General features: G+C 38.6%; 1 protein-coding gene across 2 annotated transcripts; it reads left to right on the top strand.

The window, feature by feature from the left end:
• Positions 1-35,504: 35,504 nt before the first annotated feature.
• Positions 35,505-44,762, top strand: LOC103717470 (serine/threonine-protein kinase PBS1-like). 2 transcript variants are annotated; one of them, XM_008805877.6, is made up of 5 exons: positions 35,505-36,133; positions 36,733-36,938; positions 37,226-37,415; positions 42,676-43,067; positions 43,825-44,762. In XM_008805877.6, exons 1-5 carry the CDS (start codon positions 36,013-36,015, stop codon positions 44,299-44,301), a joined length of 1,386 nt encoding a protein of 461 aa, XP_008804099.4. In that variant the 5' UTR covers positions 35,505-36,012; the 3' UTR covers positions 44,302-44,762. The 2 variants fall into 2 exon arrangements, with proteins under 2 accessions (XP_008804099.4, XP_088564669.2); XM_088708543.2 differs by having other exon boundaries at positions 43,150-44,762.
• Positions 44,763-72,089: the final 27,327 nt, after the last annotated feature.

Raw genomic sequence — 72,089 nt, 5'->3', positions numbered from 1 at the left:
GACCCCCTTTCTTTAATGGATCCGACTACTCAAACTGGAAGGCTAGGATGAGAATATTCATCCAAGCCCAAGACTATGAGATGTGGACCATTGTAGTAAATGGCCCATACATCCCATCCATATATGTAGAGGGTGTCAAGGTACCCAAACTAGAAAAGGATTGGGATGAACATGACATGAGGAAGGCACAACTAAACTCTAAAGCTATGAATGTGTTTTATTGTGCCTTGGATAGAAATGAATTCAATAGGGTCTCTACTTGCAACTCTGCAAAAGAGATTTGGGATAGACTTGAAGTGACCCATGAGGGCACGAATCAAGTTAAAGAATCCAAAATTAATATATTGGTTCATAAGTATGAACTATTTAAAATGGATTCTAATGAGACAATCACTAGCATGTTCACTAGGTTTACTGACATTGTCAATGGCCTAAAAAGCCTTGGCAAGAGCTATACTAACAGTGATCTTGTCAGGAAAATACTTCGCTGCCTACCAAGGTCATGGGAAGCCAAGGTGACGGCAATCCAAGAAGCTAAAGACTTGAACAAGTGATGCAGGACAACTGCAGGAAGAAGAGGGAAGGGGGAAGAAGAGGAGGGGAAGAAGAAGAGGGGAAAAAGAGAAGGGGAAGAAGAAGACAAGGAGGCTAATTTTCATTCATCATCATTCATTAAACCCTAAACATCAGGATGGACCCATATATATAGGGTCACAAAATAACAAATAACCCCTACAAATAAAATAATTCCAAAAAGCTCCTAAAATGACAATATGCAAATAAACCCAAATGACAATATGCAAATAAACCCAATCAACATAAAATAAATCAATCTAAAATAAAATCAGGCTGGCTGAATCGGCTGGAACCCGCTGAGCTGGCTGGATCCTGTGGCGACCGGCTGACCTGGCACTGGTGTCCGCACCAACTCTCCTCGGGTGGAAAGAAGTCGACCTCGACGAAAGCGGCTCGGTAAAGCCCCGGTAGTACTCCAACAAGTCCGGGTCAATCGGCGGTATCTCCTCGCGCTGGATCCAAGTGTAGCCGGACCTTGGTCGTCCTCGCCAACGAACCAGGAAATGTTGGATGCCTCCATCACTGGTAAAAACTATTTGCTCGGCTAAAATAGAATCAATATACTCTTTTTGTGCTCGATGGAGGGTAAAAGGAAACGAAGATGGCATGAAATCAATAATGGGATGAACAACGGGCGCAGGAAAGTGTGCAGCAAAAGAGTCATCAGGGATTGCAACCAAATCTTTAACAGTAATAGTAAGGCTATGACCAAAATCAAATGGAAAGTCAATGGCATAGGCGTCAGTGCCATCCTTGTGCAACACCCTAAATGGTCCAATACTAAGAGACTGCAATTCCTTAAGATGGATCATTATGTAACCCCAAGTTTGAAATTCTTTAGCATGGAAATCAGCTTGCATCTTATACTGAGCAGTACATGCATGAATGCCCTTATGGATTTCCTGATACGACTTATGAATGTGTTGTGTAAATGCATATGCAGGCTCAGAAATTCTAACATCAATTTCGATGGGTTGTGCGAGGGCATATCCAACTACACTCATGGTAGACTGGTCAGACTCGTTATCTGACTGTGCAAGCAAGCTAGGTGGAGTGTGGGTGCATCCTAGGGTTTCAGGTTTGTCATCACACTCTTCCTCAATGTCCTGAATGTCATCGAGGTTTGGTTCATAGATTTGCTCCTCTAAGTCATCTATGTCACCTCCCTGCTCTTGCTGAGCAATAACGAAAAATTTGTTCGCACATTGGGAGGTAACGTGACCAAAACCTTGGCATTTGTAACACCGAATTTTGGAATGTGGTTTGGGAGGCTCACCAAGCATTCCCTTGCCATTAGTGTCTCGGCCTGTGACATGGGCAGTAGGAGGGGGCCTATGAGTAGTGGACCCTACAGAAGGTTTGGACCCTAAGGAATTAAGGCCGGTGGGAGTGCTCCGTGTGTCAGGGCGCCTTACAAATGTGGACTTAGTGTTCCATCGATATAGGAGATCGTCTTGGTAGTTAAGGGGCAGGTATTTTTCTTTAAGTCTCTCTTTCATCTCTACCCAATCAGTTACTTCATGTTGATGTCTCCTAGCTAACAGATGTTCGGTACTTTGCCAGAAAAGTTTAGCTCGACCAATGAGCTTCATTCTGGCGAACCGAACCTTCTTCTTTTCAGACAAATTATACCACTCAAAGAAGTGGTCCATCTCGCGTAACCAATCGGAAAAAACCTTCGGATCAAGACGACCATCAAAAGTGGGGGCTTCAACCCTAATGCCTCGCATTACATTTTCATCAGGATCACGAGGTTCTCTGGGTTCTACGGTATGTCGGTGACCTCTATCAACATGAGGAATGGGACCAGGTCCTCTAGGGCGAGGGAAGGCATAATGGTGACCTGGAACAAACCTATTATCAAAGTTGTCCTGCCGAACCGAGGCTTGTTGTTCTAGGATGTCGTCCTCATCAACACCCGGTAAATGGGGAGTACTAGCTCTTTGGGATCCAATAACCCTTTGAAGTGAAACCTCAATTGAATCGAGTCGGGCATTAACCTGGGTGGACATTGTGGTTAGGTCATGAATTTGGGCGTTGTTTGCTTGGACTTGGGCATTGGTATTTTGGACTTGAATATTAGTGTCGTGGATAGCTTTTAATAGAGCTTCGATTTTGGAATCCATGCCTAATTGGGACTTAGGATGAGATGCGACACAACCACTACGTAGATGCATAAAATGAATAACAAAATGTATGATCCTACCAACTATAGAGGTTCCTAAGTAGACCTAATGCATGAAAGTAATTTAATATAGCAAGGTATATGCTCAATATAATCGGAAGCTAACTCAAGCAATTGAAATTGGCTTTGAATTACGTAATAAATTCAGATAAGTAGTTGCAGTCAAATAGTACTAGTTTTCAGTGCGTTGCAGGGCTGTACAGAGCCTAAAAGAACTCCCAAAGATTAGATAGCCCTAAAATTAATAACAAAGATAGGCCACTACTAGGGTTTTGGTGTTGTTTGGAGTGGATGTGTTGAATTTTCAGGAAGCAATATCAATAGAGCACTTAAGAGTTAATTAATTCTAAATTTAGACAAACAAATAGAATTTGTAGTAAGGGAAGAAACCTGATCTGGGTTGGGGTGACGACCAGAAGCGCTGCACAGCAAGTAGGCTTGTCAAACGACTCCAATTGGGGTTGATCTCAGCAACTCGGCGGGCCTGTGCAAAGCAATTTGGTAGGTCCGGCGACGGCGGCCTGTTTGAATAGAGGGTGGGGTTGTGATGCACAGAGGCGGGCCTGAAAGTAGGGCCCGCGAAAGAGGGGCCGGGCGGCTGGGGTGTAGCTGGGCCCGAAAGGCCCACAGGCTAGAAAGAGAGGGTGGTGCAGAAGTGGGCTAGATGATGGCCGTGTTGTGAAGAGGGGAAAATGTCGGGAGGGAGGTTGACGGCGGTGAAGAAGGGATTTTGGGGAAGACAAGAGGGTGGCGAGCGAGGACGGGAAGGCGGAGGCGTTGGTTCCGGTGTCGTTCACGGGAGACGTCGACGGGTCGCAGTGAAGGCGGAGGCGGTCGGGGCGAGCGGCGGTAGTGGAGGATGGCGCGCGGGCGTTCCGCTCGAGCGGCGACGGCTCGGTGGGGCGCTCGGCGGCTGACAATCACCGTGGCGGAAGCGGCGGAGACCTCGGGATGCTTGGAAGAGAGAGCGGCGCTGCGGAAGAGGGCGGAGGATGGACTGCGCTCGGAGGAGGAATGCTCGGCGGAGGCGGCGACGGCTGCTGGTGACGATTCAGGCGCCGACGGCTCGGGCGTCGGTGTTCGGCGGCGGCGGTACTGCTGCGGCGTCGGCTCGGTGCAGGCGATGCGGACCGGTGGAGACTCGGCGAGGGGCGGCCGATCGAGGAAGATGACAGGTAGTTTTTTTTTTTTCTCTTTTCTTTTCTTTTTTTTTTCTTTTTTTTTTGGTCACGTGCAAGTCACGTGCGAGGATTTTTTTTTTTTTTTTTTTTTTATAGGACCCGGGTTACCGGGTTGTGGGTTAACTGATTGGGAACCCACCCGTTAACCTGCTCCCAACCTCCCGACGGTTTCGGGAGGGTTTGCCGACCCTCGTGGCAGCGCTGCGGAAGGGAGGGGAGGTCGCGGCGGCGGCTTCAGGTTTGCGGCGACAGTCGGCGGCCGGTCACGGGCTCCAGCCGGCGGCGGCGTCCAACTGGAGGCGACAAGCGACGGCGAGCGGGAGGGAGCCGGTTGAAGATGGTGGGCCCGTGGCGGAGGAAGTCGGGCGGAGCGCGGCTGAAGGAAAAGCGGCGGGCGGTGGTGCTTCAAGGGTGGCAGCGCAACGTTGCAGACGGCCGCAGAGAAGATGGCCATGGGTTTGACAGCGGCCGGAGGTACTGCCGAAAGGGGCTTTCCCCTTTCTCTGGTGAAACCGGGAGGGAGAGAGATGGCCCCTTTGATGATCAGAACTGACGGAGAGAAGGTGGAGCCTGTTCTAGTTGTTGGTGGGAACCGAGGGAGAGAATAGGCTGGATCGTGGCTTTGGCAATAGGGGCAAAACCGGGCTGCTCTGATACCAAAGCTGATGCAGGACAACTGCAGGAAGAAGAGGGAAGGGGGAAGAAGAGGAGGGGAAGAAGAAGAGGGGAAAAAGAGAAGGGGAAGAAGAAGACAAGGAGGCTAATTTTCATTCATCATCATTCATTAAACCCTAAACATCAGGATGGACCCATATATATAGGGTCACAAAATAACAAATAACCCCTACAAATAAAATAATTCCAAAAAGCTCCTAAAATGACAATATGCAAATAAACCCAAATGACAATATGCAAATAAACCCAATCAACATAAAATAAATCAATCTAAAATAAAATCAGGCTGGCTGAATCGGCTGGAACCCGCTGAGCTGGCTGGATCCTGTGGCGACTGGCTGACCTGGCACTGGTGTCCGCACCAACAAGCTTCCACTTGAAGAGCTCCTTGGATCCCTAATGACTCACGAGCTAACCATGAAGCAACACAGCGAAGAGGAGTCCTCCCACAAGAAAAAGGTAATAGCTCTTAAGTCTACTTCATCTAACAAGGACTTGTCTTGCAGTAGCAGCAGTGACGAAGAAGAGAATGAGGAAGATGATGGTGAGGCACTTCTTGTGCGCAAGTTCAAGAAATTTATCAACCACAAGAAGGCGTATCATCAAAGGAGAGGCCCCTCAAATTTCTACCGCAAGGACAAAGGTAAGGAAAGGGAAAATGAGGGGATTGGGTGTTACGAGTGCAAGAAGCCGGGTCACATAAGAGCAGAGTGCCCCCTACTGAAGAAGGGGAGTAAGTACAAGAAGAAGAAGGCTCTTGTCACTACACTATCCGACTCCGACTCATCATCCTCCTCATCAGATGATGAACAAGAAGAGAAGGCCAATTTCTGCTTCATGGCCAACGAAAACGAGGTAACTTCCGATACGCATTTTGATTTTTCTTTTGATGAACTTTATGATGCATTTAATGAATTAATGGTAGAGTATAAGGCCATAAATCTTAAGAATAAAGAACTAAAAATAGCTAATCAATCATACCTACATAAATACGATAAATTAGTTAAGGATAAGGATTTAATCATCAAAGAAAATATAGAACTTAAGACAAGCAACCAACTTTTAACTCAAAAGAATAGTACCTTAACTAAAGATAATGAAAAACTAACTAAGGAACTTTCAGAACTTAAAAATCATAAACAAATCTTAAATAAGAATCTCACAAAAGAACTTAATGACCTAAAAGCAGAAAATCAAACTCTAACTAAAGAACTTAACAAATACAAACCCTTAGTTGAAAAATTTACATATAGTTCTGAAAAATTAAACATAATACTTAATAGTCAACGAGCCGTATTTAATAAAGCGGGTTTAGGGTATAAACCAAGAAATAAACAAAAACTTCTTAGTAACTTCTTTGTTAAAGCTGGGGAAACTAAAACTAAGAAAATAACTTGCTTTTGCTGTGGTACTATAGGTCATAAAGCAAATGTGTGTAATTTTAGGAAAAATAAAACAAAAAGGAAAATTAAAAGGGTATGGGTTCCAAAAGGAACCAACTTGACTAACCATGAAGGACCCAAGAAAACTTGGGTACCTAAGATGACATGATTTGCTTGTGTAGGAGTGTCTTGCAGCCAAGGTCAACAAAAACTGCTGGTACTTGGATAGTGGCTGCTCAAGGCACATGACGGGTGACAAAGATCAATTTTTCACCCTTGAAGCTAAGAAGGGAGGTGCTGTGACTTTTGGAGACAACAACCAAGGTCACATCATTGGTATTGGTAAAGTTCAAATCACCCCTTCTACTTTTATTGATAATGTTAGATATGTTGATGGTCTTAAGCATAACTTATTAAGCATTAGTCAATTATGTGATAAAGGGTATGATGTTATGTTTAAGCCATCACTATGCATTATAACAAACCCTAATGATAATAGTTTAGTTTTTAAAGGGATTAGACGTGGAAATGTATATGTTGTAGACCTAGAAGATCTTGCAAAACATAACCAATGTTTAGTTGTAAATAAAACTAAAGATAATGATGCTAGTTGGTTATGGCACCGTAAGTTAGGTCATGCAAGCATGGACACAATAACTAAACTAGTTAAAAGAGACTCCGTGATAGGTTTGCCAAAATTAAAATTTGAAAAGAACAAAATATGTGAAGCATGTCAATTTGGCAAACAATCTAGGAACTCTTTTAAATCCATAAAATGTGTCTCTACCTCTAGGCCTCTAGAATTATTACACATGGACCTATTTGGTCCAACTAGAACAACAAGCCTAGGTGGAAATAAATATGGTCTAGTTATAGTAGATGATTACTCTAGGTACACATGGGTCATGTTCCTAGTGCATAAGGATCAAGCATTTTCTATTTTTAAGAAGTTCCATAAGGAAGTAACAAATGCTAGAGAGTTTTCAGTCATAGCCATTAGAAGTGACCATGGTACCGAATTCGAAAATCAATCATTTAATGAATTTTGTAGTAAGAAAATGATAACCCATAATTTCTCAGCACCTAGGACACCACAACAAAATGGAGTGGTGGAAAGGAAGAATAGAACACTAGAGGAAATGGCTAGAACTATGTTATGTGAAAGTAACCTCCCTAAGTACTTTTGGGGAGAAGCCATTAATACCTCTTGTCACATACTAAATAGAGTTCTATTGAGATCCATTATAAAGAAAACACCTTATGAACTGTGGAAAAACAGAAAACCAAAGGTTAATTATTTTAATGTTTTTGGATGTAGGTGTTTTGTGCATAATAATGGGAAAGATAATCTAGAAAAATTTGACCCTAAATCTGATGAAGGAATATTCTTAGGTTATTCTACAACTAGTAAAGCCTATAGAGTCTTTAATAAAAGAACCTTAGTTATAGAAGAATCTATACATGTTGTTTTTGATAACTCTAGTGACATCTCGTCTAGTAAGAAGGTTAATTTTGATGATGATGTTGAAATACTTGAAGAAAAGATAGATAAGATGGGATTACAAGATGATAATCAAAAGTTGATTGAAGGAGAATCATCAAGCCAAGAGGCTATTATGGATCATGGGCTAACTAAAGCTTGGAGGTATGCTCATGGGCATCCTAAGAAACTAATTCTAGATGATCCATCTCAACCCGTTAGGACTAGAGCATCCCTTAGGAATTTGAATAACCATGTAGCTTTTGTTTCACACTTTGAGCCCAAACATATAGAAGAAGCCGAAAATGATGTAAATTGGATAAATGCAATGCAAGAAGAACTAAACCAATTTACTAGAAACAAAGTGTGGAATCTAGTAGAGAGACCTTCTGAATATCCAATTATTGGTACTAAATGGATTTATAAAAATAAACTTGATGAAAATGGAATTGTTATAAGGAATAAGGCTAGACTAGTAGCAAAGGGGTATAATCAAGAAGTAGGTATAGATTTTGATGAAACCTTTGCTCCCGTAGCTAGACTTGAGGCGATTAGACTACTATTAGCATATGCATGCTCTAAGGACTTCAAACTATTTCAAATGGATGTAAAAAGTGCATTTTTAAATGGGTATATTAATGAGGAGGTATATGTAGAACAACCTCCTGGTTTTGAAAATCATCAATACCCTAATCATGTATATAAACTGAACAAAGTACTTTATGGCTTAAAACAAGCACCTAGAGCATGGTATGAGAGGCTTAGCAAATTTCTATTAGAACATGAATTCTCTAGGAAAAATGTAGACACAACATTATTTCTGAAAAAGCAAAATAAAGATATGTTATTAGTACAGATTTATGTTGATGATATCATTTTCGGTGCTACTAACAATCGCCTCTGCGAAGAGTTTGCTGATTTGATGCAGAGTGAGTTTGAGATGAGCATGATGGGAGAGCTGAACTACTTCCTCGGGCTACAAATCAAACAGTCAGAAGGAGGCATCTTCATCAATCAAGCCAAATATATCAAGGAGATGCTCAAGAAGTTTGATATGGAGGGAAACAAATCAATCAGCACCCCCATGAGCTCATCATGCAAGTTAGACCAAGATGAATCAGGTAAATCTATAGATCAAAAACTTTATAGAGGTATGATAGGATCTTTACTGTATCTTACTGCAAGTAGACCTGATATTATGTTTAGTGTGTGCATGTGTGCTAGATATCAGGCTAATCCTAAAGAATCACACCTAGCTGCAGTTAAGAGAATTTTTAAATACTTAATAGGAACTAAGAACATAGGGCTATGGTACTCTAAAGAATCTAGCCTAAACTTAATAGGGTACACAGATTCAGACTTCGCTGGATGTAAGCTTGATAGAAAAAGTACCAGCGGGTCGTGTCAATTTCTAGGAGAAAACCTTATCTCATGGTTTAGCAAGAAACAAAACTCGGTTGCATTATCCACTGCAGAAGCTGAATATGTTGCAGCTGGGAGTTGCTGTGCTCAAATCTTATGGATTAAACAACAATTAGAAGATTATGGCATTAAACAAGATAAAATTCCCATTAATTGTGATAATACAAGTGCCATAAATCTAACTAAAAATCCAATTCAACATTCAAGAACTAAACACATTGAGATAAGACATCACTTCATAAGAGATCATGTATTGAATGGTGATGTGACACTCCAATTTGTTTGTACTGATAATCAATTAGCAGATATTTTTACAAAACCCCTAAGTGAAGAGAGGTTTAGTGTGCTTAGGAGGGGATTAGGAGTGATTGATCTATCCTAGTGGTTCCACTAGATACATTGATTTTGATGATTACAATGTGGTTAAAAATAGGTTTTCTTTCCAATGATCATCAAATCAGATCTTAATTAAGTGATTTTCGGTCATTCGGCACGATTATAGCATGAGTTTTAGGTACGTGCCAAAGTTAGAGACGACTCGAGTAAGTTTCAGAGCCGGCTCCTAAGGGGGAGTCGACTCGCGCATTGGCGGGAGTCGACTCGCAAAGATGGCAGCAGAGGGGGAGTCGACTCGCATATTGTCGGGAGTCGACTCGAGGTCCACAGGCGCATAAGGAGAGTCGACTCGCGCATATTCTGGAGTCGACTCGAGGTCGAGTCGACTCGCGACTCAGTGGAGTCGACTCGCAGTCGGGATCCGACTTTTTAACCCTAGATTTGTCGTTTCGAAAACACTTTTCTTTCAAGCCGCCACTGTTCAAAAAGCCCTAGAGCCGACTCCTAGGTCGTCCCCGATCGTCTCCAAGCCATTTTCCCGTCGATTCTTCGCCGGACATTGAGTTCTCCTCCCTTCCTAGGTCATTCCCGGTCGGTTCCGAGTCTTTTCCATCGGTCCTTCACCGTCCTCTAGGTTTTTCCTCTCAGTTTAGGTCAAAATGCCGCGTAAGACCGTAGTTAGGAAGAGATCCCGACCCGAGGCCGGTCCCGAGCGGCGCTCCAAGGCGCGGCACGATCCCGCGAGGCAACCACCTCCGGCTCGTTCCCCGCCTAGGGCGGTTCCCGCGAGGCCATTGGCCGGGAAGGTCGTCTCCACCGGGAGGTATGTCGATTTCGACTTCCTCTCCCGGGAAGGGTTCACCATAGGTGATAGACTTAGGGCCCAGGGCCTAGAGTACTTCCTTACACTGGACCTCCCCACATACCCGGGCCTTATTAGAGAGTTCTATGGTACCGTCCATCGGGGAGATGGAGGTATCGAGGGCACAGTAGCCGGTGTCCCTTTGCGTGTCACGGAGGATCTTATTGCCCACATCCTCCACCTTCCATTAGCAGGGGTGGCTCCCGCACACCCTGAGGATAGGGTTGAGGCCCTTACGGCCGTTCTAGGACATCCACCCTAGTCACCTCTAGACGAGGTATCCGCGAGCTCACTACCGATTGAGGTGCGGATCCTCTTGAGTATTTTGTCTAGGTCTATCTTCCCTAAGACAGGAAGATTTGATTTTGTAAATGAGAGAGACCTAGCTCTTATGTTCTATATCCTTCAAGACACCCCAATCAACTTCCCTAAGCTCATCTATAGGTATATGTGTGAGCCCCTAGATAGACCTAGGCTCATCCTCCCATACGGCATGATTTTCACCCTTCTTTTTAGGGAGTACGAGGTTCCCATTCCTAAGGGGGAGCCCTTTCACGCTTTGCGATGGACTGATCGCACGCGTGCGGGGACCCTACACAGGATGGGGTTTTGGAAGAGAGAGGGGGTATGGGTTAGGAAGTCTACCCTCACCGCTCAGACCACCAGACCTTCACCCAGTCCTGAGCCCGATTCAGACTACCCAGACCTTTCAGACCATCCAGACCTTCCATCCACTCCTCCTGCTCCTACCACCTCTGCCGGACCTTCCTCCTCGGCTCCACCATCCATGGAGGTCCGGATTGATCCTGAGCAGCTCCGGGAGCTGCGACAGGAGATAGTCAGAGATGTGAGGGATGAGCTGCTTCGGGAGCTCCGAGGTGCGGTGCCTGCTCCCACTCCTGCACCCGTATCTTCTCAGTTGGTCCCTTCCTTGACAGCCGTGACTGACATGACGGCTCATGTACGGGAAGAGATCTACAATGTCCGGAGTTTGGTCCAGGCCCAGTTCCACAGCATGAGTGAGGTCACGAGCACCACTCGACAGATGCGAGAGGACATAGGTCGTGACATGCACACCACCACCGAGGGGGCCGAGCGCTTGTCGAATGTACTCATCGACAAGCTGGACGCACTTCAGACGTCGGTGACTGGGCTTCAGACGTCGGTGACTGAGCTCTCCACTACACATAGCAAGCCACTACGTCTATTATCACGCAGCTTGGCCATGTTACAGATGCAGTCACCCTCCTCATGGAGCAGAGCCGATTGAGAGGAGGAGCCACATCCACGAGAGGAGGACCCACATCCTCGAGAGGAGGTGCCTCATCCTCGAGGAGGCCATAGATGCTTTTGTGTTTTGTCTTGTTTTACTTTACTTATTGTATTCTCACATGTATTTACATTCATATCAATACAATGAGTAGATATTTTATCTTCAATTATGTGCCATTTGATGATTGGTTGTGCCATTGATTGTGTGTGATTACCTCCTTTTTGATATGATGACAAAAAGGGGGAGAAATAAAATATGTAAAAAAAAAGGGAGAAATATGTATAAATTATGTAAAAGGGGCGAAATATGTAAAAGAAATCAATGGAAATCAATAAAAACATAAAACTCTTAAAAACACACAAATTAGTTCTAAGTGGATTCAGTACCTCGAGGCTCATTATCTCTCTTTTGGGGCTCCTAATGGAGTAATCTCCAGAATCTATTCAAGGGATATTCGGAGATTAGCTGAATCCTACACAAGAACAAATTGACAGATTTTCCCTCTAAATACAAAAAATTCAATTCAAAAACTTCAAAGCATTAAAAGGAAATTCAGAGAATCAAAACATAGTTGAATGCATATGTTGAGGGGGAGAATCTGAATTTTAATCAAACTAAATCATTAATGACATATAAGCCAAACAATTGATTGCATAATATGAAGGCTTATATAATTCCAAATGAAAGGGGGAGCTTTAACTCCGAAATTTATTGTTTCACTCCTTTCAAGCTTGGATAAATTGAATTACCAGACATTTGAATTCATTTATGGATTTTATTTTATTATTTATTGAGCAATTCATTTTACATATACTCAAAGTTTTGTCATCATCAAAAAGGGGGAGATTGTGGAGTGATTGATTAAAACCCCATTTGATTTTGATGAGCTCAAAGCATTTGAGTATATCTTTTGATTACTAATGAATTCAATTGAGTGTTTCAGTGAAAATCCTGTCTAAGTGTCCCAAGACTTGGTTCATAATTTTTGGATAAGTTAAGGAGTCTGTTTGAACCAATGTCTGAGACTCGAGTCGACTCCCGAGTATCACGAGTCGACTCCAAGCGTATCAAGTTCACTGGCACGAGCTCGAGTCGACTCCAGATAAGTACGAGTCGACTCCGACTGAGAACAGACAGAAGGACAGAAAGCTTCAACTTAGAACCTATCAGCGAGTCGACTCCCGAAGTGCGCGAGTCGACTCCGATGTTCACCGAGTCGACTCCAAGGAAGTAAGAGTCGACTCCAAGCAGTCACAGGCAGAAAAGTCAGAGAACAGTTTTCGGGTCTGAGATTCGAGTCGACTCCAGTGGAACGCGAGTCGACTCCGATAGGTGGCAAGTCGACTCCAGAGAAAGCAAGAGTCGACTCTCAGCGGTACACAAAGAAAAAGTCAGAGAGCATTTTATGGACTCTGAGATTCGAGTCGACTCCCGCAATACGCGAGTCGACTCCAAGACACCGCGACCCCAAGACAGACAGAAAACCAAGTTACTGCCTCTGAGATTCGAGTCGACTCCCAGACAGCTCGAGTCGACTCCAAGACAGCTTCACGTCAAAAGGCAGAAGACCATCTTTCGGAAACTGAGAGCCGAGTCGACTCCAAGGAAGTTCGAGTCGACTCCAAGACTGGACGAGCCAAAAGACAGAGGATCGGGAGTTCGGGCTCTGAGATTCGAGTCGACTCCCAGGACAGTCGAGTCGACTCGAGTGGACAAAATTCAAAATTGGATCCACGGACTTCAGTGGATGAGCCGACTCCAAAATTGCCAAGTCAGCTCCAGAAGTTGGCGAGTCGACTCCAGGTCAAGACGAGTCGACTCCCAGTCGTGAAGGCAACTTTAATTCAAATTTGGAACAGTTGCCGAGTCGACTCCGGAAAAGCTTGAGTCGACTCCCGCTACAGCCGAGTCGACTCCTGATCGCGCGAGTCGACTCCAACCCACCAACGGTCATATTGTCAGGCTGCGCAGAGTGTTCAGAACGGGCAGAAAAAGCACTCTAACGGCTAGTTTCCGTGGGGGTTGGCTTAAATAGCCACAGAGGACTGTAGCAAGGCAGAGAACAACCATTCCACTCCAACTAATCAAGCATTCAAGCTCTGCAACGTGCTCTTCAACGAAAAAGAGGAAGATCTGCATTTACTGCTTCCAACTACATCTTCCCAGCAATTAAAGCCTCCTTCTCCTGCATTCAAGTCGACTACTCTTTCTAGAGGAGACCAGAAGTTTAAGAAGCCATTCCTCATCTCCAATCTAAAAGCGTTTGAGGCTTCTTAACTTCATTTATTGTTCATATTGTTTTCATCTGCTTTTTGAGAAGCTCATTTTCTGTTTTCTTTCTACAACTTGTATTTACTTGGTTCAATCGGGGATTGAATCAAGGGGATTGTGGTTGGTTGGTGAGCCGAGTTAAAACCAACGTGTGTATGGGTTTGATTGTGATTCCGGGAAAACAATCGGGGCGGTTCTAGTCGGTGAGCCTGGGAAAACCGACCGAGTTCGTTGTGAGCTCGTAAAACAACAAGTTTGGTTGTGAGCTTGGAAAACAACCGGCTGTAATCCAAGGGGGTTATAGTGAATTCCCAATGAGACTTGGGGAGTGGACGTAGGAGCAAGGGTTAGCTCCGAACCACTATAAAACCTTGTGTTTGTGTTGGATTGTCTCTCTTCTTCTTCCCCTCACATCACTCACAGCACTTAGCATTAATTAAATAACTTGCAATAGTTTTTAATTAATCAACCACATCGTTTTAATTATTCAAATTATTTTAAAACCCAATTCACCCCCCCCCTCTTGGGTTGTCTATCTGGGCAACAACAACAAGTTGGGTTGTGAGCTTGTAAAACAACCGACTGTAATCTGTAGGATTATAGTGAAATTCCCAAGAGGTCTTGGGGAGTGGATGTAGGTGCTGGGGTGCACCGAACCACTATATGTTTGTTGTGTTTGTAAGGCCTCTTGTCATTGTCTAACTTACTCACTTACTTACTTAGATAAATTGCTTGCTTAACTCTTATCCGCGCATCCTTTAGTTGCAAGCATATTCAATCAAGTCACATTCTATACATCAAACTGTTGCTAAGTTTAAATTTTACTGTGCATCTATACAACTTAGCATAATTAATCAAAAAGTTTTAGAAGTAGTCTAAAAGTTTTAAAAGACCCAATTCACCCCCCCTCTTGGGTTGTATCTACTGGGCAACAGACTTCAACTAGACGAATTTTTTTGGATATTTGACATGTCCCGAACACTAATAGAATCCATATAGTTTAGCAAAACTCTATTCAGTTATATATACTATTATGGGACTTCAACCCCAATCAAGGATAACTAGTCTCAACCTTTACCATTAAGCTAAAAAAATTATTTGTATTTAAAATGTTTGTCAAATTATTTATATCCAATTTTACTTGTTATTATTCCCTCATTTCTTTCTTTTTTTTGGTAATTTTGGGTCAGATACTCGACCCGATTTAAGTGACCTGATTTGAACAAAGATTAATCGGGCAGGTTTAGATGCCCGATGAATTTACTATTTTGTGATAGGATAGGTTTGAAATTTTTTGACAAATTTTTAATCAAATGTGGGATGGGTTTGGGTGGCAAGATTTTAAATGGCCCGAATATGAGTAAGGTAAATATTGTGGGTACTTTATCTGTTGCCATTCCTATTTAAAGGTAGGTGATGATGAAAAATATCAAATTTGATGATGTCCAATTAAATTTAAATTTTAGTAGAGAGATGTTATTATTGCATCCAATGTCTAAATAGTATTGACATGTCTTAGTAAAAAACCATAAATGGTTTTATCTATTGGTATAACAACAATGATATTAATTATATCATTACTCAATTATTCTTTAATTATAATTATTTAACTTTTACGATCATATAATAAAGTGCAAATTTTTAAAATTCTCATTCTTTTTGGAAAGCAGCAAATTAAGATTTACTTAGCATTTTTATTATATTTGAAGCAGTTTTCTTTGAGTGCTTTCGTGAATCATCTTAGAGGATTTGCAATCACATGCCTTTTTGTAAGAGAGGATTAAAAGCCCATATTTATACTCCTAACCAAGAAAAAAAATTATATCAAGAAATACTATTTAAATAAATGATCATAACTTAATAATAATGAAAAAGACATGCAATATTTTTTAGTATATTTTTTATAATGAAATAATTGTTTTTGATTACAAGAAAATATTTATCATTAAAGCAAGACAATGGCTAAATAATCATCTTACCCGAATCCTTGTAATGTATATGTTAAATTGTTTATGCCGCATCTAATCATTATGATTCAAAAATCAATGAACTAGCCTCAGAAGGCTATTTAGTATAGACCGAGTAGTAGTAGGTCTTTAAAAGGGATATCTTGTGCAGGTCGAATAAGTTTTGGAAGAATATCAACCTTTGATTAAGTACTAAGGTGCAAACCGAGAATCTGTCAGTAGGCTAAAGTATTTAGCTAGTAGGCCGAAGTTGTACTTAGCTAGCAGGCCAAGTTTACTTGGTCAACAAGTCAAAGTTGTACTTAGTCAGCAGGCTAAATTATTTGGACAACAGGCCGAAATACATGGCTAGCTAATAAACTAAGTATTACTAAAAGGTCGCCACCTCTTACCAAGTATCAAAGAAGCAGAATGAAACACCAAGGATGCAGGCCAACCTTTGATATACCAAGGATGCATGTTAATACATCGAGGATGCAGACCGATATATCAAAAGTGTAAGCTGAAATACCAAAAAAGTTGCAAGTTAAGACACTAAGGGTATAGGCTGATACACCAAAGATGCAAGCCAAAACATTTCAAAGCAAAAAGAAAAAAAAAAAAAAAAAGATGCAAGCCAAAACATCAAAAGGGGAGCAGACTGATACACTAAATGTATAGACCGAAATACTAAGAGCATGCAGTCCAAAACACCAAGGGTGTAGGCTGATATACTAAAAGTATAGGTCAATATAATAAGAGTGCAAGCTGATACACCAAGGATATAAGCCGAGTAATTAGAATGTAGATTGAGGGAGCGAGAGCTATCGGCTGATAACGAGGTTTGTAATGGAGTGAAACCTAAGTGATATCTAGCCAGCAATTAGCCAGCAATTACTACTACCCAGTACTTGGAGGATGATGCAGACGGGGAGGTGGGTACGGCTGAATTTTTTGTGGATAATGGCTGAAATTGGTTGGACCCAAAGCTAATTTAGGTTAGGACGTGGGAGGAGGGGATTAGACCTGCGATTTAGATCTGAAACCTAAAGAACTTTGTGATGATTGGGCATTTAAAGAATTAAAGCTATGGTATGATGAAGGTTGGCGGGTGGAAGCAGGAACAATGGAAGGTGCTGCAGTTTTGATAGTCACAAGATAACTACGGGCTGAATAGAAGAATCTCGCCTCTATTCTAAACCCAAGAATTTTTTGGTGTCTCACCGAGGAAGAAAGGAACCTTTGGAGTCTCACTAAAGGAAGAAGAAGAAGCCTCTCACCTCTAGATTATAAGGGCAATTGAAAACCAAAATTAATTCTTCTTTATTCTTCAACATCTACCCTTTAAATAGATTGGGTGTTGGAACAAAATTGAAAACTCATTACAAGACTCAAACTCAGATTTAGGTTCATGACTAAATTCAAATACTAGGGACTCAATAGGACTCCTAACTAAAGTAGGATTTGACCAAGTCAAAAGACTCCATACGCGAAGAAAAATCTTTAAGGAGTTTCCACGTAGGAAACATGCCCTCTAAGACTCCCAACCGTTGGATAATCTTCATGTGTTGGATGATTCACGTAATGAGAGTCCTTCTTCAAGTAGAACTTCTCAAAGGGGTGCCAAATCATGGAGATGAGGATCCCTAAAAATCAGCAAGATGAGGATCCCTAAAAATCAGCAAGATGACGATCCCATCCTTAGTACAATCATATATCAAGCACTTAAGAAACAATACATAATCTTCTTCAAATGCTTTGTAGTATATATGGATGCAGTTTGCTTCAATCCTAAATATCTTTTATAATGTCCAAAAAACTTTTGATACCGTCATTCATAGGTTTTTTAGAGTAGTTATCATGTCGGCACAAAATGCTCTATGCCCATGCACTAAGCCCATTTTTGTAATCTTCAAACTAGCTTCCTCGGTCATTCATTACAAGTTATATTTTCCAACATCTTATTCTACAGTGTTTGTAACTCGTCTTTATCTTCATAATCATAAATACAGCAATTAAAGTTGTACTCAAAACCATGGCTAAAATGCTTTGTTGTAATTTGGTACATGTGCCAATTGCAAATGCAATAGAATTTATTTAGCCACACTTCTACAATCTCTTTACTGATGCCTGAATCCAGATTAACCATTGTCACCTTTGGAGCTTTTCCCATGGCAGGACATAGAAGGCATTATCTCAGAATATATAGCCATTAGAAGTTAGCTTATTCATTTAGAAATAGTTACTTTGGACTTAATGCAATTCTAAACACATCAGTTAAATTCAACCACTGGCACTTCACACACACACACACACACACACACACACACACACACAGAGACAGAGATGCACTAAAGAATTAATGCATTAAGTAGTTCTCATCAATAATTAGAATTCTTTGATCTAATTTGATCAGAACCATCCATCTTCCTACAAATGCATCACATATACATGTTGCTACTTTATATAACACCAACCAGAAGAATAAGGTTGGGCTCAGTGACCATCTAGGATCAACATTCCTTGAAATTTTCATCATTCATAAGTTAAGGATGGCAATTTAGATCCTCTCACTGTGAAATGTGATTACCTACTGCACTAGTTTCTAGCCAAGTATGTCCCTCCAAGCTGGGAAGCACCATATAGCTAGAGTAGTGCAACAACTTCATGCACTCAAAGTCCTTCTAGACTGTCGCCAAGAATTACATCTAGTTCTCGTTGCGAGTGCATTAGGAGGAGGGGGTCAACGGCCACTAATCCCCACCAGTGGTGACCACAACGACATCGGAAATGGGTCAATTGTAGACGCGGAATCCGACAATCACGGGGTCAAAGATAGAGAGGATGTGGTCACCGCACTTCTCAATGCTTTGTACTCCTCCAATGCTTCTTGTCTCCACAAAGAGATTGTGCCATGAATCTTTCTTTGCTTGGTTGACAAGGGTTTCGTTGGGGTCCTTCATCTTCCCCACACAAAATAAATAACAGTTTGGTGATTATGATTGCATGGTGGAAAATATTTGGAACATCATATATTCATATGTGAGGGTTTCCTGGAGAAAAGAGGAATATCTCTGTTTAGAAGCTAGATCGAAGAATTGTCGTGCTAAATGACAAACTTATTGTGAACCAAGCTCGATAGTAAACTATCAGGAAGCAAATTGAGTAGGACCTTGGGTCGACCTTAACAAAGCAAAAAAGATAATATATTTTATAATTTGGTTCTATTAATATTATTCACAGGCATACGCATGCATGCATATATATATATATATATCTACCATCTAATATAATTTATTGAATTTTCCAAAAAGAAAATAGATATATGATGTATTTTCATTGAGAAATGCATAGTTTCATATCGTGTATCCAAGTGCTTGCGCATGTGTATACTTATACCGGTGCATGACAAAGCCGTCATAGGCACAACTAGTGCATCATGTCTTCATTATATGGTCAAATAGCATGCTTGAGTGACATGATTGTTTAATTATATGAAGGAATATTGATATGTACACTTAGTTTTAGTAGACAAATTCGTCATTCAAATCGATATAAACAGACTGCTATAATAGCTTTTTTTTCCATAAAACAATATCTTCTCAAGCAACAACTATGGATGGCTATGCTTTTATGGTTCAATCAAATATAACCTCCAACCATGGTTATAGGAACAAGGGAGCAGATTTATTGGTCCCCGCAATTTAAAGAGTATAATATTAGAAACAAAACAATAGCTTGGGATAAAATTGAATTAGTAAACAACAACAACAACAAAAAAAAAAAAAACAAAACGCCTTGTGTCCCCAAGAGGACAAGAGGCTTGAAGACACAGAGGCATTCAAATACAAATCACAATTACTTGACATGAGCTTAATTTTACTTACCTGCTTGTAAGAAATCCTACCTGTTAACATGGCAGTACATGGCTTCGCACCGCCTGCATGGGTCATTCACGCCATGACTTCATTAGCATATAGCCTTATGTGCACACGTACACAAAAGTTTTCTCATGCTATATTAATGTAGCAAGTCCAAATAACTAATCTATAGTGGCTAGCAATTTTTCTTCCTTTCCACCATAATTATGACCAAAAAGAGGCCACTATATCTAATTGGTTATCTGATGGGTAAGTTTGATTGCAATTGTGGTCATCTATCAACTAAACTTGTATCTACTTCACTTTTTTGGGCCTGGTGGGATTCATGTGCTTTGAGGAGGAACATAGGGGAATATTTTTCAACTCCCTTTAGATATATAAGGTCGCTAGTAAATATTGGTGGCTTCTATTGGGCTTGTTAAAATAATGTATTATTCTTCATTCTTATGTCCTGTTGATTCTTTGTTTGGAAAAGCTCTCATAGCCTTTTTTTTTTATTATTATTTTTCTCTCTCTTCCGCTAGAAAAAACTTTTATACTTTTAATATATAATTCTGGGCATCCTTTCTTTGAGCACACCTCCATTAGGTTTCGCATCAGTATATGTGACATCATTTCAACTAGGATGTTATGGAAAGATCCCCATTGAGATTCTGAAATGATGTTTTTCACTTTATTTTTTTTAAAATTACATAAACATCACTAACCAGTGGTTAATAGTGTGTTTGTTAGGGGGGTTTTTGGTTATATGGAGTCAAAACGACCATTTATCCTAAAAATTAGGTTGTCTTTACCTATTGTATTTGTATTCTCACATCTAAAAGATCCATGCTGTGACAACTAGGGATGCAAATGGGTCATATTGAAGTAGGTCATGAGTAACCCAACCCAATCCGATTTCTTGTTTGGTTTCTAATTTTGGACTCGGACTTAACCCAATAGAAGATTGGGTCGGGTCCATATATAACCCAGACCCAATCCAAGAAATTTGGGTTCAGTTCGGGTCCAGGTCAGGTCCGGTTTGAGTCACCCTATCCATGGCTTTAGAACTTGTTTGCACTCTCGCAGGCTACGGCTTACAAGTGCAAATAATTTTACAGATTCGGATCGGGTTGGGTCAGATCATAAGATTAAAAATCCAAAATTATCCAAATTTCAAATGAGTCGAGTCGAATCGGGTCTGAATTTAGTAAACTTAAATCCGACCTAGAAAATAGAACATGTCCAACTTTAGGATCCGACCCGGCCTTACGAATCCTCTAAAACGAGTCGGGTCGAGTCTAAGCAGGTCGGGTCGGGTCGGGTCATGGTTAACCCGACCCATTTGCAGCTTTAGTGACAGCCAATGAAGTTCTAGTGCCATCAATATTATTTATTTTTCTTCTTACTAATAACAACTAATTTTCTTTTGGTGGTTAATTGGTCGCCATCGCTATACAAATTAAAGACAACCAACTACTTTAAGAATTTCAAAAAGAGATGATCACCCAAGCCATCTTTTTGGTTTTATTATAACTGCTACGTATGTACTGTAACCATGATCAAGAACTATCATCAACAGTTATCATTGATCATTATCTTGCTCATAAATCGAAAATCTGTTTCTAAAATATTTTCTATTTACATTATAATGTCTGCAATTCTGACAATATATTTCTTTTTTGGATTAAAAGAGGGGAATACCATCAAAATATGAATTATAAATGCAAAAGAAAAGATATTAGACAAGTTTCATATATAAGTAAATAATAATAATAATATTTTGTATTTAAAAATAATAGTCCATACGTAATAACGAATTCTACTGTAACAGTATCATAAAGTAAAAGCGATTCAGTTCGCACTGTGAGGTGATCATCGCATGATAGTTGCCACGGGCGATCCAATGACCCCTTGGGAATCATGTTGGAAATTTTAAACACGTGTGGCAGCAAGGATGATCATGCGTAACAATCATGACTAATGCTATAGAGTATTATTTTTTTCATTTTTTTTCCTTTCCATTTTTTTTCCTTGAGAAAAATAAGAAGAGTAAGCTCCACCTTATTCATTAAGAGATAAAGAAGGGAATGATACCATATGATAGCTAGTCTGTATATAGATAAATAGCTATCTTGGAGTGTTATAATAAGAATTCTAATCTCTTGAAGAAATCTTTATTAAGATAAAGTCACAGTAGGCATCAAACAGACATAAATTGTTGGGATGGCTCTACAGGCAAAGTATGTATATAAAGAAGCCAATAAAATGGCGGATTGGGTGGCATCCTATATGGTCAACTATTTCAGGGATACTTTTGGGGTAGAGAAGAGAGAGCTACCTGGTGCATTTCGGAACCTATTATTTTTTGACTTTTTTGGTTGTATCCATACCCATAAAATATGAGACATCTATCTTAGCAAAAATATATATATATATATATATATATGTATAAACTGTTTATTGGGTTGTGATTAGTGTATTCGGTCAACAAATCACATATCTCGCCATGCTAAAACCACACAAAAGGTATGATGCAAGAAGGATTCTAGATGCCATTTCGCCCATGGCCCTCCTTCGGGGCATGAGGTGAAATTAAACTAGTTTATGTTAAATCATAATTAAACCACGACAATTTATCTAATATATACGATAATTATAGTTATCTGCCTGAATGATGGCCATTATTTATGTATGAGCTCATGAAAGGCCATAGTATCTTCCCTATTCTGCAATCCATTGCTTTTCACCAATATTTGTTTATTTATTTATTTACCTACATTTTTAAGGCCAAGATGCTGAGCAATTACCTGCAGACCACTTTACAATGCCATACGAAAAGCATCTTATTCCATGCTCCCACCACATGACACGTGGCAAATTCTACACCTTCCAATCTGGGAACATGGCATGTTGGCACTAGCTTGTGCTTGATATCTTCAAGTCTTCGCAGTTATGCTTGCTGGTGTTGGCCTTACCAGCTTTTAGTACCTTTATTCTCACCAAGCTTTGGCTATAGAGCAAATTGCAACTTGGAAAGACTTGGATTCAAAGTCGTCAGGATAAGGTGGGAAAGAAGAAACCTTTATTCCAGATCTTGCATTTAAATATGATTCAAGGTGAGTAAATCAACTTGTTTACGAGACATGACTGGACCTAATCAAACTCGAAAGCAAACTTTCCGAGAATAATTTTAGGGTTTCATCTAGCCTGGTTGCAAGGATTGTATTTGCTTGCAAATCAAATTGGAACAAATCATTGTAGAAACACTACATTTCCAGAAAATATAGTGCCGTTGGTCCGAACAGAAGACGGTTTTGGAAACCCTATCTTGTATTTTGTATTGATGTGTGCGTAGATATGTTTTGCCCATAACTTAATGGGAAATGCGAACTCAAAAAAATCACTCAGCTGGTGTGGTGTATTGTTCATTGCTCCCTTTGAATTAGCATCGTGAAGTATGCCATTAAATGAAGCAGCGTTACTGGTGCAAGGTACCTGGTGGAATTAGATAGTTCAACCAGATAATGCCTTAGTTTGATGGCCAAATACTCGGTGTCGATAAGAGTCCATGGCGAGGCTGTTTTGAGCCCAATTCATAGGCTAAAAGCAATTAACTAGATAGCTAGCGTCCGTAAGTTAACCTACATGCATCCCTTTCTTTATTTTTGGTGAAGGGCCTGCATGTATCTTTGAATAAAGCATAATTGAGTTGACTCTATCCTACTTAATTTATGGTGAGTGGTAGTAAATGAGCAAGTTCCAGCATCGTGCTTTATTAAAGCACTAACAAATTGTTTAAAAAAGGCACTAACAAATTGCATGGATGTACTTGCAGGTCACATGCCTAAAAGGTCCTTGAAAGCTTCCCTTCAAACAAGAATGTGAATATAGTAGCAAAAAGTTAAAAAAAAAATGATCAAGTGGCCTTCTTTAATTCATTTTTCTAGATTAGCAGCACTTATAGTTTTATTTGTAGCAACGGCTTAATTTTAAAACTTTAAAATGTTTTTAGCATTTGCTTTATAAATACACTCTAGATATCCTATATAAAAAGTTAATATACGACCAATACTCGACAAATTTGTGCAGTCAATATTTAAAAAGAGATGGACTTTGCTCTTTTCAAGAGGAAAGAGCATCTATTCCTTTCAAGAAGAGTGAGTGTCTACTTCTATTAGAAACAAAACCAATAATTGGGCAACTAATTGAAGGTTTACAAATTGATCATGATCTATGCCGTTAAAGATGCTAAAAAATTAAAAGTTGCATGTTTTGGTGATTTTGGTGCTCTTTAACATACTTATAAAGTAGACACAAAAATAGATAATTAACATAATATGAGGCCATATTTTGCTATGAGTTAAACATTAAAATATGTTGGTTTTCAATCTATACATATTTTAACATATGTATTTCATGATCATAGGATAGATTTTTAATTTAAATATTTTTTTTATATATTTACCACACTAGCACAATCGAAACTGTCCATTCCTTCGTCTATTTGATATATAGGTTGTAATAACCCAACACTTGGGCTTGTGGGCCGGCCCAAAGAGGCCAGGCCCAAGCCGATCGGGCATAGCAGCTTAGTCCCGTGGGCTTGTGGACCGGCCCGAAGAGGCCAGGCCTAAGCCTGACTGTGCACTGTGGCACGATCCAGGCGAAGGAGAAACTCCGGTGGGAGTCTTCTTCCTCCTCAGCAGAGTCGCAGACTCTTCGAGAGCAATTCAAGTTCGACTAGAACTCTAGGATTATGTCTATTTAATCCTCCTCCTCCTCTTTTGAAAGTCATCCTCGATTTTTCCAAGAATCGCCGCCAATCTCAACGAGTCTTCTCCGAATCTCTTTCTTGATTGTCGTCGGAAAGAGTCGTCGGATCTTTGACGGACTGAGGTAGGACCCAAGCTACTCCTTCTCTCTTTTTCTTTCGGTCTTCTAGCCATGATTCACCTTGATTTAAGCCGGCGAATCACCATAATTTCATCCAAAAATTGGGTGCTCTATTTTGACTTCTTCTTCTGTGATCACCGCCGCCGGCCGCTAGTTTAGGCCGGACTTCATTGTCTCCTGGGATCTCCAAGGTTGTATGGGGGAGATAGACATGGTTTAGGCCGAGTTTGATCGGTTCTTTGATGATCTTCTTTTCCCTCTTCATCCTTGTGCCGACGAGCCACCATCGCTAGTGAGGCTGCGGTTGAGGGACCCCCTTTTGCTGCTGCCACCAGAGCTCAACCACCTTGGGCCGCCACCCCCCTAATATGAGAAGAAGAGGGAGAGATCGACTCTCCCCTACTTTGGAAAAGAAGAGAGCCTCTCTCTTTCTTTCTCTCTTCTCTTCTCTCTCTCTCTCTCTCTCTCTTTCCTCTCTCTCGGTTTTCTCTTCTTTGTTTCCTCTCTCTTTGCATGGTTTAATGGACCCTAAAGGAGGGTCCTGGACTCAATGGATCTCTTGTTGATCCTTGAGAAAAGGAGTCTTAAACCCTACTTGTGGCTATGCAGTGCATCAACTTTATCCCGACCATTGTTGACTCTATCATCATTAGTCTTTATTATGTACCTGTACCATAGTCTGATTCTTGTTTTATGTTTTGACTGGTTAGATTGGCCAGAGCAGATCGACCCGGACGTTGGATGCTACTATCTAGTTGACCCTATCCATCCTACACCTGGCTATTGTCAACTACCATTGGATCTATAATTGATAATCCCTGATCTATTATCTTTTTCTTGATTCGATATATGTTTTTTGATCAGATGGATTGAGTTACGTTGTGCTGATCGATTCAAACAATTGGGTGTTGTCATCTAGCTGGCCTTGTATATCTTACTATATGAATCTATTTTTATATTCAAGTCCTCATTTTGTATGGGGCTACAATCATCCGAAAAGAAATAAGCCCAACGAGATTCTACACTTTAGTTTCTAAATTGAGGTAAGGCCCTAACCTTTTATTTTAATTAAAGAAGAATAGAGAATATGCATAATTCAAATATTAGAACTCTAAAATTAGGTAATTACTAAATAATTGATAAGGGATAAGTTGGTGTTATATTGATATTAAATTTACTGGACATGTTAGGTGTGGATTGTAGTATTGTAGTTGTATGGATTGCGATAAGGTAAGATCACCGTACTCGGTCACCAATTATATATATATATATATATAGACATGTTTATTGGTTTGTACCATTGGATTTGCATCGTGAGATTTACATCTACAAATTTATTTTGGCACACGATGGTATGTTTTATACAATTTTCAATACAAATATATTTGTATGGTTATTATATGTATCAGATATTGAAGATTAATTATGCGAACAAGATACATTGAATTTAAGAGAAATTCATTATATAAGTGAAAACTGATTTGACAAGAGTAACATGTAAATCAGAAGGACAAGATATAGTTTGGATTAACCTCATCATGAATAGTCTCTACGAGTTATGCATAGCATAGCCTCTATGGGCTTACGCGTGAGATAGCACTCATGAGTTGTCGCATGGGGATAACCTATCCGAGCTTATGCGTGAGATAGCCTTCATAGGTTTATGCGTGGGATAACACCCATAGGCTGATGTATGAAGATAGCCTCCATAAGCTCATGCATGGAATAACCTCCACAGGCTTATGCGTAGGATAGAGCAAATGGGCTAACGCATGGGGATAGCCTCCATAAGCTTACACATGGGATAGTCCGAATGGACTTACGCATGGGATAGCCCTCATAGGCTGAGCAAAGGGATAGCCTCCACGAGCTTAGTCCAAAGCCGAAAGTTAAATAATAAGAAACATAGAAATAAAGTTAATGAAAAACAGATGACATGACATAAGAAATTTATTGTTGAATAATTGGATACATTTGAGTTACATATATATATGCTTCTTTAAAAAAATGATAATGAGAACTTATGTGCATATTATTTGTATAAGTTTTTCGAATATTGATACGATATTCATTTTATTTGGTATTGCTAATTGATTATTTTCATATTACTAATAGTGTAGCAGTTTAAGATTCTTACTGTAAAGCTCACAACCCTTCTTTTCTTTTTCTTTTCAGAGTTGTAGCTTACAAGTGGCACAATACTTGGCTATGGTTGCTTGGCTATAGTTAAGATCGTAGAAAAAAAATGAATAGATAGAGCATCACTGATACTTGTTGGATAATTAAATTTTATAATTGGAACAGTTTTGTTGTTCATTATGAATTGAGATCAGTTTTGTTCAAGGATATTGAGGTTGTGAAAAATTTTCAAACCTAGCATATTCTCTAGGGCTCTACCTTAGGGAGTGTACAGCCGTGTCATGTGTTTGGATTAGGTGTTGGGTTCGGAACATGACATAGGTTAGAGTCCAGCAATTTTTAGTTTTTAGCATTTTTAGTGGTATAAATTATGAGCAATAATGTGGATCTTAAATTTAATTACTTGATTGTTGATTTAGGACTCAAGAAGAGTAGATAACCTCTCGAGATGAGCATAGTCCATCCCATTAAAACATATGTATTTGGTTAAAAAGCATAGATATTAGCTATAAAAAGATGCATTTATTTTGAAAATATTTACATTCAAGACTCCATGAGGTACAGTTGTGAGTGTATCCATTGGTGCTAGAACAAAAATGTTTGAAAATTTCAGCGCAAGGAATTCCTTTAAAAAAATTGGTGCAATTTGGAAAAAATGGAAATAATTTTGCAAGAATTCTCAAAACTACATAAAAATTTTGAACGGTAGGCTGCATTGAGATTTCTGACAGAAATGATCTATAATACATGTAGATATAGCATTTCTATAATTTTTTTATAATAACAGTAATGCGAGTATGATCAATCACAAAGTTTTAAAAGATTCCAATTAAAACAATATTATGGTTCTGAGGTACTGGGTTTTTATCTTCTTTTTGAATTAAGAGTTTTCATGTAGATACAAATTTACGTATTTGCCTAAGATTCTATATTACAATTTCATGGAAGTTCATAGTTTACATCTCATAATCCCTATAAATTAGGGGCAGAATTCATGTTGGAGTTAATTAACATGTTAGGGTTACAGTTCATTGTCTCCTATGTGTCATGGTTCACCTAAACACTTTTTTTTGGAAGAAATGGAGGGAGGAATCTGCTCTCCTTTCATCCTAAGCTATTTATTAAAGAAGAACAACAAAAATTATGATTGTGTAGAAGAGAGCAAAATGGATGGATAACTATCATTACAAAGACATCCCTGGTCATTAAAATGAAAAAGAGCTTGATGGAAATTACAACTTTTGAAGATTTCTTTTGGTTCGTCTCTTGACAAATTACCCAGCAAAGAGTTGCTGCTAGTTGATCCTAGACTGGCCTATTCTTCTTTGGGACCTTTTTTTTACTTCCATATCCTCCACCTCGAAAGCAATAAGGATGGTCTACCCTCGATCTATAGACTCATCTGAACATATTTTACAACAGAAGTTTTTAAAAAGCTCCCTATCTACTGCACCAATCCACTCATGCTATGTTGGCTAATAAATAGAATGGTGAATAATTGGTGCTGCATAGAATTGCTCTCCTAAATATTCTTATGCCTATCAAAGACAAGATTAGTGAAACATTTTGTAAACTTTATCGTTTTGCCATAACTTTTGACTCTAATGCAATGGCACATACTTCAATGGTTTTAGGCAGCCTACTCCAGTTGAATAACTATTTTATAAAACCTACTTTGGATGTCCCACTTGGTACATTACATGGTCCACAACTATAAATTCATACATAACATCAATCTCACCTTGATTTATACTTAACAAAGTAGTGACCATTTAATTTATGTACACAATGTTGTTTTAGACACTTGAATCGCTCGTTCCTAATTGAAGTTTTCCCAAATTCCAACTGATCAACTTGATAGCATGCTCTCCACCTCACCTGGCCTAATCTAACCCACTTATGATGGGTCAATACATGGTGAGCATTTTGAAAAAAATTGAATTCGAAAAAGATTGTATTCTTGGTGGAGTCCAAACAAAGAAGGAGATTACAATAGATTTGATCAGATAAAGAAGAAGGTCACAGCAATTCCTTGATTTTTGCCTCCAAATCATAATGGATCCATGCTCTCTTCTCTATATAAATGGGACCAAGGGATCCCAAAGGGGAGAGGAGAAAACAGCTAAAGGCTTTCAATCACAGATGGTAAGAAGCTCTCAAGAAGAGGTTCTTAAACTCTTATGGCGATAAGCTCCTTTGGCGAGAGGTTTCCACGGAGAGGCTCTCAAGCTCTTACGACTACCTCTATACATGACTTCTCTTCCATGACTACCCTCCAGCACTACCATCTCTCTACACAAGTCCCACGTCCTTGGAGAGCATGATGTGAGTCCTTGGAGGCCGTAGTTCCATTCCATCCAAAACACGAGCGTCGTGCATATAGGACCTATATATTTGGAGACTAGGATGCAAGTCCTTGGAGGCCACCTTTCTATGCCACCCAAGATATGAGCACCATGCATACAAGACTTGCATCTTTGGAGACCAGGATGCGAGTTCTTGGAAGCTGCCCTTCAGTGCTACCCAAGCCACTAGCACCGTGTGTACCGGACCAACATCCTTTGAGACTAGGACGCGAATCTCTCGAGGCTGCTCTTCCGTGCCACATGAGACATGACCACCATGCATATGGGATGCACGACTGCCGAGAAAAAGGCCGACTAGAATTAGGCCAAGCTACCGAGCCCCAGGCCGACTTCCTAGGCCGAGCATTCTAGGTCAAGTACTGATGCCAAAAACTTCATGCCGAGTTCCTATGCCAACCGCTTCAGGCAAAACACTCTAGTTCGAGTTTCCATGCCGAGTACTCAAGGCTAAGCTCTTAGGCCAAGTTTTTAGGCCAAGCACACTAGGCTGAGCACTCTAGGTAAAGCTCCTAGAGCGAGCACTTTAGGAAGGGTTCCTAGGCCAATCTACCGAGCTTGAGGCTGAGCTACCGAGCCTGAGGCTCCGCTAGGAAGTTCGTTGGAGAGTTTCAAGGGAGAATACCTCCATTTGTTGGACGAGCCATCAAACAACCTCGACTTGCGAATCTACGTGGCTAGAAAGTTTTTTGGAGAGCTTTTGTGGAGGCAACACTTCTGTTTTACCAGCTTCTAAGCTAAAGACTTGACGAGCTTATCAACCTCTCCAAGTCAAGACAACTCGGGTGGAGGAACCGGCTTTCGCACTAAAGATATGGCAAGCTAACTAACCTATTTTGATCAAAATGGCTCATGTGGAGATGCCGACTATCGCACTGAGGATCTGGCATGCTAACCAATCTCTCTAGGTTGAGATAGCCTAGGTGGAAATGCCAAAGATCTGATGAACTAGCTGACCTCCTCAAACTAGGCTAGCCTAAAAGATCGAAGCCCTCCACCTTGGTGTAGCAAAGCTACAAATTGGGGGCAAGCACCTAGTAGGATAATCTCTCAAGTAGGCCAACCTATAGCTGGCCGAAGAGCTAACGCTATATGGGTCGTAGATTCGAGCTTAACAGCTCTTAGAACAAAAGGTCAACACCGAGAGCACTCAAAATTAAAAAGGTTCAATGGCCTAGACTAGCCAAAGTGTGCGCACTTAGTCGTACTCTCGACCTATAACTTTAAAAGATGGGCAAGAAAATATGACCTCGAACTTGCCTACAGTTGACTAATTTGACTACTTCCTTTATCCGAGCTGAAAAAAATACCTCAGACTCAGAAGTGGGGACCATATGATGTGGCCTAAAACTAATTTGCCTATCATGAGTTAATAAGTGGCAAGTATTTCGAAAAGATTTGAATTTGAAAAAATTTAAATTCTTTGAGGGGTCCAAATAAGAATGGAGATTACGATAGATTTGAATCCAGATAAGGAAGGAGTTGGTACAACAATCTCTTAATTTCTGCCTCCAAATCATAATGGATCTATGCTCCCCTAGTATATAAATAGGGCCAAGAGATCCCAAAGGGGGAGATGAAGGAATGATCAAAGGCTTCCAAGCACATATGGCGAGAAGTTCCTAAGGAGAGACTCTCAATCTCTCATGATGAGAGGCTCCTATAGAGAGGCTCTCAAGCTTTCATGGCTACCTCTACGCCTGACTCCTCTTACACGACCTCCCCCCAGTGCCTCTATCTCTCTGCATTGGATCCGCATCCTTGGAGACTAGGTTGCAAAACCCTAGAGGCCGTCCATCTATACCACTCGAGACATGAGAATCATGCATATGGGACCCGCATCCTTAGATACGAGTCCCTGGAGGCCCCTTTGGTGCCACCCGAGACACGAGCGCCATGCACATGGGATGCACGATCATTGACTAGAAGGCCAACTAGAACCAGGCCGATTTACTGAGCCTTAGGCCAAGCTCTCATACTATGCAGTTCAGGCCGAGCTCCCACATCGAGCACTTTAAGCGAGCTCTCATGTCGAGCACTCTAGGCCAAGCTCCTAAACTGAGCTCCTAGATCGAGCACTCTAGGTGGAGCTATCGAGCTCGAGACCAAGCTACCAAGCTCTAGGCTGAGCTATCTCTTTGCATGGGATGCATGCCCTTACAAACCATGATGCAACTCCGTGGAGGCCTCCCTTCCACACCACCCAAGACACTAGCACTATGCTTAGAGAACCTACATCGTTGGAGACCATGATATGATTTGTTGGAGGCCGCGCTTCCATGCCACTGATATATGAGCATCATGCACATGAGGTGTATGATTGCCGACCAAAACTAGGCCGAGCTCCCATGTCGTACACTCTAGGATGAGCACTCTAGTCTGAGTTCCCATGCCGAGTACTCCAGATTGAGCTCTCCAGGTCGAGCTCCTAGGCTGAGCACTCCAGACCGAGCACTCCAAACCTAACACTCCAAGCCAAGCACCCCAGGCCGAGCACTCCAAGCCAAGCTCCTAGGTCGAGCATTCTAAGTCGAGCACTCTAGGTCGAGCTCTGTGGTTGAGTACTCTAGGTTAAGCACTCCTAGCCGAACTCCCACATCGAGAACTCTAGGCTAAGCTCTAAGGTCGAGCAATCCAGGCCTCCTAGCCGAACTCCCATGTCGAGAACTCTAGGTTAAGCTCTAAGGTCAAGTACTCTAGGCTAAGCACTTTAGGCCGAGCCCCCGAGCCGAGCACTCCTAGACAGAGCCTCCTATGGCCCAGCTCTTGATGGTCGAGCCTCCAATGGTTGAGTCTTTGATAGTTGAGCTCCCAACGGCTGATCTCCTAAAGGCCAAGGCTAACCTTCAGGTCGAGCATTCCAGATTGAACACTTTATGCAAGGCACTCAAGGCCTAATAATCCAAAAAAATCATTCTACTCTAATGATTTTTATTCTCTTGCTATTGCTCGTTATTATTTTAAAGCCTTGCCTAACTTAAGCATTAGATGAGACCCGATGGAGCCATCTTGGCAGATATTTCTCTTCTTTGTGTGCAGATCCTTAACTTTCCACAGCCGATTGGTGCTTCGTCTTCCACCATTATGGACTAAGTAGATTGATTTGCACCCTCTATGCTTCCTAGTCGTCAGATCATGATCAAGAAGGATTTGGGCATCAACCACCCATAACAGAACGCCTTTTTACATTTTTTCTATGTGAAACCAAGACTTTGGGCAAGTTTGTTTTTTTCTCTTTCTTAACAACCATATGCCGTCAACTTTACAATGAGGGCTTTTGACAAATGCATAAATCCGTGTGCCATGCCTAATTTGTTAGTGGAAAGTGGCCTAATTTGATGTAACCTAGGTCCATTATAAATAAAAGATAACATATTTTTCTTTTTTGAGAGAATTCACAGTATTTTTCTTTTGTTTGTTAAGTCTACCCTGATATATATATATATATATATATATATATATATATATATATATATATATATATATATGTCTACAAAACTTCAAAAAAGAAACAATTGTTTTAAGCTGAAACATGTTAATATTATGGAAAATCTCAAAACTAGTTGGCAATCTTAATGCCAAGCTCATTTCTGGTGCTAGTATATGAAATTTTCATTAAACATAAAAATGAAATAGCATAGTTAACACTGTTACAATCTTAACTATTGTTGATCTGAGTATATGGACTTTGTCATTCTCCTTTTATCTCCACAAGAAGATTTGAAGCCTCCTGGTATTTGGAACCTGACTGTTCATACCTTATATCAACTAATACTATAAATAGTCAAGGCAATTCACCAATCAAGTTATCAAAGAGAAGATGTGATTAGATGCTTAGAGTTGGAAGGACTAAGAACAAGAAAGCTGTACAATTACAAGTTGCCTATGAGAAGCGTACCCAAAAAGATTGCAACAATAATAGTTAAATGGTGGTGCATGTAGAGGGAGATTAGGAATATTTAAAGTATAGAAGCCTGCATACCATGAAATTAGATCAGTGGTGTAGATGGCTTCAAGGAAAAGAGAAAAAGGAAAATAAGACAGATAAAACTACAATGTTGAAGTTAAGGAATTTTGGTATAAAAATAATTATGAAATCTTACATGGAATATTCTATAATTTAAAACTCACATTTTATAAATTAGCACAGATTTTATTGAAGATACAATTACATGGTGTTACATGGCAAAGCAAGACAATCAAGATATCCACGTCCAGCTTTAGATATGCAAAGGAGATTTATCCTTGATTATAGTGTTAATTAAAAATGAGCTTTAGATATGCATATGAGATTTATTTTTGATTATAGTGTTATAAAAATAAAAAAATTGAATATACATTTTGAACAAGGTTGGCTCTATCGGTAACGAAATCTATATTGGTTATACGACGGTATGATACGGTACACCTCTCGTACTGACCGGGTGTAGTACTATTTGGGTTGAAAGCAGGTTGGATTATATCCGATTGTTTTCATTTTTGTATCCAATTTGGATTGGATTCGGATATTATTTTTTAGTTCGACCGGATCTGGATACAGATTCAGATAGTCAGTTCAAAAATATTCCGGTTACAGATATGGATGCAGATACACCTGATTTTTCTAGATTGAGATCCAAATAATAAGGGTAAGTAAAAAGAAGGAGTTTAAGTTAAATTAAATAAAAAAATCAATTAATTGATTAACTAAACCTAAACTAAAAGGAACCAAGATAAAGAAAATAGATATTGGATGACCGTCACTTAAGATAGTAATCTGAATATGGATACCCGATTCGAATAAAATCTTTTGAATCACCTTGTATGCCTAAAAGGCTCAAATATCTCATTCTTCCATTTTATCCCTTTTTCCTCTTCATCGTTTTCAAGCAACTAGAATTTCGAAGGTTCGTCTATTTTTTAGTTTTCAGCAGACGATTGCAACCAACGACTGCAACTGATGACAACCGTGAGATATCTTGGAGACACCATAGATCCTATCTACTTTACTGATGAGCAACCTTGAGCGATATATCCTTTATGAAATTATTAGTTTTTATTATTGATAAATATTTCTTAAAATTATATTTTTTTAATTGAATCTTTTCTTTATGATCATATCTTTATTGCTAGTTTTCATCCCTGAATTTTGTTCAAATTTGATTAATATCCAAAAAGGTATCTAATTTTATATCCGTATTCGATTAAAAAAAATGTAGATATATTTAATATCCGATTCATATCCGTATCCATTTATAACAAATATGTATATGCTTAATATCTGATTTATATTTGTATTTGTTTAGAACAAATATGGATATTAATTTTGATATCTGTTTAATACTAATATCCAATTTATATTTGTATCTGTTTAGAATAAATATGGATATTAATTTTGATGTATGTTTAATATCCGTATCCATATCCGTATTCGTTAAAAAGTATGGATACAAATATGGATATATCAATATCCGATCCGTATATGATTCGTTTTCAACCCTAAGTGCTATTGATTCAATGATTCCTATAGGATAGGCTACAGTCAGTGAGAATTCATTATTAGGGACAGACAGACTAGCAAAACAACAGCAGCCACGGATACAATTTTCAATAAACATGGGCAAAATGTAATATTTGCTTATGTAGCTATTGATCAAAAAGTATCTTCTAGCCCCTTATTTTGGATATACCATGGGGGAGTATTTCCGCGATAGCGTTAATTATAAATGATGATCTTAGTAAGTGGCATATCGATAATTGTTATTAAAATAAAAATTCTGGCATTACAAAAGCCCACTTCATTCTCTCTCTGCTCATAGCGCTCTTTGCTTGTAGAGCGGCATACCGGAAAAAAATAATTTCTATGGCATTCCGAGCCAAGTGACAAAGCTAGAGCTAGAGAGGAAGGAAGGGGAGAGAGAGGGGGGGGGAGCCCTATTTTTTTTTTTAAATTTCTTAAGTGAAGTCAAAAAAACTTAAAAAATTTCAAAAAAAATTTAGGGCTCCACCCCTATTTTATTTTGAAACAAGGGCAACCCTTGCTGCATGCGAAGGAGCTACAGAGAAGATGAGGGCTTTCGAGCTTTCTCTCTGCCTCCTTTCCTCCCTCTCCCTTTCCCTTCCTCTCTCCTTTTCCTCCTTTTCTCCCTCTCCTTTGTCGCTAAATTTTTTGAACTGAGGATTGGAACCATGCTGATATGGTTCGACACGCTCTAAATCAGATGGTTTGGGATAATACCATTTTTCTTACGTTGAAAGAAATCATTTTAATGTTTTACATGTGAGAAGCACAAACATTTTTGGGGAGATCAAAAGAATAATCTCTCTCTCTCTCTCTCTCTCTCTTCCCCTCTCATATTAAGATTATGGGCCTTACGATGCTTGTATTTGTTAAGAAAATCCCCAACACACCTCTTCTATATTTTATCTTCCAATTCTCTAATGAAGAATGAATTCGCATAGGTCTTAGTTTCAACTATTTTGCATTGGGCTCATTGGATTAGATAGCTTTCTAGCAAACGTTTATTACTGATAGATGAGATATTAATTGATTTTACTAACTAAAGCATCAGGATAAGAACGGAGAATTGCTTCCACTGTTCCGAAGTCGGCCATATCCTGTCCAATTTCAAGCCTTTCACACTATTAATAGCATAGATTTAACAAATTATTAAAGAAGTGGCTTTAAGGTGCTGCAAAGGCAGAATATAGCAATCTTTTCGCATCTCGAGTGTGTCGCACGTGGGAGACACTGGTGGCTGTCTAACGCTGTCTCGACCACTTTCTTTTTAATTTTACCACATAAGCGAGTAATTCGCTCAGATTTGGCATATCCATACCCCATCCTTTTTGTTTTTAGGCATCAGATTTGGAAAGGATACACCATATGGATGCCCACATTAATTTCACTAAATTCGGCAAAAATTTTGCCGTCTTTATATACATTCCCTCCCACTGTTCACCTCGTTCCGAAGCCAAGCGCTTCACCCCCGCCTCCTCCCTCCCCTTTCTTTTGCCTATCCATTCCTTCGAATAACTTGGATTGGATCGGCGGCGGTGGAAAAAAAGCGATAAACTTTGATGCGCAGAGTCTATTTAGTGGAGAAAATGGGCGAGGAGGGAGAAGCTTGGATGGAAAAAATCCGATCTTTAGGGGTTTTCCCTCGAGCTTAGGTTGCTCAGGTTGATGGGTTGTTTCCCCTGCTTCGATTCGAGCGATGGGGGGGTATTGGACACCGGGGACGGGAGGGACGATAAAAGGGAGGAGCAGCCCATGGTCCCTCCCCGTGTGGACCGAGTATCTTGGGGTTAGTTGGAGTGTTTTTTTTTTTTTTGTGTAATTGAATTTTTCTATGGTTGGATCCAATCTGGATATCTGGGATCGTAAAATTAATGGATTTTCGTTGTACTTTGATCTGGGGCGCCGAAATTTTCTCAAACTATGATTTGGTTAGCCGTGGGTTGTTTTTTACGATGGATCACTAGAGAAGGAAGAACCGCAAAGATTTGTCTTTTTGAAAAAAATTCACACAAATTTTGATTACTCTCTTGATCTTTGATCTTATTTGAATGACTGAATGGGAGGAATTTTAGAAACCGTTTTAAAGTTTTGTTTTTTTGTTGGCTTGTATAAGCTATGACTTTTATACAGTCAACTTTCAAATGTTTCAAAGTTCTAATCTTTTTTGTTGGCTGGTATAAGTAACAAATTTTATGGGTGTTGGAGGAAACAGTTATCTACTTCCAGGTTTGTTTGGTGTAGATTTAATTGTTTTCTCCCCTCCCTCTGATCTATAATGGAGTTGAGAATTTTTCTTTAAGGTCTTAGAATGCTAAAACTGTTGAATGAGATTTTACTTCCGGCACAATTTAGCTTATGTTCTTTTAATGTTTAATGGATTTACAGTTGCTGATAGTCTGAGGTCTAAAAACAACTCAGAATCAGAAAGGGAAACACAGAATCGGAAGGATGGGTCTGATGTTACTATTGAGGCACAGACGTTCACTTTTCGGGAGCTTGCTGCTGCCACGGAGAATTTCAGACCTGAGTGCCTTATAGGGGAAGGGGGATTTGGCAGGGTCTACAAGGGGTACATAGAGAGCATTGGCAAGGTCATCATCATCTTGAACATAAGAAGCTTTCATTTTGTTTCTTGCAATTGAAAGGATTTTATATGCGCACATGTCAAGATCTATAAGCAAATAGAAAGGATTTTGCAATTGAAAGGATTTTGTTTGTATTTGCTTTATTTGGTATCAAAATCTATAAGCAAATAGAAAATGCATATAGACATTGGAAAAGGATTTTGTATGTGCACATGTCAATTCTTTTTTATGATTCTGCAAGATGGAATTAGATTGATACATTTAATGATGGGTGTGCATACTTATACCATCAGGTTGTAGCTGTGAAACAGTTGGATAAAAATGGACTTCAGGGGAACAGAGAATTTCTTGTTGAGGTTCTCATGCTCAGCTTATTGCATCACCCTAATCTTGTAAATTTAATTGGTTACTGTGCTGATGGAGATCAACGCCTTCTTGTATATGAATTTATGCCCTTGGGATCTTTGGAAGATCATTTATTTGGTATGGTCTCTAGACTTGCATTTGTGTTTAAATTTCTTCACTTAGTTCAAAAGTTATTAATCTTCCTCTATCCGGCACCTAAGAAGCTAGAAGTTGGTTGAGTACAACCATGTGGAATAAAATATATCTTCCTGCATATTTTTTGGTATTCTCTTGGACAGCACTCTTTTTTTTTTTTAAATTTATTTTCAAATTCTTATTATTCTTTTTTAATTTGTTCAGTGTTACAATTTTGAAGATTACGAACAAAAGGCTAAATATCTAGTTCCTAAACTATAAATATATTGTCATCTCATGATTGAATCATGCTTTTGTGGCTTTCTGATATCAAGTTTTTTGGTCTTTTGTGCAATCAAAAAGAGATGACAAAGAAGTTACACAATAGCTGAGTGAGTCTCCAAACCCCTAACATCATTTTGTCAGTTTATAGACATTTAGGAGTTTTCCTTGCCTACATGATGACCCAGGGTCTCTTCTTTTCTTTAAAAGTTATGCATATTAGATAAAATTAAGAGAATTGGACTCAGCTCAAAGGCATGTTATAAAATGCTGTATCATGTTGGAGGCAACAAAATTCATCGTGATATAAGTTTGTGTGTCCGAGTTCAGATATTTTTTAAGATTTACCCATTTCTTTCTCTTTGTCAGGCATCTGTGCACGACCAAATCACTAATCTCTATGCACCTGTGATACATGACATTGCACATATATGAGCCCAGTCAGTTTTCATCTAGAGACACTTTTAAGTTCTTATTCTTGCTGCTAAGCAGGAGGATTTGGATAACAGATTGAACAGCTACTGACTGATTTGAAGTTAATGCAGTTTAACTCTTTAATTTGAAGGGGATGTTTTATATATCTAATCATGTTGCACTATCTTTTGTGGAAACAGAAAGATTAGATAGTGTATACTTGAAATATGGAGGTCAGGCACAAGGGCAGGGCTCGGATCTCTCTCTCTCTCTCTCTCTCTGTGGGTGGTGGGTTGGCAAACATAGTAGATTATGAAAAATATGCAATAAATTCCAGTCCAATCTATTTCAAATATTAGTGATTGACATAGCCTTTTTTTTTATAAAAAAGCTATCACAAATTTGCAGGTGTTTTTTTTTTAATTCTTTTGGTTTTTCAACCCTTTGCATTACTAAACTTTATGATAGTAAAGAAAATAAAACAACAAATCTCACATATTTTTGCCAAAGTCAACAAATAAGTAATGTTAGCATGAATATCTCTCAGGATAATTATCTATGTAAGTGATTTGTTTATGATATTGCTAAGATTATATATGCATACAAGTTATAAAAAATAAAATTATAAAAACAAATACAAAAAGAAAAACAAAGCCCTATTAAAGAGAGAAAACATAAAGAATTAGTATGATAAAATGAGAGATATATGTTAAAAGTGATTTAAGTAACGTGCCAAGAGTAAATTATATGTGGTCTCTGTGTAAATGTGTATACAGATGTAGAGAGCCCACTGCATTAAACAAATACAGTAGCAGTGCTTAAGTTTAATAGGGAAAGAATAAATAAATGATGTAAATGAGAGAATAATCTCTCTCCTATAACAACTGCCAATAACCTGTTATTCTCCTTCACATCCATGCTTGACCAAATTTGTCCTTATTTCTAGACCAAAGAGAATCTATTACTTATTGCAGGAGTTTAATTACTCTCTTTTAATAGTTCAATGGAAGCAATTTTCGTTCAGATCATCGCACTCTAGTAAGTGGCCATGCGATGGCACGCTCAAAGAATTTAATAAAGAAGAGGTACTTGATTTTGAATTGGATGTGAATGTTATTTGTTGAGCGGGGAAGCAATCTTAGCAGGAGTACTGGATGGTGAGGGGCCATGGGACTAGTGTTGCCTCTTTTTTCCTTTCTTGCTCTTTTTTTTTTTGTGCGTCTAAGGTGGTTGGTGGTGGATTGAAGTGGTTGGGTAGAGGATGTAACTAAGAAGCTGTGGCATGTTTTAGAAGCAGGGCAGTTTTGAACCTTATGGGGGACATAGTCCCCCAGGACCCCTGTCTCCACCCCTGTGCAGGCATCAAATTGAGCCTGTTAGACTATAGAGCTACATTCTCTAGGATCTAGGTTCTCTTTTCACCAAAAAGGCACTCCTTATTTCTGATTACTTGTAGGCAGTGCATAAATTTGTCTGCCATATGATAAATGCATGTTTGTCTTTGCTTTAACTAGATCATGCAGTCCTATTGTATGTTTCCAGTTGGTTATTAGTGTCAATTTATAATAGGTAGGAATTGACAGCATCATTGAATTAAGGTCCATCTTTTCAAAACTTTTCGGAGATATACTAGAAATCCCCTCTGTCATGCTACCAGAGGTGGTTGTGGCCTTGCTTACTTTATATTAGTGTACATATACATATCCATGCATAATTTATCACATGTTTGTGCAAATTGATGTTTCTTCTGCAAGTATTTGGGTTCATGGTCTGATACGCAGCAGACTGCAGGATGATTATAATGATTGTCCAAAGGATTCAAGTTTCGGTACCAGTATTTATTATGATTGACCAATAGGATTCAAGTCAAGGTACCAATACCCATCCCGGTCGGTATGCTAAAGGGATGCCTTTGTCTTGACACTTGGGATGGAAGGCATCCCAATAAGGTATCGAGACACCATTTTTTCCTTTTCTCTCTCTCTCTTTCCCTAGTGAGACCCACTCTCCCAGTTGGTATCGAGCGACCAATCTAGTGTCCCTGATATCCTGACCGGTAACAATCGAGATAGCCAAACATCCTGATCCATTTGGGTACTGTTCCTTCATTTGGAATGTTACAATACTGTCCGGACGTGCCAATGCCATTGGGATATGAATCTCTGGATTGACCAAAATATAATGCATTAATTGTATCTTTTCCACTAATTTGTGCAACAAAGGCTTACATTTTAATCTTGTGATTTATATTTCATTCTTGAACGTAGACATTATTAACATATAAGCCTTTTTTGCACGACATGTACTGTTTCATTTTGTTTGTATGCGATGCCAAATTTTCTTACATAAAATTTGTTCTTTCTTTTTTTTTTCCTTCCTCTTCCAAATCTCTTTGCACTTTGTTCATCCAAGTCTTCTTTGATCTCTTCTTTGGACTAACCAGACAGAAAACTCTCTCCCTGACCCTGGTGCTGATAACCTATAGCAAACATTTCCATCTATCTTTATATTAAATCTCCCACCTTATTTGATGTAATACTCTAAAATGTCCTCCATTTCACATATTTTTGATTTGTCAGTCATTGTAGTACACCTTAACCTTAACTTTTTTAGCTCACACTCATTATGCTCATATGTCCTCTTTGTTGGCTTACACATTTTTTGCTTAAGTGCTATTAATGACTATCTGACACTTTAGTGACACCTTTAATTCATCCATTCTGATTTCATCCTGTTTGAGTCATATACATAAACCATTTTTATTTGATAAATCTAAGGTTGTGAAGTAATATGCTTGAGGAATTTCTTGTTCCTCAAATCAAACAATATCCTTTAGTTTATAAATGTTTGCATAGCTTTTACGCTACCTGCATTGTAAACTGATTTGAACCTTTTTCCTGTTGGAATTTCCTTCTGTTTCTTCGCTAGTGTTCACCCTTATTCATAGCAACCGACTCTATATCATCTGCACGTGCACCCAAGGGCATCTTATGGGAACTTAAAGAACCAGTGATTTGAGAGCATATGCCAATTAACGAGTAAAATTGGCTTCTTAAAGCTTATCTCAATTTGTTCTCGCTTCCTCTGTAGCTACCTTGTTTGCTGAGTAATATTCCAATGTAATTATCTTCAAACATCTCCAATACATAACAGATTCAACATGATTTTCATCCATCACTAGGAAACACCTTCTCTTATTTTCTATCATATGATTTTCTAAAAGCATTCATGTGTGTGCTCTTCATCTTGCTCTAAACTTCTCAATGAATTCGTTATATGAGAAAATCACCTTTACAGCAACATTTTTTTATGGAAATGAAGGTGAATATTTTTTTTCTTAATTTAAGATATGAAACAATATGTTGGAATCGATCTGGATCCTTTATGATTTTATAAGACAGCAAAAGGTGGAGCTATTGTCTTGCTATACATGTTTATGTTCGTCAAATAAATTTTGATACTTGATATCTTCAAACTTGTTTCTTAAAGAATTTGACCATCAAAAATTACATTGTCTAAAGGGACTATCTGAGATAACTTTGAAATTTGTTTGTAAAGAATCATTTGATTTTGCTGTAGTTGTGACATGAGTTTCAATGTGAATTCAGAATGAGCTTTATGTTTTTCACTAGTATAATCCGCTCGGTCTCTTTTAAAAGGGCTTACTATCATATTTTACCATGAAAATTTTCCAGACTGCAAGGAAGATTCATGGAATCTTTTAATTTTGAGTTTGGATTTAAGTGAGGGACCTAGAGTCTAGCCCCGTCTATGTGTTGAAAGTCCTGGTTTTAATCAGCTATGGGAGATATCCTCTAGGAACCCTGATGTGTGCCATATGAGTAGAGGGGTTTCTGGCTTTCTTTTTTCTATGATTTGAATTATTTCCTCAGTTTTGGATTGCTGCTATTGTTCTAGTAATTGGAAGAAAAAAGAAAGATATCATCGACCGCAGGTTTGGTTAAATCAAACTTGAACAGATCTTTTACTTCCCTAGTGTAACAATTCCTTGTGGTATTCTTTGGTGACATCTTTATAATTTGTATCTTAAGTAACAACACATGAATCTGATGATTTAGTGACAAATCATATCCAGTTTTTGCAAGAAAATATTGGATAAAGAGGATCTTTAGGAACACGCCTTATCTGGATTTCTAGATGTGACCAAGCAAGGCTATTGACTGGCTCCAAGAGGAGGACAATAATGATGCTTATCTGCTGGTGGACCACATAACCTGAATCAACCAAGAATTTGCACTTGATGATACATAACATGTCCATCAAAATCTAGTTTCTCATGAAGCTTGCAGTATCACATGTGCTTGAAATTCAGATTTTAGTAGTGTCTTGCTTTGTCGCCAAACTTCTTGATGCATTCACAGTTCCTCACGAATGAGGATGCTGCTATACTATGTGGATGCATAGCAGACAATATACTATATCTTATTGTTTATGATCAAGTAGTAAAATATATTATCTTCTGCTTAAATTGTAACAAAAGGCTTCTCATTTTCAAAAGATCAAATAATCTAGTACTCTGGTAATTGGAGCTGTTGGATGATTACAGACCTGCCGCCTGACAAGGAACCACTAGACTGGAATACGAGAATGAGGATTGCTACAGGTGCAGCCAAAGGGTTGGAGTATCTCCATGATAAGGCAAATCCCCCTGTTATTTATAGAGACTTCAAATCATCCAACATTCTACTGGATGAGGGTTTTCACCCAAAGCTCTCAGATTTTGGGCTCGCAAAACTTGGCCCAGTTGGCGATAAATCTCATGTATCAACGAGAGTGATGGGTACCTATGGGTATTGTGCCCCAGAGTATGCTATGACTGGACAATTAACAGTTAAGTCTGATGTATACAGTTTTGGTGTTGTACTTTTGGAGCTGATCACCGGACGGAGGGCCATTGATAGCACTAGACCACATGGAGAACAGAATCTTGTTTCATGGGTAAGCATTTTTATCTTCTTATAGTTGATTATGATTTGGTTTCGAATTTCAAACTAATGAATGCTATATTTTCACTTTTCAGACTCCATCTCATAGTCTGGGAATATCTAATTACAATTTTCAGGCAATTGTTGAAAAAAGGACTAATTTGGTTTGTACTCTTTAGGGCCTGTATCTCATCATTCCACTGATACAATGAAAATATTAATGCAAATTTGCATAAAGAGCAACTCATCTTTTCCATACATATAACTCCAATTTTACCTAGTTTCACATATTTCTATTAATACATAGTTGTCACTTGAGCATATCTCTTAAGAAAGTAAAGAGGGAAAATTCAAATATGCATAAATATTTGCATCCATATTTGACACTTAGAATTGACTATTAATCCAACAGCATAAGAGGAAAAATTTGACTCTAATGTGATTTTGATACCTTAAATGTCTGCCCTACAATTTGTAAAAGGTGCATACTGCTTTAGCAATTGTCCACAGGTGGCGTAAGTGATGCAGAGCTGAGCAATGTGTAAGGAACTGCAAATTAATCATCTGGTTCTTTGGGGTGAAAATATAATCTGAATTTTGTATGTTCTATGTTTTTAAGGAAATAAGTGAAGCTTTACGACACCATCATAAAATAAGCTGAGTGTGCTTCTCAATATATCATTTGAATATATTCTTAGATTAGTGTCCAAGTAATGTATGATGTTCACACTTGAGATTAAAGTAGTTCACTAGTATTTGTATCTTCACAGGCAAGGCTCATGTTCAATGATCGAAGAAAGCTCCCAAAACTAGCTGACCCAAAGCTGCAAGGACGGTACCCTATGCGGGGGATCTACCAAGCCCTTGCAGTGGCATCCATGTGCATCCAAGAACAAGCTGCCTCCCGTCCTCTTATCGCGGATGTTGTCACTGCTCTTTCTTACCTGGCATCCCAGGCTTATGACCCTAATGCATTGCATGTCTCTAACAACAGATCTGGCAGGGAACATCATGAAAGAAGCCATCAAGGAGGATGTGGAAAAGTACCGGCGAAGAATGAGGAAGGTGGAGGGTCTGGCCAGAAATTTGTAGAAGAAAGAGAGGATGCTCCAAGGGTGGTTGTTGGGACCTTGAACAAGGATTTTGATCGGGAGCGAGCAGTGGCAGAGGCGAAATTGTGGGGAGAGAATTGGCGAGAGAAGATACGCGCTAATGGTAATCAACAAGGTGCTTCAAATGCTAATTGATAGTGGTAGGTATTCACTTCTCTTCCCTTTTTTTATGTACAAGAGAAGTGAGATCTTACAGAAGGAGATATTGACATTTTAGCTGCTTCTTCCCTTCCCCCTCTTCTCAATTACATCTTCTACATGGAGGGAGGTAGCCGAGTTGAGTGTCTAATATTAGAGGCAGGAAAGGATGTAGTGGTCCTTACAGTTGGTCACTGAGACTCTTGTGCTTTTTAGAAGTCTAAAAAGTTATGTGGAAGATGAGCTATGTTGAGTACTTTCTTCCACTGTTACTCCTGAGTGTTCATTCGACCTCCCATGATATGAAAAGGTTCCTACATTTCCACATTAGTAAAAGAACTAATTGGGACTCCAAGTTTCCTGAGGTTGAAGCATGGAAGGTGCATCTGTGGATGAAAGAGAAACACATTATGATCAACATACATTAATATTTTATAATGCTATCGCGGTTATTGAAATATTATTTATGCATTTTAAATTCCAAACACAAACACTTTTGAATAAAACTTTTTTTTTTCCCCACTCAGTATGGAAAATGAAGATATGAATAGTGGTGGTTACCTGGAATGTGGTTGGCTTGGTGATCTGCAATATTTTGCTTTTCAATCTCCCAAATTTTATCTTTCCGGGAAAAAAATTAAACACAAATGTCAGACTTGACTCACATCATTTGCTACATGAAGAATAAAGATGCCATGATGCAAATTAAAAGTTTTAATTGTTCTTTGGTGTCCATATGGTATGTTTAGTGGGAGTTAAGAGGGCAATCATGTGCTTGAGATCATTTTAAGCTGAATTAACTATACTGAACTTGTTTCTGTTTTTTTTTTTTTATTATTTGGGTTTTTTTTTTTTTTTTTTTGGGGGGGGGGGGGGGGTGAATATATAGAACTTAGTAATTTCAATACAAGGATAAAATAGTCTGCCTAGGCTTACTGAAATACTAGCTAAGCAGTCAAGCTGATCATTTGATGTTGGCGGTTCTATTCCCATTTGAATGGAAACAATATCATTTTTCAATGGGCAATTGTTCTTCTTTTAGTTAACATTCGTTTACTTTAAGTAAAATCCCTCTAAGATGACTTATCGAGACTTTATTATCATGGTTGGAGTTCAGTTTGATGCCACAGTCATGCTCTTCCAATCCCAAATCAGTGGCAGGTATCTCTCTTGTGTCTTGGCGTTTTCTCGCCAATGAAACTAGCTCATGTCATCATTCTTACCCTCATGCACATTGGTAACATGGTGTTGCTGAGTGCAAACCCTAACCTAACATAACACGTAATTGCTCTGTATTTTCTTTCAGTTTTTGTTTTTCAAAGTAGTGTTAGGTTGATGCAGTTCTCCATGTTGTTTACTTAAGTCTTGTACCTCCACCAATGCCATTAGGTGTATTTTCTTAGTAAGAGTCGTATTCCTATGTCGCCCTCATACAATATACAACGCCATTTTCGTCATAAAGTTGAAGTTTTCTACCATTACATGAAGGGAAATGGTCTATGGTTTCTTCTTCCTTGGATACAGCCCTGAGTGTCCTTGTTGGAGTTATGATCTTACTGCACAACATCTATTTTCCCACAATATATTTTTCTTTTCTGGTAAGCTACAATATATATATTTTTGTGTGCATCTTATGCTTGATTATTCTTGAATGCGGCTCCTTATCTATCCACTATTATTGACCTCCTTTTTCTTGACCTGTTCCCTTTCTTTTCTGGTCTTTCTATAATATTGAGAGCAATGGCTGCTGATGCTATGATCTTATTGTGAAAAATTTATCTCTCTGTTGTCGATCTTTTTCTCCTAGTCTTTTTATGTATAAGGACTCCAAACCTTTTCTGCAGCATCCCTCTCTACAAGACATTGATGTAGCTTCATGACTGACCAGGTTCTTGTCATACGCTTATTCTGCATTTCCACCGTGCAGAGTTTTGTAATCTATATCCATTGAGTCGGCGTAAGCAGTTTTTTTGAGTGTATTATTTGTCAGTTATCTTGTTCAAAATTTCATATTTTCTGCATCCTTTCATAGTAATTAAGAGCTGAGTTGCTGCCATGAGATACAAGTTATCTTGGAGGAAGCATACTGCTACTTGGGAATTCATTATCCATTTCTCTTCTTTTGATAGAAGCCCTATCAGTTGTAAAAGGGTCTATAAAATTAGGATCGATTCGAATGACTCCGCCCCAAAGCTCATTCGATTTTTCGAAACTTCAGTCAGGAATATTGCATCAAGTATGAGGAGACAGCAGACATGCCACAAGATGACTTTGGTGCATCTCTTTTTTTCTTTTTTTCCCCTCTGCCTACTAATGAATTTCAAGAGGAGCTTATGTGCAGTCACACTCAGGCCCCTTTAGTTCCATCTGGTTATGTATATTTACCTTTTTATCTGTCTATAGTATGAAATATATCCCTCATGCCTAGTTTGAGAAATTCCAAGCTTGTTTTAATTCTCAAGTGTGGATTTGAGTTAGGTTCGTATCTAAACCGGAAAGGGCTGGTTCTCCAAGCAAGACCATCCGTGATTGGCACGATATTCTGCCCCATGCCATAGTGTGGTCGATCGTCATGCCAATCATGGATAGCCAAACACCGGCCCTCTATAGTTCAGGTACGAAATGGAGATGATCTGGTTTTATACATTAGCATATGGTCACATTATTCTACTAATTTATGTTAGTGATATAGTTAATATCGGTGAAAATCCCACTTAACATTTGATTTGTAAGACTCATCCCTATCAATATTTTGAAATGAACAATTTAAGAGTCTGTTGTACAATATGGCATACAAACCGGTTGGTTATTTATTATGTCGGTACAAAAATCCATAACAACTGAGGATTTTTATCCAAAAGATTAGCTAAAAGGTGTTATACAGGTTCTTTGGCGGCCCTGTACGGGCATTCAAGATCTAGCCATTGGATGACCAATATGGGACTCTATACACAACTACACACGTCCTTACACAATCTCTCTTGTTTAAGTTTTTGAATTCTTGCTAGGTTAAAAATACAAATTCAATCAATTTCAACCAACCATGATCAGCTCATGTTCCATCCTAAATAGGCTCGTGCCGCAGTATTCCTAGTCTACCTAGGTCATGGATTTCGTTCTGATACTATTTGTAAGTATTCATGACCTCATCCAAAAAGATTAGTTAGAAAGTGTTGTTTGCATTCTTTGGCTTTATATAAGTATTCAAAATCTACTATGTATATAATTGATGTGAAACTAAATACATGCCTGCATGGATCTTTACTGTATCAATATGCTGTGGAGCAAACTTAGAAAATATTGCCATGTGAAACAAGTAGAAAGTTAAGAATGCATAGGTACTGGTCATTGATTGTCAAACAATCTTAGTTTATCCACAATATTCGAATATGCTAAGGGTCTATTAGGATAATCTCAGTTTTCTTGTTTTTTCATGGAAGAGTAGTAAATTCCATGTTTATGTCAAACCACAACTGAATATATTTCCAAATATATGTTTAGATAAAGTTTTAACCAGTTTATAATACCTAGAAAAGCATCAATACTATGGAAAAGAGACTTGGTGAAATCTAATATTTTTGTTCCCATGTCTTGCATGAGAAGCCCTTGGCCCTTTGCATTCTTCTTGAGCCTTGTGCTAATATACTACCATCTGTTCTCTTTTTACATGAATCTCTTCTTCACTAGTATACCATCACTTACCATTCAATCCTATCTTTTTTTAATCAAGCTGTCTCCTTCGCTTTCCATTCACATCTCCCATAGCTATTGATACACCTCGAGCTTTCGAATCCACTATAATCATGGAGTTTGTTACCACTCTAGCCATTGTTGCACCCCTCCCATTTTCTCTCTTTCTATATCTTGCCTCCAAGCAGTAGTTATATTGGGATTAGGGTTAGGGTTACGATTGAGAGTGGAGACTAAGGTTGCCCTTGGTATCGATATCGCTTTTCCTTTTTAAAAAAAATCAAAAATAGAAAATTTATTTTTTAAAAAATTTTTGACAGCTGAAACATGTTTGGTAGTTAGTTTTTTTTAATAACAAAAAAATGGAAACATCTTCGGTAAACAAAAATTAAAAACTATATATATTTGTAATTTCTCTACTATGTTCTAAGATATGTTCATCTACTATAACACCTATAATTTAAAACTATGCATATAAAATTTATAGAAGATGATTAATAAATCTAAATTCAAAGTCAGTGACTACTAAAAATTCTTTGCAAATATAATAGTGTTGTAATGATATATGTCCACACAAAAGTGAAAACATCTGTCAAAAAATGAAACATCAAATACTATCTAGTTTGTCATGTTCTCTCTTTGCCATATATTATGTATTATGTTATCTCGAACTACATTCATTTGTTCTATTTGCCTTTGTGCTGCTTTTACTTAAACGCTCTCCTGTGTGTGCTATTTTGTTGAGGTTATACATAATTATCTACCCACTCTCATATTTCTCAAATTAACAATCTCTTGTAGAATGCATTTTTGATAAAATTATGTATAGCACAACATGCGGTTACAATATAACATCGAGAATTGGGCAACGCTCAATAACTTGGCACATGGTCGAGTGTCTATAGTTAAATAGCTCCTCCATTTTAGTAAGTTTTCATTGTGCTCCTATAGTCACTTATATAATATCTTGCTCCATGATATGGTGATAGAAAACCTGGCATGTTGGGGTATCCTAAATCAACAAGATACCATTTCCTTATTTCAAGAATATATAAATCACTTTTTTACATCATTCTTATATTTTATCAAGAAAACTAACAAAAGTTAATATCGTATTACGTTCAGGGAGTAATGGAAATTTGCATTCTAGGTTTGTTAGGCACTCCAGAAAATTGTAGAATCATTTCGAGTTCCTTCTCATCCTCTTCAAGACACACACACACACACACACACACACACACACACACACACAAGCGCATATTGAATGCACAAGCATCAATGATATCTTGTGTTGGATGTATCCTCTTTCCACGATATGGAATTTGCTCCTTAGTGATACATATGTGTCCCATCTATAGCTCCAATACAATTCTTTAAAGGATAAAAGCACAAAATATTATCGAGATTATATAACAAAATTTATGAAGTTGTTGGTTAAAAATGAAGTGCCTTAAAATATGGATAATATTTAGGATTAAATCGAAAGTCAAGAGGAGTTGTATCGGAAGCAGGAGGAACAATTAACTCCTTGCCAAACATGCATATTTATTGAAGAACTTTATTGAAGTCTCAAGATATGGTTTCTCCGGAGTATTGAAATCTTTTTACTATAACTTGATTTTGCTCATTATGAGATATCATCATCAAAATATTGCAACATGATCCTTTATAGATAAAAAATTTAAAATTTCCAAGAGTTGTGTCTCCTTCAATAAATTGCAAAAATTCATAAATATATGTGCATCTATTTTGAAGAAATCATAACATCTATCTGGAAGATAGATAATGCCTTGTCAAGGGAGATGTTTTACATGGTTGCTTACATAAGTACTTCTCATATATAATGCCTACTATTGTCGATAATAAGTAACATCTTTAGTGACTCATCATTCGAATCAGAATTAAACTCATCAGATGAGTCTGAGTTATAGCTAATAGATACTATATCACCATCCTGTCAACATACAACAATGATTTAAGTGCTTCCTATCAGATTTGGAAGACTCATATCTCATTTTAATATGATTATAGAATGATCTAAATGCTTCCTACTGCAAAATAACCATTCCAAGCACAGCTATTCATTGCATGATATTTTCTTAACTATAACATATATACTTACTAATTTATCAAATATTAATCAAAATATCTGTAACAACAACATTAGTTAAAAGTAACCAAACAAAATATATTAAGAAAAGCAAATATCATAGGTTCAATGCACGATTCATAAAATCCATGCAACAGATGTTCCATTTGACATTCACAAACAAAAGACTAGAGCATGCCCTTGCAACAAGTATCTCAACCCTAAAGGATGAATTTTGATGATTACAAAACACTTGAGATCATGTTGTGTACTAATGACATTGGTCTAATTGTGAAGATTTATAAGTCAAGAAAAATCAGAAGGAATGAAGCAATGCAAAATCATAAGTTCTTCGTAAATATCTCATTGGACATGTTCTAAAAGAAAATGATCTTAATCTAGTCCATGAAGATCAGAAAAAAGTCTAAAGTTTTCTGTTTGAAAGACTTGAGTCAACTTCTAAGCAAAAAGGACAAGTTTAAGTTGATTTTGATAAGTTTTATTCAAGGAACACAGTCAAAGATTCGACCCCTGCAAAACATGAGTCGACCCTTGTGTAGTTTAAAGTAAACAAAAAGTTTTTACCGTCTGAGAAAAGCTTGAAGAGTCGACCCTTGTTAAAAATGAGTCGACCCCCGAAATTGAAGAGTCGACCCTTGCGTTTGAAGAGTCGTCCCTTGCTCAATCTCAGCGCCGGCCGAAAAACTAAAGATGAGCCGACCCTTGTGTTTAAAGAAGCGACTCCTAATGAAGATGAGCCGACCCTTGTATTTGAAGAGGCGACTCCTGATTAAGATGAGCCGACCCTTAAGAATTAAGAGTCGACCCTTTGAGGATGACACAGCAAAAGCCTTCTCGACTATTTGAAGTACCGATCTAGAATGAACATGAGTCGACCTCTGAGCTACATGAGTCGACCCTTGTACTGCTGGGACCACAACGGAAAGCTGTGAACGACTTTTGTTTTCTTCTGTAACAAAAAAAGATTCTCATCAGAACGCCAAAGAATTTGTCTATAAATACGAGGGAACCTCAGAATGGAAACAAGAAGGAAAGGAAAAAGATTCTATAAGAAAACAAAAAGGTTTCCACTGAGAAAAAGAAAAGAAAAGATTAACAGTTCATCATCCTCACCGGCACTGAATCTAAAACTTTCTCCTGTGAGGAAATCAGTCGAAGATTCTCACTGCATTGTGAAGAGCTGCTGTTCAGACATTGGAACATCTTTCCACAGCCAACTTCTTCATCGGCTTCAGCTTTTATTTTCATTAAATTACTCATTATATTCTGAAGCTTTGAGTTTTCTAGTTACAACATTCTTTTAGTTGGATTAATTGTTGCTGTAATAGTTTCATTGATTTGAAACTTGTAAAGGCTCTTCCAAGCCTCGATTGGAAGTTGTTGAATAGGGAATATTCAGCAAGAAAAAAGTTTCTGGTTGGTTTATCTGAAAACCAACTGGGTTATTTGTGAGTCCGGAAAAACAAACGGTGTAAAGTTTTTGGTTGGTTTGTCTGAAAACCAACTGGATTGTTTGTGATCCCGGAAAACAAAAGGTTTTCGGTTGATTGCCTGGAAAAACCAACTGGGTTTTGATTGTGAGCCCGGAAAACAATTAGGCTGTAATCTGCTGGGTTATAGTGAAATCTCAAGCTAGGCTTGAGGAGTGGACGTAGGTGCTGGGAGTGCACCGAACCTCTATAAATCTTGGTATTTGTGATTGTGCTTCTTCTCTTCCTTTCCTCTGCATATTCCTGACAGTTCTCATAACTTTATTCACTGTCATATTTGTGCATTCTTATTTCCACTGCTGAATCTTTAAGATAAAAGTAACTCATACTCTCTTCACGTTTTAACTTTAACTATTTTTTAAAGAGACCCAATTCACCCCCCCTCTTGGGCTGCACCTCTGGGCAACAAGTGGTATCAGAGCCTGGTACTCACATAAATTTTTTGATTTAACAATCAAGAGTTAAAGGTCATGGCAGCCACTATGGGAACCTCTGTTGCCGAAGGGCAATCTACCAGTAGACCATCTCTTTTCAATGGCACAAATTTTACTTATTGGAAAGCTCGTATGAGAATTTTTATTCAAGCACTTGACTATGATTTATGGACTGTTATTATTAATGGACCTCACACACCAACAAAAATTGTTGATGGCATCACCTCATTCAAACCTGAGACTGAATGGGATGACCATGATAAAAGAATGGCTCAGCTGAATGCAAAAGCCATGAATGTTCTTTACTGTTATTTAGATGCAAATGAGTTTAATCGTATATCTATTTGCATTACTGCTAAAGAAATCTGGGATAGGCTGGAAGTTACACATGAAGGCACTAACCAGGTTAAAGAATCTAAAATCAGTATGCTAGTGTATAAGTATGAATTATTTAGAATGGAAAACAGTGAATCTATAACTGAAATGTTTACTAGATTTACTGATATTATAAACGGCCTGAAAAGCCTTTGTAGATCTTACTCTAACAATGATCTTGTTCGGAAAATTCTTAGGTCTCTTCCTAGAGTATGGGAAGCAAAGGTCACTGCCATTCAAGAAGCAAAAGATCTTAACTCTCTCCCACTGGAAGAACTGCTGGGTTTCTTAATGACTCATGAGCTCTCAATGAAACAGAACCCTGAGGAGGATGAACCCAAGAAGCGCAAAACCATCGCTCTTAAATCCACTCTGCATGAGGACGAGAGTGAGGACTCTGAATCTGAAAACGATGAAGAAATGGCCCTGATTACAAGAAGGTTCAGAAAATTCTTTAGAAGAAATAGAGAAAACTTTAAGAAAAGATCTGTAATCAAGGGAGAGCAAAACAAAGAAAATAAGGAGCAATATGTCTGTTATGAGTGCAAAAAGCCTGGACACTTCAGAACAGACTGCCCTCTACTAAAAAAGGCTCCGAAAAGGTTGAGGAAGAAAGCTATGCTGGCTACTTGGAGTGACAGTGATAAATCCAGCTCTGGAGAAGAGGAACAGCAACAAGAAGCTGCAAATCTGCGTCTAATGGCACACGAAAGTGAGGTGTACTTAAATACTGAATATGATTTCACTTTCGATGAACTTCAAGATGCTTTTTCTGAGCTTATGATTGAATATAAAAAGCTTAATTTAAAGAATAAGAAGATAAAGATTAAAAACCAAACATTGGAAAAAGAAAATGCTCTGCTTCTGGATAATAAGAAGGAACTGCATGAAGAAAAATAGAAGTTAGCTAAAGAACTTGAAAAACTGAGACCTATAGTAGATAAATTCATCCTAAGCTCAGAGAAATTAAATCTAATCCTAAAAAGTCAGAAATCGGTTTATGATAAAGCTGGTTTAGGATATAATCCTTTGAAGAAATAAAAATCATTGAAAAAACATATTTGTAAAGCCAACTCATGTTCAACCGAAATCTACATTGTTTAAATTAGATAAACAGAAACAAGAATACACTGCTTGCAATCCTAAAAGCCAAAAACTTATAAGCAATGTTTCAATTAAAAAAATATGGGTTCCAAAGGAAACCACCATTGCTAACATTCAAGGACCTAAGAAAGCTTGGGTACCAAAGATAAAGAATTGAATTTCTGTTTTGCAGGTGTGTCTAGCATCCCAAGCATCAAACAGAAAATGGTACTTGGATAGTGGATGCTCTAGACACATGACAGGGGATGAATCTCAATTCATGTCCCTCAAAAAGAAAGATGGAGGAATGGTTACCTTTGGTGATAATGGAAAAGGAAAAATCATTGGTATTGGTAACATTCGGATTACTCCAACTATTTTTATTGAAAATATTTTATTGGTAGATGGATTAAAACATAACTTGCTAAGTATTAGCCAATTCTGTGATAAAGGATATATTGTGACTTTTGAATCATCATTATGCTTAGTTTCTAGAATTAATAACAGTGGTATAATATTTACTGGACATAGACATGGGAATGTGTATTTGGTTGACTTAGATCAAATACTCATGAAAAATATGGACTGTTTAGTAGCAATGAAAACCAAAAACAGTAAAGTTAGCTGGTTATGGCATCGAAAATTAGCTCATGCAAGTATGGACTTAATTTCAAAACTTATCCGAAAAGAACTTGTTTTCGGCTTGCCTAAATTGTCATTTGAAAAAGATAAAATCTGCTATGCATGCCAACTAGGAAAACAGATCAGAATCTCTTTCAAATCCAAAAATGCTGTCTCCACAAACAGACCTCTAGAACTCCTGCATATGGATTTATTTGGACCAACTAGAACTGCAAGTCTAGGTGGAAAGCATTATGGCTTTGTTATTGTGGATTATTTTTCTAGGTATACATGGGTTTTATTCTTAGCACACAAAAGTGAAGCATTTTTAGCTTTCACTAAACTGTATAAAAAGATTTCAAATGAATATGGATTAAAAACTATCAAGATTAGAAGTGATCATGGAACAGAATTTGAAAATCACGATTTTGAAAATTTCTGCACTAAAAATGGTATTGATCATAATTTTTCTGCACCAAGAACACCACAATAAAATGGTGTTGTAGATAGAAAGAATAGAACTCTTACTGAAATGGCTAGAACAATGTTATGTGAGAGTGACTTACCTAAGTATTTCTGGGCTGAAGCCATAAATACAGCTTGTCATGTTCTTAATAGAGTTACTATTAGGTTAATACTAAAGAAAACTCCATATGAACTTTTGAAAAATAAGAAACCAAATCTTTCATACTTTCATGTTTTTGGTTGCATCTATTTTATTCTAAATAATGGTAAGGACATTTTGAGAAAATTTGATTCAAAATCAGATGAAGCTATTTTTCTTGGATACTCTTCATCAAGCAAGCATATAGAATATTTAATAAGAGAACTCTAGTCGTAGAAGAGTCAATACATGTTATCTTTGATGAATCTAATGACCCTTCTTCAAAGAAGGATGTAGATCTCAATGATGATGCAGAAGAACTAAATGAGCAAGTCAAAGATTTAACCCTAAAGGATGTCTCTGCATCTGAAAATTCAGAGCATGATGAAAATCAAGAAGAAGAAGATCAAATACTCAAAGGTAAAACTACTCTACCAAAAGAATGGAGGTATGCACATAGTCATCCTAGAGAACTAATAATTGGTGATCCTTCACAAGGAATTAAGACTAGATCCTCCATTAGAGATATTTGTAATCATCTTATATTTGTTTATCAAATAGAACCAAATTTTTTTGAAGAAGCTGAAAAAGATAGTAATTGGTTAATGGCAATGCAAGAAGAACTGAATCAATTTGAAAGAAACAATGTTTGGAATTTAGTTAGAAGAACTGAAAATATTTCTAATTGGAACAAAATAGGTTTTCGGAAACAAATTAAATGAAGATGGAATTGTAATTAGAAATAAAGCTAGATTAGTTGCAAAAGGATATAATCAAGAAGAAGAAATTGATTTTGATGAAACTTTTGCACCTGTAACTAGACTTGAAGCCATTAGGCTATTAATTGCATTTGCATACTACATGGATTTTAAATTATTTCAGATGGATGTCAAAAGTGCATTTCTAAATGGTTTTATAACAGAAGAAGTTTATGTAGAACAGCCACCTGGATTTGAAAATGATAAACTTCCAGATCATGTCTTTAAATTGAACAAAGCACTTTATGGCTTGAAGCAAGCTCTTAGAGCTTGGTATGATAGACTAAGCAACTTTTTGATAAAGAGTAATTTTTCAAGAGGAAATGTTGATAAAACTCTGTTTATTAAAAAGAAAAATGCTGATATTCTGATTGTTCAAATATATGATAATGATATTATATTTGGTGCTACTAATGAAAGTTTATGTGAAGAATTTGCTAAGCTCATGCAAAGTGAGTTCGAGATGAGTTTGATGGGTGAACTCAACTTCTTTCTTGGACTCCAAATTAAGCAAACAAGAGATGGAATCTTCATCTGCCAAAGCAAGTACACAAAAGAAATCTTAAAGAAGTTTGGTATGGAAGATTCAAAATCAATATGTACTCCTATGAGCTTCTCTTGTAAATTAGAAAAAGATGAGCATGGTAAATTCTTTGATTCAAAGCTGTATAGAGGAATAATTGGATCTTTACTTTATCTTATAATAAGTAGACCTGATATAATGCATAGTGTTTGTGTGTGTGCAAGATATCAAATAAATCCTAAAGAATCACACTTAATCGCTGTTAAAAGAATATTAAGATACTTAAAAGGAACACAACACTTAGGTTTGTGGTATTCTAAGGCATCTACAATTAACTTGATTGGATATTTAGATGCTGATTTTGCTGGTTGTAGATTAGACAGAAAAAGTACAAGTGGAACTTATCAATTTTTTGGAACAAATTTAATTTCTTGGTTTAGCAAGAAACAAAATTTCGTAGCATTATCTACAGCTGAGGCTGAATATATTGCTGCAGGAAGTTGCTGTGCTCAAATTCTATGGATTAAGCAACAGCTTGAGGACTATGGCATAAAACAAAATAAAATTTCTATAAGGTGTGACAACACTAGCGCCATAAATTTGACTAAAAATTTCATACAACACTCAGGATCTAAACATATAGAAATCAGACATCATTTCACAAGAGATCATGTTCAAAATGGGGATATAAAAATGGAATTTATAAATACTGATAAACAAATTGCAGATATATTCACTAAACCTCTTAATGAAGAAGTATTTTGTAAATTTAGAGGTGAATTATGCATTTGTGATCCATTCTGATGACTGATTATGACTGATAATTTGCATATTTTGATTGACTATTATTGGTTGAATTTTAGTTGTTTTGATCCATGGTTTGCAATTAAGTTTTAAATGTTATTCAAAAAGATTGTCTCTTGAACAGTCTGAGGAGATGACTCATGTAAATGAGGAGTCGACTCATGTAGTAAGGGACGACTCTTAAGTTAAAAGAGTCGACCCCTAACTCACAAGAGACGACTCTTAAGTTAAAAGAGTCGACTCTTAGTTCATCGGAGATGACTCATGAGTTAGATGAGTCGACTAAAGAGGAAATTATTCTAAACAGATTCTAAAAGGCTTTCTCTCTCTCACTGAAACGTTGAACCTGAAACGTTTCGTACCCTTTAGAGCGCCTTTTTGTCTTCAAACTCTTCTTCAAATCCAAGACCTCCAAAAATCCTCGAAAATCTTTCCGAGGTTTTGATTGATCTTCCAATGATGAGAATCAAGCAAGTAACATCTGGGCCAAAGAGCAAGAATACTACTCCACACACAGAGAGGAGAACTAACGCTAGGGCAGAGAATCTGTCACGCCCCGAACCCAGCACCCGGGTCCGGTACGCGACCGGCCGCATGAGCCCTAGAGCAGTGCCCTAAAGATCATGCAAGGCCTATGATTAACAAAATTCCAATAAATCCACAATTAATTTAATAATTCAAATAGACAAATCCGACATGTCAAAATAAACAAATTAGTTCAATTACGAGCTCTTCAAATGTTCATCGACATCAAAGAAGGATAAACAACTAACTAACTAATGACTCTGGTGCTCGCACTCTGCGCCCATCCCATCCAAAACTATGCATCCTGCAACTCTGGTAAAGAAAAAGAAGAAAAGGGGGTGAGCTTTACAGCCCAGTAAGAACCCCTACACATCCACACCAACACAATAATAATATAGATTTGAAAACCACAAGAAATTGATGCACATGTCATAAAATCATAAACCGGCTATCAACAAGCTCAAATAATCAATATAAGTATATACGTAAAACATCAATGAAAGTCCAGCCACACAAGAATGATATAGCATATGATAGCTCATAAATCTTCATTACTGTTTTCAATACTTTTTCTTTTCATTCTATATTAACTGGATCCGGATCAATTATCTTTCCGACTTTGGGCTACATCCCGGTCACGTTTTCGGTCCGTGACGGGGCAATCGATAGTATCACATTTCCAGCCTGTGACGGAGCAATCGATGGTATCACATTTCCAGCCTGTGATGGGGCAATCGATGGTATCACATTTCCAGCCTGTGACGGGGCAATCGATGGTATCACATTTCCAGCCTGTGACGGGGCAATCGATAATATCACATTTCCAGCCTGTGATGGGGCAATCAATACTAACGAGATAAGCCCAAAATCCCTACTCATTTAACCAATTCACATACACACATCAATTTCTTTTTCCATCTTATATCCGGCCTAGACTAACCATGGTCACATTTCCGGCCTGTGACAGGGCAATCAATATAACATGGTTAGTCCATACCACCATATTCATAAATTCAATTATGCAGGTATAAGTTATACACCTACATACATCCATCATACTACCACACAAGCCAACACGATCAAAATATAATTTTATATAAAACTATTTCTGCTTTGTTTGGATCATAGCATATCAAACATATATAATGTAAAAATATTTATATCATGTAGGATTGGCGTACAAGGATTCTTACCGAAATTGTAGACTGACTCAAATACAGATCTGGATCACAACCTACGAGCTGGGGTGCTAAGTCCCCTGATCAAAACCTCCTGGCACCGCTGACTCTTTCCCTACAACATCAATTATAAATCACAAACTAAATTATTTAATATTTAAATATTCTAAACCATAATTCACATCTACTATGGGGTCCATCACCAGGTCCCCAACATCTCAATCCCTCCAGATCTAGGGCAGTCGGGGTGGCCCGACTCCCACCTTGTACCATCGGCCTATGTCGTCGCCAGCCGTGGCCGCAGCCATGCCGGCGACGATGGCCGGTCCCGATGAAGAGACCAACATAAAGGGATGATTCCTCTCTTTTCATGGTTGGGAATACATCTTCCTTCCTCAAATCTTTTTGATCCAAGGGCAACAGCCATGGTGGCTGTGCCCTCTCCTTCCCCAACCCGACACACCTCGCCCACCACTGGCCGAACCATCGCCGACCGCCCTGCTGCAGTCGTCGATGATGGTGGCCGGCCAAAAGAAAGAGAGAAGAAGAAGAGGTCTCCTCTTCTTCTTCTTCCCCACAAGAACCGGCGAAGGGGTTTCCTCCTCTTCTTCTTCTTTTTCTTCTCCTCCTCCTTCTTCCATTCTCAACCGAAGTCCTCCCCTCTTCTTCTCCCTTCATCAGCCGAAGGCCCTCCTCATGGTGGCTCGGCCTCTCCCCCCCATCCGACGGCAACCCAAGCAGCCCCCTCCGACCACCGTCGTCGCCGCCGGTGGCCAACCCACGCGAGAGGGAGAGAAGGAAGGGACGGGATCACGAGGAAGAAGGCCTCAGATCCGCCATCCCCCATCTCCAACCAAAGCCCTAGAGCCCTACTCCGAATCTCCCATATCCTGACCACCCCACTGCCATGGACCTCGACCAATCCCGGCGGCCGACGGCCGGCGGCAAGATCCGAAAAGAGAAGTCGAAACAGGGTACCCCTGTTTCGGATCCTTCTCCGACGATCTCATCGGCCAAATCCCCATCATCACCGCCCTAAGTCCAGAAAATGAAGCATAAGGAAGGGAGCCCCACTTACCTCGGTCCGACGACGTGCTCCGGCGACCTTTCCGACGAGGAATCGACGAAGAAATTGTGAGCAACTTGCGAAGGGTCTTCACCGAAGGAAAGAGGAAGGCTTTAGGCTTCCTCCGCGGCCGGCCGTCTCCGACGCTCGTCTCCTCCGGCGATCAACTCTCTCCTAGCATCGCCGGTCCCCCCTCTCTCCCGTTCTCCTCTCTACCACGATCGTGCCCTAGGCACGATCGTATATGGTGGATGGGCCCGGTCTTTTCGGGCTGGCCCGTCCACCCCTCTTTTTTTTTTCCTTTTTTTTCTGAGGTATTACAGAATCCACAGAGGGAGGTAACACCACCGCCTCAACCCATTACGACTCCTCTGTCACCTCCGTCCTCAGTATCCAGACAAGGACCTCTCTCCATAAGAAATGTATCGACAAGAAGGAGAGTGGATTTCGAATTTCTGGAGAAAGAAAATTTCCCCTTAGGGCAAAATCTCAAGGATATGGGTTGGAAATACCTCTTCTCTCTGAATGTGCCAACCTACCCAGACCTGGTACGAGAATTCTACAACAATGCCAGATATGGATAAGGACAAATCTCGTCCAAGGTAAAAGATGTCCCAATTTTAATTACTGAAGAAATTCTTAGAGATACCCTTTGGATTCCAAATGATGGAGAAAATAGAGATCATCTAGAAAATAGGAATGAAGGGATTAGCACCATTCTGAATAGGAAAGTCACAGGAGATTGGATTGAGATCAGTGCCAATCAACTGAATGCAGAGATGCGTTTGCTGCATCACATGATCAACAAGATGTTCTTCCCGAAGATAGGAAAATTTGATCATGTTTCAGAAAGGGATATACTGGCAATGCATCATATCATACAAAGACTCCCACTGAACCTACCATGTTTGATGATTAGATATATGGAAGCTCAAGGACAGAGAAAAGGAGCTTCACTTCCTTATGGTATGGTCTTAACTCAAGTCCTCTATAACTTCAATGGAAATTTAGAAGGGGAGATCAAGAAGGAACTACTGTCTTCTGATGCCTACAATGACAAATCATTGAAAAGAATGGGATTTGTCAAATCTGAGGGAAAATGGACTCATAAAGGAAAAGGAATTCAAGATGAAAGTGGTCAAGACACTACTACACCACTAAAAGGCAAAAGAATCCCTACACAAGCACCTCCAACAGAACCATCAGTCAGTCAGCCTCCTCCAATACAAAGGCCATCAGATCCTCCACTCAGACTTGAGAAATGACAGTTAAAGTTCATTGGAGATAACATCATAAATGCAATGTTCAACTTTGGATTCTGCTGGAATCAGGTTATTGATCTCATTGATTTAGTAAAAGAAGTTAAATCTGAACTGCAAGGATTAAGGCAACTAGCAGCTAACCAGCAGAGAAAAATTACTGAGATTGAAAAATAGTTGCAAGAACAAGAAAATTGTTGCCCAAGGTGACAAGCCAAGAGGGGGGGGGGGGGGGTGAATTGGTTTCTCTAAATTTTTACTATCTTAATTTAGTCAATCGATGAGTGAGTGAAGTTAAAACAATACACAATGCAAACACACAAGAAGTATAGTGGTTCGGTGCTCTCCTCAGCACCTACGTCCACTCCCCAAGCGACCCCTTGAAAATTCACTATAATCTCGCAGATTACAGTTGGATTGTTTTCCGGGCTCACAATCCAAAAATCTTTACACTTTGATTTTCCGGGATCACCAAGAACCTATGTTGGTTTTACGGGCTCACCAACGAACCTTCACAATTGGTTTTACGGGCTCACCAACGAACCTTCACAATTGATTTTACGGGCTCACCAACAAACCTACACCGTTGGTTTTACGGGCTCACCAACAAACCTTTACAAGGTGATTAAAAAGAAGAAGAAAGTTGAAACTCCTAGATGAGCAAATATAATAATTATAAGCTACAAAGAAGAGTTTAGAAAATAGTTATCGCTTGATGAGACTTCTCTCTTCTTTGTCAAGAATGCTTCACTTTTCAAGGGTGGATGGAGCTCTTAATGTCTCTTGGAATCTGCTCAACTACTTTCTTTTGACTCTTTGAATGAAGCACTTGGATGAAGAAAATTAGGGCTCTTGTCTTTCTTGTGTAAGCTTTGATATTTTGCAAAAATGATTCTTTCTCTGATGAATAGTATCACTTTAAATAGTTTTCCTTATCCATTGGACACCCCCTATTGGTTAGATTTCAAAAACTAGCCGTTACTTACTGTTGGAAGGACAAAAAGTACTTCTGTAGAACTAGCCGTTATGCTTCTGCCCGTGCTGGGGTCGATCCAAACTTTTCTAGGATCGACTCAAACCACTGTTCATCAGACTTGGGGTCGACTCAACTTTCACTGGGGTCGACCCAACTTTTACTGGGGTCGACTCATGCTACATTGGGGTCGGCCCTCTCAGGAAACACAGAACCTTATAGTTCAGCCGTTTTTCACTGGGGTCGACTCAACTCTTTTTGGGTCGACTCAAGGTACAGTGGGGTCGACTCAAGTTCCATTGGGGTCGACCCTCTCAGGAATTCCAGAGACCCAGTTTTGAATGACACAGCCTTGGGGTCGACTCATCTTCAGTTGGGGTCGACTCAAGGTGGGGTCAACTCATGTTACATTGGGGTCGACCCTCTCAGAGATTCCAGAGAACCAGTTTATGAATGAGACAGCCTTGGGGTCGACTCATGTTCAGTTGGGGTCGATTCAAGGTGGGGTCGACTCAAGTTCCATTGGGGTCGACCCTCTCAGGGATTTCAGAGACTTGTTTTCTTGAGGCTTGAAGATGGGATCGACTCAACTTTCACTTGAGTCGACCCAAGTACTGTTCATCCGTGCCATTTTTGCAGAAATGTGCCAGATGGTTTCTTGATGTGCCGGGGTCGACTCCACCAATCTTGGGGTCGACTCATTCTACACTTTGTTGCAACTTAAGGTTAGATTCATCAAATATACTTCAAGCAATTTTGAATATATGTCATGGTAGTGCTACATACTCTAAACAATGAAAATTACTATTGTCCTCTTAGGAGTACGTTTCACTTGAAACTTTGCCGAATTGGAATTTAGAATTCACTATCCCTTTTCTATCGCAAATTTTATCTCATTAGTAATCATTGAAGTACATCTTGATCTCATTCTTCTAATGTACCGTGGGTGACGAACTTAGTAATGATGTATCATATTATCTTGTCATATTTAATTAGATATTCCCTTAGTGGTTGTGTTAATCATCAAAATACCATTATCATCCTCAATCTCCCCCTTTTTGATGATTACAAAATATTGAGTATGAGCAGATTGTTACTTAACTTAAAATCAGTTTTAGAGGAGCTCAAGTTGCTGAATTTTAGCTTTTCAAATTTGAGAGTGAATTCTCCCCCTTTTTCATCCAAATATTGCCAATTTGAACTTTTTGATTTACTCCCCCTTACTTTTATATTTGGTTAAAGATGAAACTTCAAAAATTTGAGATAAAGCAAGAGTTTCAGATTATGTATCAAGGTGTGAAAGGTATGTGCCAAATTCTAAAATTTGATTAAAAGTTTAGACTTTAACATTTTCATTGTTACATATCGCTCCCCCTTAAGTGTATATTATCCCCTTTTATTAATTTTCAACCTTGTTTGATAACTTATTGCCACTTCCTTCTTTCCTTACTTCTCCCCTTTTTTGTTATCATCAAATAGGTGCATGGCAATAGATAAGTAGACACAGTAAATAATAAACAATCAAGTTTCATTGATCAAAATGGAACATTGTAGTACATTAATGCCAAAAATACAATGTTCTTCAATCAAAGTGCAAAGTACATGATCAACACAAAATACATATGAGAACTAGATAAATCCTAGATACTAATCATAATGCTAACATCAGCCTAGGGGGTATCTAATGGCTGTGATCTAGTCCTCATCCTCCTAGCATAAGTGGCGAGGGGAGGTCGAGCCTGATGGGACTGAGTCTGGCGTGGACCTCGCTGAGCTGGATGACTCTGTGCCGACACCTCTGACTCAGCTGCTCGGGGTACAGATGGACCATGAGCCTCTCTCTCTCTGCGTAATGCTCCCACCTCCTCTCTGAGGTCGCTAAGCTCAGCAGTCATGATGTCCATCCTGCTCATCAACCCGTCAGTGATAGTCCTCGCCTGAGCTGACATAAGCTCAGTCATCCTACTCCAAAACTCATCTGTGTACCCCGTGGGTACGGATGATGAAGGTCCAGCCTCTGAAGGTGCTGTAGGATGATCCGCAGGTACCTCAGCCTCAGAAATGGGGTCTCCAATCTCTGGTGCATCACCCTCTGGTGCATGTATCCCTGCTCCTGCACGCACCCACTGCCCGTTCACCTTCGCATAACCCATGCGAATTAGGGATCATGCAGTGTAAGTGTCAGTAAATAATAGATACCTGGAGATGTCTCCCTCTACTGATATGTCATGCTGTCGGAAGACCAGGGTAAGTATCATACCGTAGGGCAAAGAGACTCTCGATTTGCATATGGCCTCTCGCATCTGCCTGATCATCATAGCTGGAAGATTCAGGGGAATGCCCTGAATGACATGCTCCATAATGACCATGTCTCGCTCAGATATATGATCGAATCTTCCACTCTTCGGAAACAATATCCGACCTATGAAGTTATGCAACAACCTCATCTCAGCTGATAGAGAGTTAGCTACTAAATTTTCTGAATAATCAAAATCCTCTCTCTCAAAAATCAGCTGTAGAGCTCTCAACTTACTTTCTGGTCTTTCCGGTGTAGCTCCTTCGCAGGGGAGATGAAGCAACTCACTCAAACTTTCTTCTGAAACCCTAACCCTTACTCCTCGGACTTCAGACACAAGCCCTCCCATTCCAACTTTCAGGAAGGCATAGAACTCACGAACCAAGCCTGGGTAGGTCACCACATCTAGGGAGCAATGATACTTCCATCCTTGCCTTCGGATCAAATCACCCAACCGGAACCTTTCTTGATCCAAAAATTCGGAGTGGATCCTTTTCCCCGTGGTCACCGGTCTTCCCGCATATTTTGCAAGTTGTACGGAGGGGGAGGGAGGAGGAGGAGGCTCTACACGTGTCTCACCTTGTGGAGGCACTGTAGAAGACTCTCTAGCATGTCTATCAACAGGGTTGTCTGTGAAACTCTCCCAGATCTCTTAGCAACGGCTCGCTTGGGTCCCATTCCTTCCAAGATCTTGATCTAACAGCTTGGGGAAGCTCCCTTCTACTATTTGGAGATGATTGGAAGAGATTGGAGAGTGGAAAATAGGATTTTAGGAAGAGGACAAGATGAAACAGTGCCCTAACATTGCTCACGGGTCCCTCTTTTAAAAACAGGGTCCTGCCGTTGGGTCGACCCCAGATTTTTCTTGGGTCGACTCAACGTGGGGTCGACCCCATTCTGGCTCGGGTCGGCCCCAGTTCAGAAAATTTTCTTTCTCTTCCTTTCCTTTTAAAAATTCTTCCTTGCCTCCAATCCTTACAAATTCTTTATGGGACACTGATACATGAGTAAGGAATCTATAGATGACTAGTTTGACTAATGTTTCATGGGTTTTTCGAAATGGGAGGAGAGTATCATGAGATAACTTGCTCCTTTTTATATCTCCTCAATCAAAAGGATCACATATGCCTAATTCCCTCTTGTGCATGCAAAATCTGTCTTCACTTAAAGATTTTGTGAATATGTCAGCTAATTGTTTCTTAGTACATACATGCTCAATACATATGTTCCCATTTTGCACATGATCTCTAATGAAATGATATCTTATTTCAATGTGTTTGGCTTTAGAGTGCTGAACCGGATTTTTAGTAAGATTAATGGTACTAGTGTTATCACACTTTATAGGAATGTTGTCAAGTTTAATTCCATAGTCCTCTAGTTGTTGCTTGAGCCATAGTACTTGAACACAGCAACTCCCGGCAGCTATATATTCGGCCTCAGTCGTTGACAATGCTACTGAATTCTGCTTTTTGCTAAACCATGATACTAAGTTACTTCCTAAAAATTGACATATTGCACTAGTGCTCTTCCTATCTAATTTGCAACCAGCAAAATCTACATCAGAATATGCAAGTAAATCTAGATAGGAGTCTCTAGAGTACCATAAACCTATGTTTGTGGTTGCTCTCAAATATCTAAGGATTCTTTTGACAGCACTTAGATGTGACTCCTTAGGATCTGATTGGTATCTAGCACATATTCCCACACTAAACACTATGTCTGGCCTACTAGCAGTAAGGTAAAGCAAAGATCCAATTAAGCCTCTATAAAGCTTTATATCTATACTTTTTCCTTTTTCATCTTTGTCTAGCTTACTAGTGGGATTCATTGGGGTGCCTATTCTCTTGTGATTTTTATTCCCAAACTTCTTTAATATTTTCTTTGTGTACTTAGTTTGATGAATGAAGATACCTTCCTTAGTTTGCTTGATTTGTAATCCGAGAAAAAAATTTAATTCTCCCATCATACTCATCTCGAATTCTCCTTGCATTAATTTAGCAAACTCTTTGCAAAGATTATCATTAGTGGCACCAAAAATTATGTCATCTACGTATATTTGAACTACTAGCAAATTTTGATCTTTTCTTTTGAGAAAAAGTGTTTTATCTACATTTCTCCTACTGAAATTATTATTCAGTAGAAATTTGCTTAGTCGATCATACCAAGCCCTAGGTGCTTGTTTCAATCCATATAATGCCTTATGTAATTTAAACACATGATTAGGCAATTCATGATTCTCAAAATCAGAAGGTTGCTCTACATATACTTCTTCCTCTATAAAACCGTTTAAGAAGGCACTTTTAACATCTATTTGATATAATGTGAAATCCATGAAGCATGCAAAAGATAGAAGTAATCTAATAGCTTCTAATCTGGCCATGGGAGCAAATGTTTCCTCAAAATCTATCCCTTCTTCTTGATTGTATCCCTTAGCTACAAGTCTAGCTTTATTTCTTATAACTACCTCGTTTTCATCTAATTTATTTCTAAAGATCCATTTTGTTCCAATTACTGAGTTATGCTTTGGTCTCTTAGTTAATGTCCATACATTGCTTCTTTTGAATTGATTTAATTCTTCTTGCATAGCATTTAGCCAATTTGTGTCTTTTTCAGCTTCTTCATAAGTCTTAGGTTCTAATTGTGAAACAAAAGCAAGATAATCATTTAAATTTCTAAGAGAGAATCGAGTTCTTATCCCTTGAGATGGATCACCAATGATTAGGTCTTTAGGGTGTCCATGTGCATACCTCCATCCCTTTGGCAAGTCTTGAGATTGTGGTGGCACGCGTTCATTTTCCTTTTCTTGATTTGGCATGTCATCAAGATTCAATTTTTCAAAGTCAATAATTCCTGCACCATCATCAAGAATATTTTCTCTCCTAGGAGACTCACTATCAGACTCATCAAATATGATATTAACTGACTCTTCAACTACAAGAGTTCTTTTGTTGAATACTCTGTATGCCCTGCTAGATGTAGAGTATCCTAAGAAGATACCTTCATCTGACTTGGCATCAAATTTACTTCGATCCTCCTTGCCATTATTTAAAATGAAACATCTACATCCAAATACTTTAAGATATTTAGCAGTTGGTTTCTTATTCTTCCAAAGTTCATAAGGAGTTTTCTTGGTTATAGGTCGTATTAAAACCCGATTTAGAATATGACAAGTACTTATAGCTTCAGTCCAAAAGTACTTTGGAAGATTTGACTCGCACAACATTCTGCGTGCCATTTTCGCCAAGGTCCTATTTTTTCTTTCAACAATCCCATTTTGTTGAGGCGTTCTAGGTGCTGAAAATTGATGTGAGATACCATTTTCATTACAAAATTCTTCAAAGTGTTGATTTTCGAATTCAGTTCCATGATCACTTCGAATTGCTATTAAGGTGAGCTTCTTTTCAGTTATGATGTTCTTATAGTATTTCAAGAATGCTGAAAATGCTTCATTCTTATGTGCAAGAAATGAAACCCATGTATATCTTGAAAAATCATCTACTATAACCAGTCCATACTTCTTCCCTCCTAGACTTGCGGTTCTAGTGGGTCCAAATAGATCCATGTGTATGAGTTCAAAAGGCCTAGTGGTTGATACTATATTCTTTGATTTGAAGGATGTTTTAGTTTGCTTGCCTAATGAGCATGGACCACAGATTTTGTCCTTTTCAAAGATCAATTTTGGTACATCTTTTATCAAATCCTTCTTGACTAGTTTTGATATTAAATCCATACTAGCATGTCTTAGTCTACGATGCCAAAGCCAACTTGTTTCATTTTTTCTTTCTTCATTAGTAATTAAACATAATCCATTTTTCTTGCCTAATTCATGAAGATCTACCATGTAAATATTTCTTTGCCTTTGTCCTATAAGTACAATGCTATTATCTTTAGAATTTGTGATTATGCATACTGAGGCTTCAAATGTGACTTTAAAACCTTTATCACAAAATTGATTTATGTTAAGTAGGTTATGTTTCAAACCATTAACTAATAAGACATTTTCTATAAAGATAGATGGAGTAATAAAAATTTTACCCTTTCCAATGATAAATTCTTTTCCATTGTCTCCATAGGTTACTACTCCACCCTTCTTAGATTCCAAGGTGACAAATTGTTCTACGTCACCTGTCATGTGTCTTGAACAGCCGCTATCTAGATACCATCGTTTATCCACCTTATTAGCTGCAAGACACCCCTGCAATCAAGATCAAGAATATGCTTTAGGTACCCAAACTATGTTGGGTCCTTTAGGGTTAGTACTTGATGTTCCTTTTGGAACCCAAACTTTCTTGGATTTTAGCTTATGATTATTACTCAATTTGTTGTAGCTAGACTTTCTATAGTTACACTCATATGCTTTATGTCCTAATTTATTGCAGCAATGACAAGTTATATTTTCATTTTTGGCTTTCACAAATATGTTCTTTAAATATTTTTGTTTCCTATTTGTTTTATATCCTAATCCAGCTTTATCATATACAGCTTTTTGACTATCAAGAATCATATTTAATTTAGTTGAGCTAAGTGTAAACTTGTCTACTAAGGATTTGTATTTTTCAGCATCTTCCTTTAACTTGACATTTTCAGCAATTTGAATTTTGGTTTCATTGGTGAATCTCCTACTTAATGTTTCATAGTCATTAGATAGTTTTTGCTTTTCTTTGATAAAAGATTGATTTTCATCTTTTAGAACTTTATTTTTATTGATTAATTTCTTGTGTTCTTCTATGAGTTCTAAAAATGCATCATGTAAATCTTCTACTGTAAAATCACATTCAAGTTCAGAATCTACCTCATCGTCATTGGCCATATGACAGATTTGGGCCGTCTCTTATTGATCTTTCTCTTCCGAACTTGACTCCTCACTTTCACTCCATTCAGCCATGAAGTTCTTCTTCTTAAGTTTTCTTGCCATCCACTTCAGTTTCGGACAATCTATCTTGAAATGTCCGGGCTTGTTACACTTATAGCAAATTGGCGTTTCCTTTTTCTTTTCTTTGTCCTTACCCTTTTCTTTGCTTGAGCTACCTTTGAAGAAGGGCTTCCTTTTATGAAATTTCTTCTTTCCTCTCATAAACTTTCTGAATTTTCTTCCAAGCATAGCCATTCCTTCTTCATCATATTCCTCCTCATCATCAGATTCTTCTGATTCAGTTTTCTGTTTTGGAGTAGTAGACTTCAAGGCAATGGTCTTTCTTTTCTTGACCTCATCTTCTGAATTTTGCCTCATGGTCAACTCATGGGTCATGAGTGATCTTAGAAGTTCTTCCAATTGCAATGTATTGAGGTTCTTTGCTTCTTGAATTGCTGTTACTTTGGCCTCCCAAACTCTTGGTAGAGACCTGAGAATTTTTCGCACTAAATCAGAGTTAGTATAAGACTTTCCTAAACTTTTTAGCCCATTTATGATTTCTGTGAATCGAGTAAACATTTCAGTTATGGACTCAGTAGACTCCATTTTAAACAACTCATACTTATGAACTAATTTATTTATTTTTGACTCCTTGACTTGATTAGTTCCTTCATGTGTGACCTCTAGTTTATCCCAAATTTCTTTTGCGGAGATGCATGTAGATATTCTATTGAATTCACTTACATCTAGTGAATAGTAAAGTACATTAATTGCTTTTGCATTTAGTTGTGCTAGTCTTCTATCACTCTCATTCCAATCCATTTCTGGTTTGGGAATGATTGTGCCCTCTATACTAATTGTGGGTGTGTGTGGTCCTCTAGATATGATATTCTACAATTCATAGTCTAGAGCTTGAATGAATATCCTTATCCTAGCTTTCTAGTATGTATAATTAGAGCCATTAAACAGAGGAGGTCTATTTGTGGATTGTCCCTCGCTCATAGAGCATCCTACTTGGGTTGTCATGATCTTTGTCTCTTGATTGTGAGATCAACAAATACTATGTGAGCACCTTGCTCTGATACCACTTGTTGCCCAAGGTGACAAGCCAAGAGAGGAGGGGTGATTTGGTTTCTCTAAATTTTTACTATCTTAATTTAGTCAATCGATGAGTGAGTGAAGTTAAAACAATACACAATGCAAACACACAAGAAGTATAGTGGTTCGGTGCTCTCCTAAGCATCTACGTCCACTCCTCAAGCGACCCCTTGGGAATTCACTATAATTTCGCGGATTACAGTTGGATTGTTTTCCGGGCTCACAATCCAAAAATCTTTACACTTTGGTTTTCCGGGATCATCAAGAACCTATGTTGGTTTTACGGGCTCACCAACGAACCTTCACAATTGGTTTTACGGGCTCACCAACAAACCTACACCGTTGGTTTTACGGGCTCACCAACAAACTTTTACAAGGTGATTAAAAAGAAGAAGAAAGTTGAAACTCCTAGATGAGCAAATATAACAATTATAAGCTACAAAGAAGAGTTTAGAAAATAGTTATCGCTTGATGAGACTTCTCTCTTCTTTGTCAAGAATGCTTCACTTTTCAAGGGTGGATGGAGCTCTTAATGTCTCTTGGAATCTGCTCAACTACTTTCTTTTGACTCTTTGAATGAAGCACTTGGATGAAGAAAATTAGGGCTCTTGTCTTTCTTGTGTAAGCTTTGATATTTTGCAAAAATGATTCTTTCTCTGATGAATAGTATCACTTTAAATAGTTTTCCTTATCCATTGGACACCCTCCATTGGTTAGATTTCAAAAACTAGCCGTTACTTACTGTTGGAAGGACAAAAAGTACTTCTGTAGAACTAGCCGTTATGCTTCTGCCCGTGCTGGGGTCGATCCAAACTTTTCTAGGATCGACTCAAACCACTGTTCATCATACTTGGGGTCGACTCAACTTTCACTGGGGTCGACCCAACTTTTACTGGGGTCGACTCATGCTACATTGGGGTCGGCCCTCTCAGGAAACACAGAACCTTATAGTTCAGCCGTTTTTCACTGGGGTCGACTCAACTCTTTTTGGGTCGACTCAAGGTACAGTGGGGTCGACTCAAGTTCCATTGGGGTCGACCCTCTCAGGGATTCCAGAGACCCAGTTTTGAATGACACAGCCTTGGGGTCGACTCATCTTCAGTTGGGGTCGACTCAAGGTGGGGTCAACTCATGTTACATTGGGGTCGACCCTCTCAGAGATTCCAAAGAACCAGTTTATGAATGAGACAGCCTTGGGGTCGACTCATGTTCAGTTGGGGTCGATTCAAGGTGGGGTCGACTCAAGTTCCATTGGGGTCGACCCTCTCAGGGATTCTAGAGACTTGTTTTCTCGAGGCTTGAAGATGGGATCGACTCAACTTTCACTTGTGTCGACCCAAGTACTGTTCATCCGTGCCATTTTTACAGAAATGTGCCAGATGGTTCCTTGATGTGCCGGGGTCAACTCCATCAATCTTGGGGTCGACTCATTCCACACTTTGCTGCAACTTAAGGTTAGATTCATCCATATAATCAATGAAATATACTTCAAGCAATTTTGAATATATGTCATGGTGGTGCTACATACTCTAAACAATGAAAATTACTATTATCCCCCTAGGAATACGTTTCACTTGAAATTTTGCCGAATTGAAATTTAGAATTCACTATCCCTTTTCTATCGCAAATTTTATCTCATTGGTAATCATTGAAGTATATCTTGATCTCATTCTTCTAATGTACCGTGGGTGACGAACTTAGTAATGATGTATCATATTATCTTGTCATATTTAATTAGATATTCCCTTAGTGGTTGTGTTAATCATCAAAATACCACTATCATCCTCAAAAATAGTATTCAAGGCTCTATTCAAGAATTGAGAGAAGAACAAAGTCAGCTCATTAGCTCCATCACTGCACTAAACAGTAAAATTGACAAGCTGATGGAAGAACCAAAGGAAGATCAGTCTGGACCTTCATCTTCAAAACCTTTAACCTGGACTGACCTTAGACTAAACCTAACCTAAGCTTAGACTGAAACCCATGTTTTCAAACTATAATCTTGTACTAAGCTGAGTTTCATGATTATTTGGCACAATTGTAAGC

This window comes from Phoenix dactylifera, chromosome 12, assembly GCF_051530095.1.
Source record: "Phoenix dactylifera cultivar Ajwa chromosome 12, Ajwa_hap1_PhDact_Kaust_v1.1, whole genome shotgun sequence".
Lineage (NCBI taxonomy): Eukaryota > Viridiplantae > Streptophyta > Magnoliopsida > Arecales > Arecaceae > Phoenix > Phoenix dactylifera.
Note: the sequence above shows the minus strand (reverse complement) of the source record. Positions and strands in the feature narration are given on the sequence as shown.

Coding starts and splice junctions, on each gene's coding strand:
- LOC103717470 (XM_008805877.6), top strand. CDS start 36,013: ATGGGTTGTTTCCCCTGCTTCGATTCGAGCGATGGGGGGGTATTGGAC. Junction 36,134..36,732: donor TGTGGACCGAGTATCTTGGG/GTTAGTTGGAGT, acceptor ATGGATTTACAG/TTGCTGATAGTCTGAGGTCT. Junction 37,416..42,675: donor TTTGGAAGATCATTTATTTG/GTATGGTCTCTA, acceptor GGATGATTACAG/ACCTGCCGCCTGACAAGGAA.